Source organism: Phymastichus coffea, unplaced genomic scaffold, assembly GCF_024137745.1.
Source record: "Phymastichus coffea isolate CEN01 unplaced genomic scaffold, Cenicafe_Pcof_1.1 PCOF00028, whole genome shotgun sequence".
NCBI lineage: Eukaryota > Metazoa > Arthropoda > Insecta > Hymenoptera > Eulophidae > Phymastichus > Phymastichus coffea.
Window position 1 is genome coordinate 1,893,664 of NW_026706839.1, and position 72,089 is coordinate 1,965,752.

Below are 72,089 nucleotides of genomic sequence, written 5' to 3' on the forward strand. Positions count from 1 at the left end.
CTTTTTTATTCATTTAACACAGACTGTGTTTGTATAGTATGAATATTTTTGTTTCAAGGGCAAAGTTTCCATTGAATATTTTATTGTTATTGATACGAACAAACTACAACAATGGTGAGTTTTATTTATCAGTTTCATGCAATGGATACTTCTCGTTGTAATACATTGCAAATCTAAAAAATTTCAGAATATGTGGCTAGATATAAAAGAAACACTTATGAACGTTTATAAATCACGTGGATAGTTTTCCAAAGAAAGCTTTCAATGGCAATAAATGGAACTCGCAAAGCAAACTATTGTGTGCACTTCATTTTCGCTCAAGCTACTCCGAAAAGGTGACCACGCGGATACCGACGACAAGGAATATGACAAAACGGCGCGGAGGGGGGCGAGAGCACGAAAAGGATCTGATTTCATGCAGATAAAACCTTTGAAAAAGGCAGATATATCGTACTTTCCTATGTGGAAAAAGAAGCGCGGTTATACCTAGTAATCCGATCGTTAGTTGCCCGAAAGTGGCGGGTGAAGATTAACGCCACGACGTTTCAATTCAACACGGTTCTCCACGCGTACAGCTGCTAGCTTCGCGGCGTTTTTCGATTCACACCGAGCGTAAAAGCAATGTTGAATAATTTCCTTTTCGCGCTGAGTAATAAAGTGGATCCGTATATGTGCATATTCACACGTGTTGTACAACCAACCCCGCGTTTTTTTTTTCTTTTGTCGTCGAGTAAAGCGAGAGAAAGAGGCTTATTCGTGTCAATATCGCATTAACAGTTGGACTTGAATAGCCTGCGAGGCTTGCGAAGACGTACACGCGAAAAGGAGGAGAAAACCGAGTGCACAACGAATTTATGAGGATTTTGTTCGATACGGCGGCGGTTGTTGCACCGATATAAATTCATTTACGTTAATGGATGTGTATACCACCGTCGCCGACGACAACGAGAGAAACTTCGTAAGAAGCCCACACCACGCGAGTAATGATAAGTTAATTGAGGTATTCAATTACACTTTTATGTTCCTTTTTTTTAGCTGCGAAGCTCAATTTACCTGATATTTATTTAAAAGTGAGTAATCTTATTAAAATTCAATACTTTATACTTGACGCGTTTGTATTTTATGATAATGGTATATTTTATCGAAAACGTTCGACTGATTTTTCTAGAAGGCTTACACTAATGTAGCTTTTAGAAAGTTACATTTTTTTAGAAGCAAGCCAAATTAAATTTTTTTAGAAAATATTTTTCCCTGTATTGCAAATTTTTTTAGTTTGCCGACGTAGCTACTCGAGCCCATTTTCGTGATTGCTTGAGCAAAAATGTATGAGATGAGCAAGTTACTTTCGGAGGATTATTTTTAAATATTGCAATTTACACTTACAATCAATTTCCAAAAGTTGTTCTGTCGATCTAACAAACATATTTTTTATATTTAAAAACATATAAATCAAAATTACAAAATTAACTTGAGTAGCTGTGATCAGAGGCCACAGTTGTACTCTAATAAATTCATTGTAAATTATTTATCACTTGAGTACACAGCAGTGATCAGAATAACAATTGATACAATCAGTTCTATTAAATAAACGACGCTGCTTCACAATAACCGACATCTTTCGCTCATTTTTCACGCACTCATCAAAGCAAACGCGCAGCACACATCCGTCAAAGTCGTCGCTCGTTTCTTTCACTCTCTTTCTGTCTCTCTCTCTCTCTCTCTCTCTCTCTTGAAAAAAAAGAAATGCGCGTCTTAAATTATACGCAGCTTCTCTCTCGCACTTTCAATAATTCATCTGGCCGTTGGCATATAAACCTGACTGGAGATATTATACACTATTAGTCAAAATCTTCTCTTTCTCTTTCTATCGGTACTTTAGCGCGCGAAATTTTAAAATTTATGATAATTGCACGACTGCGTGGTGTAAAGCATGCGTCGGCGGCGGGCAAATCAAATAAGCAGCATACAAGAGAGAGAGAGAGAGAGAGAGAGAGAGAGAGAGACATGTAGGAAGGAGCTGCAAATAAATAAAGCTATCTCTTGGGGCGTTTATCATTCGCTATCCCGAGCGAGCGGTCTCCTCGTAAATCTGTCTAGCGGCTCTCGATAAGAACCGCCACTGCTGCCTACAGGCCGCCGCCGATGTTGTAGCTGCAATATGTTGCTCATCTCGGCGTCGTCGCCACTGCTGCGTCACCTGTACACCTCCTAATCTACTTGGCCTCATCGTTCCCCTCTGCCGTGTTTAAGATCTAACATCTCGACAACATTATCGCACGCTCCTGAAACAAAATGGGTTTTCCTCTCGGTGGGCCCCTCGTCTACGCCAGAGATGCCATATTCCTTATACGGTAACTAAATAGATTACGAAAGCGTTGGCGCCTTGGACAGGCGTCACGTATATATATAATAATGAAAAGAAGGCCCGTGTTTCATTTTACTTTTTGGGGTAATTTATGGAAGACCGAAATGAGCAGATTGAAAAATGAAGTTTAAGCACAGGCGGAGGATTGTTAAGGGTGATGTACACCTGTTTTCTAAATGATGATGTATTTTTAATGCAACGCGATGAATATCGGTTTTTTCTTTTTTTTTTTTTTTTGAAGAAGCAATATATCACCTTTTAAAATTTCACATCTCGTTGAATTTCCGAATGATATTTTTCTCTTGACCAATAATGTTTGGTTGTGTGCGTGTGTGTTTCAGACAGTTTGAAAAATATGTTATACGTTTTAATCTTAATATCATACTTACAAATTATCATTTGTGAATATATTCATTTTTAATAGAATTTCCTGTTTAGAAATCCTACCTTACATTTATTTTGGTTTGAAGAAAGCGGTCGTAAAGTATATAAAACGCAAGTAAAAAAGCGAATCGCCATAAATTGAAAGTGCCGAGTAGTTCTTAAATCGTTAAAGCAAAGTAGCTCGTGTAATACAATCCCAGCATTAAATTAATTTCGCTGTTGTGCGAACGATGAAAATAAAAAGAGGACTGGCAGTGCACTTAGGCGCGAGTAAAAAGGTTAAAGCGGCGCCAATAACGAGACCCTCGATGCGTGCCCGAGCAATTTTTTCGCATACGCTCGCGTTATCCTTTAAAATACGTCGTTCAATATCGCCAGCCGCCGGCGCCGTTCCGTTCCCTCGTAACAAGAGAATTTCTCCGATCGCGTATCCTCTTGCGAGGCAGGCGCCTTTATTAAACGTCATTAGGCGACGCCCGCCGAAAGTGAACGGGTAAAATGTCAGGCGCGCTAATTATGTACGTGTTTTTCGGTGACGAAAGGGAGCGCGGACTTGACGCGTTCGTTTGCGACAAGTTTACGACTTGAAACTTGTTCCTTGCCGACTATTCGGAGCGGAATAGCGAGCTATCGACTGCTAATCGCATGCAAACGCGGCAATAAACCGCGCAAAACTCCGCGAGCGCCGGCCGTTATGTATATTCGGTAGTCTTTCTCTCCGCGTCGCTTGTCCTCGCAAAATGAGACTGCGAAACGTAAAATGTGGAGCCATTTCCGAAGGCTGCGCAGCCCCCTCGTTTTTTTTCCTCGTCGCCTTCGCGGCAGCGAGTCTTTGTACGACGTTGCTTCCTTCGGACAGAATATATTGACACTCGAGCGAATTTGGCGATGTTGCTTGTCGCATTAAATAAGAGATGAGTGTGCCAAAAAGCCATTTTCATTCGAGAGCCAAAATATCAGTTAACGCTGACGAGCTGCGATGACTTCATTTAGACTGCGCCGCGCGTGTGCAACATTTTCGCGGACAATATAATAACGTTCGCGGCTGCGAAGGACTTTCAAATAAATACGATTTTTACGACGAGTAGCAGAACGTGCCGTTTCCTTTACAGCATATATTCTTTTTATCAAATATTTGTGACTTTTACGAGCAGTGATACGATACGTCGACAATATTTAATGAAAAAACATATCTTCGTTTGGCAATACAATAACGTACATCAAGCAAAATAAACATAATTGCTTGCAAATTACTTTTTTCCATCCGCTGAGAATGACTTTTTTTTTTTTTTTCAGTAAAATGCTACTTTCGCAAAGCGTATAAAGTTGATATTGCAAGTATAAAAGCTAAAATATCTGTATTGATCGTAAAATGTTTTTTCATGATTTTATAATCCACTTGATGGTGGAGCTGTAAAAACGAAAATTATGTATCTTTATCAATACTTTAAAAGGTCTTTAGAAAGCAGAAAAATATATGCAGTCTTTTTCTCTTCTCAATCGCGTCACTAATGAAATATTGAAAATAAAGATGATTCGGGTGGAGAGCGCGCAATTGTCCGTGAGTGGTTCGCAGCGACGACACACGAGCGATTCGCAAGTTGTCGAGCACGGCGGCAGGCAGACCGAAGTGTGCAAGTGTATCGACAAAATTGCTAGTTGGGGCTCGCAGTAAAAAGTATAAATTAAAAGCAAGTGCGCGCGCGTAGCCTCGAATAACCGTAAGGATCTCTGACACGCAAAAGTCGCGCGCTCGCAAGGAGAAAGCGATCGCCGAGAAGAGCTATAATAATAAACTCGCGGCTCTCCGAGCAATCTCAATAAACACGAGTGTTGAGGACCTATAAAAGCCCACATTCCGCCGGATTTTCAGCGTGAAATCGACGCAGCACTTTACGACTGCTATTTATTTAATGAGAAAGTGCCGCTCGTACGTAGAGAGAGAGAGAGAGAGAGAGAGAGAGAGAGGGGGCAAAGGTGCCGATTTGCATTTGCTCGCCGCCGCGGGCTAAAAACAGTTGGTCTATTAATTATTACGACGGGCGTGAATTAGTGGCTAGCTGACGCGACAGCCACGCAAATTCTTGCTCGGGCTTAGCCGCCTTTCCTTCGAAATTAATATTAATGTTGCCTGATATAAATATGCCAATGTGCAACGTATCTGCGGATGGGGATTTCTCTCGAAATTTCTTCTCAAGAGGACAAAGAGAGAAACACGACGAAGCAATGAAAGGCCTGGCTGTGTTATCGTAATTTCGTTATCGAGATATACGCTGAAAGCACTCGACTCCGTCGCCCGAAGTCGTCAAGTCGCGCTCTATATACGCGCGTTTCGGCTGAAAATAGCCGAGCGCAGAGTTACAATCGCCGAAAAGTTGATTTCACAGAAAGTTAAAGATTAACGGCTTCGTCGAAAGTGGAGTTTATTTTGAAAATTGAAATGGCTCGCGAGCACTCCGCTGAAAGAGCCCTCATTAATTGCCAAAAGCAGAAGGCGGAGATTGTTTATGAGCGACGGGCGTCGATTTAAGGCTGTCGCTCGTACAAGCTTCCGGAAATTCTTCTGGCACGACAACTTTATTGGCCAAGAAGTCTCGCGCCCCGACATATCTCACGCGCGAAATGAGACGCGAAAAGCCAGTCTCTCGCTTGAAGTCTGTCAACTTTTCTAACTTTATTTATACATCTCGATAAGGAAATTGGCTTGTGTGCTCGCTCGCCTCATAATTACACATTTTACCTTCGTATACGCGCGCTTAATTGCTTCGAGGCAACGCTCGTTATCAGCATTTAATAGACAAAATTAAAACCCAATCTGGTTTTTTCTCTTATTCAATTTATTCCAGTTTCACGATACTTTGCTATATACTGTATGAGCAAGAAACTGGCAAACAGCACATAAACCTCGCTAATGTTAACTTACTATAAATCTAGCTCTAATTATATATGATTATTACGTAAGAGTGAATAAATACGTGAATTATTCTGATGTTTAAAAAAGAGTTAACAAATTAAAAGTGAAAATTGACGAATGTACATTCTATCGACCAAAACCACTATCGAGCAGTTAAAAAACAGCAATGATTTTGGTTGATCGAAATAGACTTTAATCGTACCCCATCAATCTCTCGCCCAAAAATACGCAACTGGCTAGTCAGAGCCGTACAGAAAAAAGCAAACCAAGCGAAATATCCTCTCCTAGCTGGTACATCATTCATCAGCTCTCTCTCTCTCTCGTCTGAGTGACAAAAAGAGGCGGCACACACGTACAAATACACACGCGTCTCTCGCTCGCGTTCAAAAAGCCGAAGATTGATCTGGCCAGTGCGAGTCGAGACAAAGACGCATTTGGCTCTCGCATCTTTTGCTCGAACAGCAAACGAGGCGTCGATTAATCGTTCTCTCTCGCTTGCTTGGCTCGTCGCCCTGACGAAATCCACACGTCGTCGCGCGACGCCACTGACGTTCTATTTTCTGCACTTCTGCCGCCTCTGCCTAAAGCCAAAAAGGCATCGCACTCCAGTAAATTCCATTTACAGGCGCGCGAGCCCAAATCAGTCGCGCCTCCCTTTGATCAGCCAGCTTGTGGTTGCGCTATAATATTGCGTTGCTCGACAGCCAACGCGCTCGTGTCGTATGCACCACCTCCGAGTTTTCTCTATTTTCCATACCGTCACTCAGCATACAATGAACAACTCATGTCGCTCGGCAAACTTAATGACGCGCAACTTTACCTAACAATTATTTACGATAACATTAAAAGGCTAATAAGCCTCGGCTGTTGCGTATGTTAGCCGCGCGAACGGAAACGCGCTCTCTCTCTCTCTCTCTCTCTCTCTAATATTATACCTCAATAGCAAATTACTATCTTGCTAATGACTGCTACCGCTGCTGCTAGGCTTAGCAATACAAATGAATAAACTATAATTACTGCCTATACGCCAACGACGACGATGTCTATGTTTTTTTCGTCGTCGCGATAATAAATAATTATATAGAGCCGCGCACGTGTAGAGAACTGGAAAAGCAAGCAAGTAGGTTACAATATAAAGCAACGCGCACCATTCGCGCGCTCGCAAAGTTCTCCAATAAATAACGTAATTATTTATTACGAATCGTTAAGCAAGCGCGCAAATTAGAAAATCCACGTCGCTCGACATTCCCCTAATCCACTAATCGATCGGAAAAACCAGTTCCTCTCTTGATTAACTGTCTTGATAAGCGCGCGTGGAATATAGCCGCGAGTAAGGTCGCGACATACACGTGACGCTCGCGTGGGTATGGTTATGGTGATAAGCGACGCGTGTATTAATTAGAATGAGAAAAAAGCGAGACGACAGATGTCTGGGCAATTAGAATGCCATGGCAATTACCGGTCTATATACGACGGCGGTAATTGAGCTGTATGCGACGCAATGCGTGCGCGCGTGTGTCGCGCTTGCGATGCGGCTTGTCGTTGCCGCTTTTCCGTCAAGGAATTTATCGAGCGAGCTAGAGCTCTTGCTCGCTTCACTTGGCTTTGTGCAAATTGGACGAGTGACAAGTAGATCGGGGTTGACGCGCGGATTGTATACGTCTGACGATTGTTGCTGTGTGCTACTTGTAAGCCTTTCAAAGTTTGGTGTGCACGCGGCGCTTTTCTTTGTCGAATAATAGAAATGGGAACGGACGCGCGCGCGCACAAATTGTTTACCTTTTCGATGCGTCGCTGTAATGCGCAAAGTCGACCTATCGTAAACATACTCAAGCGGATCAATTACGTTTAACGGGCGCATACGAAAAGCACTTGTCGAGATAACAATGTTGCGCGTGCGCGCTGCGTCTATCAGCGGCGTGTGTCATTAATTTGCGGGAAAAGTTACGTCACACAACGTCAATGATGTACCACTCTTGTCGACGAATTCGTCCGCTCTCCAAAGGGAAAAGCCAGCAAAAAAATTGTGTCGAGCATCATACGTATCTGCGATCGGCAGTAGCAGCTAATCGGACATGCGCATGAGTGCCGCTCGACACTGGATAAGGACGGCCATAACTCTTGGCCTGATGCTGCAGCGCTCGAAAAAATCTGGCTCAAGCAAGCCTTGTACCACCGACGACGGACATCGAGCTTTACTTGCTGTCACTAATTGACGGCTCTGAGCTCTCGGGGATTTCATGCTGCCGGGAAAGGCTTGATAGCACGTGATCGCCTCAGCGAGTTTGCACTGACGACGACCACGACGACGACGACGGCTCGATTTCAAATCTTGACGATGGAAAATTCGTTTTTTTGCTTTTACTTCTAGTGCTGTAAATGACACGTGTAAACGTAACTCGATTGACAAAAAACTTGAGTGTGGGATATATGAAATCTTAATTAGATATTTCAGTTGCGGAAAGTCCTTTACTTCGATTAATCCATCAACTATACCTGCGCATGGTGAATTACGGATAACGCGCTTTCATATTTGATGCTTTGCGCGCGCGCCGTGGCAATTTATACGAGCATCAGTCAGTAAGTCAATTTAGATTTATATCAAACGCTATTAATTCGATAGAAATACTCCTCTAAATTAGCATTTGACTATGAAAAATATCCCTTAACTGACAGAAATACGGCTGTGCGCACCAGGTATATTTATAAAGTAATTACTGCCAACGAATTTAGTCTCATCGTATAAAAGATAGAATCGTTTAAAGGCAGTCTGGTCCAATGGGAGGATAATTCAATTATTCTAACATAGATTTTCACTCGAAAGTAGCCGGGATAATTTTTACAAACTATTTTTATACGTGGAGATGAAGAACCGTTAACTTAATGAATAGTTATGAATTCTGGAAAGTGACTAAAACCATGAAAAAAGGCGCAATCTTTTCGCGATATTTTTTCTCTTTTTGCCCATCGAACACGTCTCGAAATTAATTAAGCGCAAAACAGAATGTAAACAGAAAGTGGTATGTTTCGCCAGAGGCACGAAAAAAGAAAATGAGCGACATAATATACCCGCAGCCCGTCAATCAGCTATTTAAAGCGTTTAAATCTTTCGAGCCGCGTTATCCTCCATAATCCTAAATCACGTACTCGCCCCCTCTCCCTCTTGCTCGACATAACGCTCCAGAGCTCGCGCGTCAAATCGAAATTGATCTATAAATATATGGGGCGCGCGCAGCGCGGTTGCCTCCGAAGAAATTATATATCCTGACCTAATGGCGAGTGCATAAACGCTCTCGCAACCGCTATAGGTATAATGCGTGCGTGAATAATTTTGCGTAACTACATTGGGCTTTGCGAGCGGCATTTTCGCCTCAAAAGGAGTAAATAATTGCCCTTTCCTGTCCAAGTAAATCAGGCCTGTTATTTTTTCGCACAGCTTCAGAGACTAATCGATAATAATATCAATTTTCTTGGAAATACGCTCATCAACTTGGCTGATGAGGGGTCTACGTAATAACGAAAATCATTGTGCAGCAGTGGCTTCAAACTTTGTAAAATGTTTGTGTGATCTACATTTTCATTATTATTTTATCATACTAACGAATAAACAACAATATAATAAACGAGTTTATTGCGTCACTAAACTAAAGATATTTCGCATAATTGATCATTTTTATATATGTGTACAAATGTATAATATGAAAATTTATTTCTTAATCACGATTTAACCAGTACCACTACACATTGGAATTCAAATATATTTAATTAATTTAATGCCTATAATAAAATTAAAGGTCATAGATAGTTGCATATTTTATAAAATCAATTAATGTTTAAAGGTAAAAGTAGCTGTTGAGAATACGTAGCACAAAACAAAATTTTTTATTACTTATAATGAATTCAAAATACTTAAAAGTGTTAATTTTATATTGTTATACTTTTATTCTAATAATTTGAACGGTAAAATAAAAAAAAAATATTCCGGTACCGGGAATCGAACCCGAGCCTCCTGGGTGAAAGCCAGGTATCCTAGCCACTAGACCATACCGGATCTCGGTGTACTAAGGCTTTAAAGACACTTAAGAGCTGAAGATTTATGATACCATTGCCAAGTTTTTTAAATAATAATATGTTTACTTTAGCTTGTTTTTAAGTTAATGTCTATCTTCTCATTAAGAATAAAAGTCATTGATATTCCAAAATAAGAAAAAATACTAAAAATTCATCATATAATTTCACTACATGATCGCGTAAAACAATACATATATTCATATTTTCAGTAAACAAAAGAAGAAAAAACATTTGAGTTATCAGTAAACTGCTGAATGTTCTCGACAAATTGTGAAATTGCGAAATTGATTGTATTGTTTTTCTTTCTGAATAATTTTAAAAAGAAATATTTGAGTAAAGTTTATAACAATTTAACACCCGTGAGCTTGCTTGAGTCTTGAAATTAGGAATGAAAATGTTATGTCCCGCAGCAAAAGAAACGTAGCTTTTATTTCCAACGATATATGATTCAAAATCAATTGTATCATATCATAAAAATTAGCGCCTACTTAAAAACTAACGCCTACTTGGGAAACTAACACTCATTAGCGATATTTACCAATGATATAGCGCGAGTGCGTTAGTTTGCGCACACGCTGATGTAAATCGAAAAACGTTGTTAGCACGCGCAGTGGTGTGTATATCGCACCGAGGATGGCATACTACGGATTTATGAGAGCGTCATATTTCGCAAGTTGCGAGCCGGTAATTCCTGGCCTCGTGGGCGCGCTTGGTGCTGGGATTTATGGGCCACGAGTGTCCCGCTCGCACCATTAATCGTTCCCTTTCGTCCCCAATCGAATTTCCACCGATATACCTATACTACTACACTCCCGCCTCCATTTTCCACTGCCACGACTGCCCGAGCTATTATAATGAATTTCAACCCGACTGTGTTGACGTTATTGTCATTTCAGTCGTAAGATGGACGTTAGAGCAAGCTTTATTTTGAGATTTTGCCAATGATAAAATATACGATCAATTATTTTCAATTTCATTGAAAAATGAACAATTACTTTCTAAATAATTTGCAGATTGAATCAAGCTATGCTAAAACGTTCTCATAATTATCGTGTCAGTTCATTCTTGTACAAAAATTGAAGTGAACAATTCTGGACGACAATTATTGAATACTCTACTTGGCTAAAATGACACTTGCATTAGAGACTTTCCTAACTTCAACGAAGAAAATTATGATCATACTAACTGTTCGACCTACCTTGGCCTCTCGTCACCCATCGATTGTATCGCCTTTGTATCATGTCGAGGCTCAAGTTTACACTTGTGGTTCGGATTGTTTCGTCTAGACTCTCCTACGTCACCGGGTTTATCGCAGTTCAACAGGAAATAATTTTGCTCTTCGAGCATGCTTCGAATTGTTGTTATTCTCGGCGAAAAGTATCGCCTTTACATGCGTTGCCAACTCACATAAACATCAATCAGCCGCAACACGAGTAGGTTACATTTTTTGCCGATCGTAAAATTAATACCACATCTATCTGACGCAGTTGAAAAGTGAAAGCCCGTAAATATCAGCGAGGCAGCAGCAGCAGAGAGAATAGAAGCGAGCGAGAGAGAAGCGTCATCGCAACAAATCACTGGTGCAAAAGAGGTTCCTTCAGACGCAACAGCCCGGCACCAGCAGCAGAGCTCGGTCGTCGATGCTCTCCGCGCGCGGCGAGGGTAATTTCGCGTCGCCGCGTCCAGGAAGCGATAATCCGTCTTTTGTGATTCATGCCCTGAAACCGCTAAAGAGAACTGATGACGGCAGCGCGATTAGCGATGCAGATTGACCCCAGCGCTAGGTCGCCGATTTATGTCAGCTCTTGCAGAGAGCCAATGTCAAAACGATTCTACCCGGTTGAACTGTGAGCGACGGTACGCACACGCTAAATCGCTGTCACCAGCCGGGATTAACCGGCGATACAGCACAGTTCTAGGGATGTAACTCCCGTTCACATCTAGCTGCGACTCACTTTTACCGCGCGATTTTTCTCGATAATTCGATCAAAAAATAGAGACCGACTTCTCTATTTTTCGTATACTCGTAAATCATGGCATTGGCCGTGAAGTAAAATGAAATTAAAATGTAATAATAAGACGTAATGCATGCGAGTCGAGCGTGTTCAGTGAACATCGAGGACGGCAAGTTGTTTGCAAAAAGATGTTGTTGAAATAAAAGACGAAAATCCTGACAAAAACAAATAACTCACAGCACTTCCCATGTACCTACTTTCCATCGTGAATATCCCCAAACAACGTCCATCCTGGCGCGTCAGCGGCAGTTGGCAGCAGCTCTAATCTGGCGGTATAGCTCGCTCGGCGTTCCCCATAAATCGCGGCGCGTTAACGAGGCTGCACAGCAAAAGTATGTGAAGACGTCGTCGCCACGGTCTGTGATCCCTCGTTAAGTGTCCGTCCGTCCATCCATGATCCGTCCGGTCGCCGTTGTCGTCGTTATGCGCGCATATTTATGCGTGGCTGTCGCAAAAGTGAACGCTCGCCGACGGCCGATTATCGGAGATGCCAATCCGAAAGGAAAAACGCTCTTGGCTTTGCTCGCGCAAATGTGTCATTCTAAGCACGCGCAATTTCTTTCGCGTAAGCGTTTGTTTATTCCAACGAGCGCGTAATCATTCGCAGATCGCCGGTGGTCGATTACACCTTAAGAAAGTTCTTAAGAAAGTTGGTATGAATAGATGTTTCCGCGTCGTTGTGAAATCAGATTCCAGGCCTTCTTTTTTTTCTGACGCTGTCTCAGCTTTTGGCTCGAGTTACAGACAAACTAGGGTTTCGCTGCGAAACGCAAATTTCTTTTTTCTTCAAAGTGGCATAATTAGCGAACCTCTAATCAAAAGATTATCTCGCATAGTTAATCATTCTGCAAAGGCGTAAAACGCACAGTCATATATGTATGTGTATAAATTCACAGTGCGTTCCTTTCATGCTGTTCTCCCAACAAGGTTTTATAGGAGCCGACGATATTATAATTTCTAATGGAACATTGATTCTCGGCAACGATAAAAGATAGATCCGTCCTTGCGATTAACATAAAGGAATCTTGACGAATTTTTTATGTTTGTGCATTTCCCATTGGACTATAAGCATAAATTAACACTGGTAAAAGCGAAACGTTAATTTTTCCACGCGCAGGCATAACCGCGTTAATAAGTTTTGCGCGCTCGCGCATGTAACTGTCAGTTAGACTTGATATCCCACATTACACTGTCATGCATAGCTTCTCCTTGACGTTAATTGCTTTCGCTAATCGCCACGACTGATAATTCCCCAATTAGCTTGCGAATTATTCTTCGTTAAATTTCGTTCTCCAATGCCGCGCCATACATCTGAAAATGACCAACGACAACTGTTGGAGGAGTTATAGAGCCGCGGCTGTTGGCAATCATCTCGAAACGAAATAATTAGATGAGCGTGATCGCCGGACGCAACTAACCGCAGGCGGCTGTCATCATTAACGTCACGCGCTTGCTATGCGCGTGAGATAGAACGGGGTGTTAATTTCTCCTCCCTCCGCTCGTCTCCTCACGCGAGCGCCGTTTATTATGTATGCACGAATCGGCCAATTCGAAAATTAACAGTCCAAATTGCCGGCCGCTCGCAAGTGGTCTGCCGTCGACGATACTCCACTCGACACCGTGGAATGCCTTCGGCGGATGTGATTTGTGCCGCGCAAATATTTGCTAACGCTCGTTGCCCGTTCTTTCGGCCTCGCTCGGGAATTACCCGAGTCGTCGTTACGACCAGTTCAACAAAAAGCGCGTTCACTTTCGTGCTGTCATTTTTCAACACCGAGGATTTCCATGATTTCCCTGGTGAATCAAAATAAATATCAATAATAAATTCCAAGGCTATTTCCGCCCTCGCTGTCAACTTGGACTTCTTTCGGGCAATTTCAATTGATTTTAAAAACCTCGCAATCGCATTAGTCATCACTCACTTAGTCAACAAAATCTCGTAAACACCAAAGCCGCCAGAGCATAACTTGTGAAAAATACGGATGATATATTATTCGCGCGCGTAGGATTAAGACGATGTAATACGACAATTTGTCACTGATTTTATACCGAGGAAAATATCCTTTAAAACAATATTAGCATTTATCAGGTTGCTTCTAGAAGAAGGCCTTTTTTTGTCTCATCGTCATCTTCGTAATTTATCCTCTTGGCTGAGGCTGTTCGCCACCTTGTTCGCTCGGTTGCTCGCCACACGTCATAATTTACGACTCTTGTCAGAAATTTTCAAAACGACTCAATTATCGAGGTAGCCGGAGAGAGCGCTGCCGCCGATGATATCAACATGGACAACAACAAAAATAAAAAGAAGCACTCTCGGCGACGATAAAAATGCGAACGGGAGTTTATACTTCACAACAATAGATATAGCGGCAGCAGTCCGGCCAAAGAAAAAAAGAACGAGAACTTCATAAATTATTCCGTCCCCGTCGCGGCGACCGTTACGAGTCGTCAAGCCCGAAAAATTCGAGAGAAAAAGAGAGAAGAAATGGAAAGAAACAAAAATTAGTGTCCATTACTTTCAGAAATAATTATAATTCTGAAGTGCAATTGTAAAATAATAGCGTTTTTGAAAGATTATTATACGTAGGTAGACGGCTTTGCTTTTCCATAATGGCAAAGGGTTTCATCCATCTGTCGATACAGGTGGTAACAATATTACTCACTTCGCGTAGAAACATAACAATCCACATCTAAAGATTTCCAATTCTATTTGTAAGAATAACATTTCATAACTAGCAGCTGCAATGTGGTTTTTCGATAATCAAATGTGCAAGGCATCTACAACCAAAAAGTATACATTTACCCGTTCCATCATCTTTTTTGCGCGTAGCTTACGTAGTTGAACATAGAATAACAAATAGGCGACAGCGAAGATGCAAGCAAGCGTTTCATGGTCTGTTCTTGCGCACAAGTCAAATAATAAACAAGCCTTGGCGCTCACGTTAAGAAAAGTAAAGAGAAACGCAAGAAGCTCGGTGCGTGTGTGCGTACCGGTAGCAAGCTGTCAATGCTTTTGGCCCGCGCGACTACTGAATTCACTTTGGAAGAAGCGCTGGCGTATAGAGCAGAACCACGCCAAGTTGACTCTACGTAGAATGAAAACTGTCAGCCTGCGGTATATGCTCTTTTCTCTCTGCTTGGGCGCGACAGCACGCAAATGCGAGCGCGCTCGCGGACAGAAATGAAGAATAAAAAAATATATATGTATGTGTGTGCTGCCGCTGAAACGACGTATTGACGTGCGCGACGTATATAAACGCAGACAAGCAGTGGCCTGGCCGCCTCCCCCTGGCCGCACCCGATCAATCGCAGAGTCCATTAAATGCGACCGAGCGTGCGCTGCGAATGCGCTTTTTCCTGGCACCCACGGTATTCTTCGATTTTTTTCCACTTTTCAATAATTGTTCATTCGACGCTGAAAGCGCTCTTTTTCTGCTTCTACGTAAAAGCAAAACCATTCAAATGTCCCGTGGCTCGCGTAGCAAGCGATGTCTACTTTTGGCGCTATTTCGTTCTCTATTATAAAATAAACAGCAATCAGATTTTCATTGCCGCTCGAGGATGTACTAGCAGTCACTGCGCGTAAGCTGCAATTACTCGAGCAATTACTAGCGAAAAATACTAGGGCGCGATGTCGCCCCGGCAAAAAGAACCCAACCGCTCGCCAGCGGTGCAAAAGCGAGAAAATACATAGCGGCCACGCAATTTAATCACGCGAGCGCGTAGAGAGAAAGAGAGAGAGAGAGAGAGAGAGAGAGAAAGATTAAAATGTAACGAACGGCCCCGCGTCAAACGCTGACGTGCGGCTACCGTTGAACGCGGGGAAAAAAATTGTCCGCCAAAGCCGTCGTGTGACGAGGAGCTCTCTTCCGTTGAATTAAATTTGAGGCATGCGCCAACGAATTTTTCATTCCCGCGCGACAGGCGATTAGGAACTGATGAAAGTTGACAATTTCACGTGTGCGGTTACAATTCCGACGCTAGTCCGGCTTTTAATGAAAACGTGAAATGGCTATCGCGAGGATTAATTAAGACCATGAAAAGGAGGTGACGCGCAATGGAAAGTACGTATAACTGGAGTACTGCAGCACTAAGTCGCGGATGAATTAATTTGCGGGGCTTAAGAATAGCCATCGTCGAGAGTATAAAAGTATGAAGTATGTTAGGTCGTGGCGCAAATCAACAACTCCGGGAGCAAATCCAATAAACGTCAGAAACTTCATCACGTCGCGGCGACGTACTCCCCGAGCGACCCATATATTTCTCTCTCTCTCTCTCTCTCTCTCTCTCTCTCTCTCTCTCTCTCTCTGTCCACTTGCTAATCAAGCGTCATCGGTCGACAGTCGACATTTGTCACGTTTCGCTAAGTCGTTTATAATCAGAGATAAAGATAGAGGGAGAGAGAGAGGCAAAGCAATGTAACGAGATTAAAGCGAGCGCTAATCCTGTGTACTTGTCGATTGGGGGCCAATAATTGGCAGTTACTGACGTGCGCACGGGCTAATGCATCAAGCGAGAAGAGCAGCAGTAGTAGTACAGAGGATGTTGCGCGCGCGGCTTATCTAGCTGGCTTGTCGATCCTCCTAATCTTCACGGGCATCTGTCTATTAGCCTCGTCAAACACGCTGCTTCTGTCTTTAATGCTTGCAAGCTGCGACGGCTATTGCATTGGCTTCGATCAGCCAGCGCCAGCTTCTCTTCCGAGGCGCAGCGATGACGTAATGCACCAACGTACTGCATTAACAAAAATTTTTCGGACATAGACGTCGATTATTTTACTAGTACGTCCCTGAAATTGTCCATATAAGGCTGATTTTATTTGCAACGAAATCGATACAAACATTGGAATACATAAATTATTATTGCCTAAGTAAGTACAATATCACGTGCTTGTATTCTCATTTGTCTCGCAAATATAATCACGAAACGCACAGTGCGTCCAACAAAAATGTTATCTTGCAAAATCATTATTCGTGTGAAATACATTGAAACATTGCCGTTACTACACGCGATGCTCAGCAATTTCCATTTTCATCGCGTGAAAAGTCGAGGCGAATCATTTTGAAAAGACCGAAATTCCTTTCTTTTTTCGATAAACCGAACGGCGCAAATTCTTTCGAGAGAGAATGAAAGAGAGAAAGGCGAGCGACATCGTATAAAGAAATTCCAAACGATCGGAATACCATATAAATTGTTTTGCGTAATCTAGATTTCGATCGCGATTGACTGGCCGTCGGCGAATAAATTCGTATAACCGTGGTCTAAAAAAGTAAGTGATTGGCGCGGGCCCAAGGGAGGGACACGCACACACGGCATTTGGTAGCAGCAGGCAGACGGTCCGTGTAAACAGGCGAAGGCGCATAACGAGCATGTAAAACGGACGAGCTGAGACGTCCATAGGATTGACGGACAACGAGGCAGTAGGGCCCATTGTTTCCAAGAGATTGTCGGCGCGCATGTGTACGCCGATCGATGTGTGGAAGATCGATCGCTGCTGCAGCAGAGACGGGATCGCCGAAAAAGGACTGCGCGCCGCGGCGTCCTCTGGAAATGGTAATTAAGCGGCCTTCCTCCGTTTTAATCCTTTCAAAGACTTTTCTAAAGTCTTTTCTTCTTTATGTGTGTCTACCCGCGAGCTCGTATATTTCACGCTTGAAACCCGTACGTAATGCGCCAACAGTCGTTCGCGAGATTTCGTCGCGCTGCTTTCGCATGACGTCAGACACGCCAGATCGCAGATTTGTTAATGAATTTACGGCAATGCCTTGTTGTTTTCTACCTTTCATTCCTTGAGACGCTGAGAGAGGAGGGGGGGGGGGCTTTCATAATTTTTACGGCGTTTACGTTGTAGTGATTCGTTTCAGTCATTGATTTGTTGCTTTCGATAAAACCCATTGCTTAAGTGCAATTACAAAGTTTATAGGTGAATGTGTCGTTCTCTCATTGATTCTAAGGTCGTATTTTTCCTTTAAATGACTATCATTTGTTATGTAAGTGTTGGGAAATATATTTCATACGAATTTATCGAAATTAATCTTAGTTAGATTCTATCAAAGCAAAGACATCGGGTGAGCACAAGATCCAACATTCTATGCATTTAGAATTTTCTTCGGAATTTATGCCATTAAACAACATTTGGAATTATGTTTTTATCTTTAAAAATACTCTTTGTGCCAGCTGCTCTACTCATTTGGAAAAGAAAAATAAATTAACATGTATGTCAGATGTACGTTAAAAATATTCTGTCAGTCAATAAAAATCAAAATATTTCATAGCAGTTTTTGCATAGTCACACACACACAAAAAAAGGCAAGTAACCTAGAGCCTGACTGAAAAACACGACTGAGAAATAAAAAAAGAAGAGTTCTCGCGCTCGCAACAGCTTTAAAAAAAGGCAGCAACAAACTGTCCGTAGCTGTAAAGTCGTCAATTACCCGATTTTATGTCTCGTGTGTGTATGTGTCGCGCGTTCGCGAAGTTGAACTTTACGATCGCTCGTAAACTCGTCAGCGTGGCAATCTCGTACTGTCGGTACTGTCGAAGGTTGCAAGACAGAGAGAAAGAGAGAGAGAGAGAGAGAGAGATAGATAGAGAGAGAGGGAGGGAGAGAGAGAGAAATAATTTATATTCTAAACCTACTTTTTTTTTGACGATGTCGTTTTCGCAGCGTACGCCCGGTAGCGGCAGCTGATTCGCAACGAGAGGATACTGTCATCGTTCATTACGTGCCAAAGTGATTTACAAAAGAGGGAAAGATCTCGCATACTCGCACACAGCTGCGTGCGAAGAGGGGAATTGTCGGTCGAGATCAAGCGAATTGATAAGATCACGCGCGATATTCAAGTAGTGGCACATTGTGCGCACGTTTGTATCGTCGCTTTTTTTCCCTCGCGCGATCGTCGTTGCTTGATAACTTTCAATGGAACGATCCAACAGCAGCACTCTCTTATTGAATGAATAAATTTTTCAAGTCGCGGCATTCATATAGGAATGTATTTATCGTCGGCGCTTGCATCTACGCTGTAGTCGTGAATTTTTTTTCGTAGAGCTATATCGTTGCGAAATAAACAGTCAACTCTACGAGCCGCTCGGAGAGAACCCCAAGTTACTTTAATACACTGCTCGCCAGCGACTAGCATAATCGCTATAATTATCATCAAGTTGTGTATAGTGATTTGCCAATGTGTCCGTTATACAGGTCTGACTGTTCGCACTCAATCTTCAATTGGAAATACCCCGCAAATAGCAAAAGGGGAAAAAAAGAGAAGGCAAACCACTGCTGGCCGTAAATCCAGCGAAAAAACTATTGCTAATTAAAAGTTTCGGGCGCGATGAAAGCGCAATCAAACGTCGAGCAGCAGAATTAATAGAGAGAAAAGCAGCAGGTCGACACGTGAGAAGGAATTCGCAGCACGTATCTCAAGCCGCGCTCGTGATCTGTCGTCGTGGCGAGCGAGCGAGCAACTGGTTGCTAAAGCACGTGCCATTTGTTTCAATCTATGGACAGCGCTAATTACCGCGGCAGTAACCGAGCTAACGGCCGCGGCAGCAAGCTCCGGCGAAACTATGCGGCGCGCGGTTTATATAGTAGCGTGCGAGGCTATACTTCGGGGTAAAAGAGGACGACGCCGGCATGGCAAAAAAATTATCGGACGCGCGCGCATTACTCGGCTTTTTACATGCGAGTAAACGCCGAGTTGGATGTTGCTTAGGAGTTAGTGCGATTTGCCTCTTTTTCGCCTTTTTTCGTTTGCGGCATGCCTTGGATTTTTCGCAGTCTGCGGCTAAGTAGAGTTAATTGAGCTCTAATTCTGGAGAACCATACTTTGGAAATGTTTCAACATTTTTTGCTGCCCTTTTCCATTCTCTTCCACTAGCTTTTTGTACATTATTTGGACGTATATACCTGCCGATCAGAAGCTGCTCGCATGTCTCTGCGATTCCTTTGGCATTATTATTCGCCAAGCAAAACAATTAACAGGCACGTCTGACCGAAAACTCTCTTACTACTTGTTCTTCTTCATCATTATTTATGAATAGGAAATATTTTCCAATGTGAAGCGTATACCTAAAACGATACGAGCCAGTTATAGAAAAAAAAATGAATTGAATGAAAAAATTCAAGTGAAATAGGTACTTTTCTATACTTTAATCATTACGCCGAAATAAATTGGTTCTGAATGTTGTTGACAGCGTGTACCCACCTCTTAGCATAAATTTGTGTCGGTTTGAAATTTTATTACTTCAAAAATTATATTTCAACTTCGTTGCGGCGGGACAATTACTTTTTAAGATAGAAGAAAGATATATTTCAGCATCGATCGCTGTGATCTCGATAAAGTATCAAATCTAAATACTATTAATCAAAGCCCTTGACGATCTTTCGATTACCAAACAAGATATCCACACATAATGATTCATATATCTCTAAATAGTAGAAAATGAATACACGTTTCATGTGACTGTCGATGTGTAAACGCATTATATAAGCTGAATCAGACCCTTTCCACACATAAATTCAGTCCTGATCATAACTAAAAGCATTCCTATAGAGGTGTAAAATACAGTCAAACAGAAAGCTAGTCTAGTTTCCTATATAGACTACATTACTATCTGTATGTTTCCCTCTCTCTCTCTCTCTCTCTCTCTCTCTCTCTTTCACTCTTGGGAGAATACCACATAAACCGGCAGCGTTACAATAGAGAGAGCCCCAAAACATTTCAATAAATGCCTCGATAGAACCCACATATACCTGCATATCGCCGCTGCTGCCGCAGCCGCAACGAGACAAACGAGCTATGCACAGCAATCAACCGGCACCAGTTTCATCATAAGTTATGGTTGACAGCATTGCGTTAATAACTCAATTTATTATAACCGTAGAATTTTTTTTTTCTGTCATGTCAGCCACGTCGGCTTCAGGTGCTTTTTTCTCTTTCCTTTTTTGAACCGTTCCACGTATTTTCGCCGCTAATTGACACGATGACGAGCTAGATCTTTTTTTGCGGGATCTTGACGCCCTTACGAATGAGCTGTAGCACGTTTTTGGCGACGATGGTTGTAGTGCCATGGTGTTTTGCTCTCTGTTGCAGACCAGTCGAGCGACTGCTTGGGATTTTTCGGATGAAAACTTGTTATTCTTTACGACTTGTCTGCGTACGTGGTATTCATGGGCTGTACGATTGAGAAAATCTATTTTCTTGTCAAAAATTCTAGATTGATTTAAATTTTAGTCATCGATATTAGAATATTTTTATTAGTAAATGTACTGTTGCGAAATATCACCATTCTTCGTCTGCGCTAATAGCATAAAAAAATCAATTGATAAGGCGATTGCGGTCGCTCTAAAAAATTAAATAGAAGCGCATTTGTATACCTAAATGAGGATAGAACTACAACTCAAGTATAAATGTGTTATTATATATTTCACGAAAATTTTCTATTTATTTATTGAATAATTACAATATCAGAATGATACATATTCATTAATTTTCAGAATAAATAAGTAGTGAAAATATTTTTCATTAGACGTTCATATCAATTTTTATTTTCAATCAATGAAAATGTCAAATATCAGAGGTTACATCAAGGTTTTGGAATATCAATGTTACTTCAAGGATATTCACTTGGAAATTTTTGCATGAATAACAAAATTTTGTACAGCGATTAACAACGATACATTTTGCATAAATGCATAATTTCATTAGCACCAATAATAAATTTCAATGTTACGTCTGATTCATAAGTTTTAAAATAACATTGTTAAGTAAACTTTGCAAGTCCGATAAAGATTCTTGTTTGCACTCTGCTCACTCGGTAAATCAATCAAATATACCGTAAAATATTCCGTGAAATTGCATAAACAAACGTACTGCATCAGTCGACTTGAAAATTTCAGAGAATAAAGAAATCGTCATAAATAACAATCCAAGACGAAAAAATGCGACTGCGTGTGCGGCGACTGCAAGAAAATGCGCGCGACTTTGTCTATTAATTCGTTAGCTTTACGATCTGCTTGCACTATTTAAGAGCGTCATTAATTTGGAGCCTAGAGCCAGCGGCGGTGGGAGTTGTTGGTCTCTCTCTCTCTCTCTCTCTCTCTCTCTCTCTCTTTCTCTCTCTCTCTCTTTCTTGCGGCTATGTGCCGTAATTTGCTTCCTTCCTTTTCGAGAACGCTTATCGGTTGCCAGTTCTCTCGCTCGCAAGAGCGTGAATATTTCAAACGTTTTACTGTAATTATGCGGTTGTTTATGACGAGCGCGAATACGCTCGTAAAACTCTTGAAATGCTCAGCGCGCTGGCAAAGCGTTATGATTGCCAAGCTGGCAAAATATATGCCTTTGAGAATTCCAAATGTAGTATAGTCACATAGAAGCAATGGTAAGGCTTTTGCCTTCGGATATGGATTTTTATCGAAGGCTTAGAGTATCTTTATCAGGATTGGATTGACAAATAATCTGCGCGTGCTTGTAAAATTTAGTAACTCAAAGGCACAAACAAGCTTAAGGGTATAATCTTCCAACGTGCTAACTCATGGAGATGTAAAGCACAAAATGTTGAAAAAGTCAATGATTTTACGTAAAAAAAAGGCGTTTAAACAAGACATTTACCACGCGCGCGCGACGAAAAATAATTTTTCCGGCTTTTCGCGAGTATCACACCGACATAAAAAGGTAACGCACAAATACACAAAGAACACAGCCCACAACGCACATAACTCAGTACGCCCTCGTGACTCGCGCACTACGTGCCAGAGTGTAAGCTTGCCTCGTAAAAAGCTCGCAATATTGCAGGCGGCTCGCTTTTCCGGCGACGACCCTCGTTCTCCCTTTCTCTCTCTCTCTCTCTCTCTCTCTCTCTCTTCATTTTGCGCCATACGCGTGTCAGACGTAAATCAAAAACGCTCTCTCGTTTGCAGAAAAAAAATGATAAAAAATAAAAAAAATTTGTAATTATAAGGACGCAGCGCACGCAAAGAAAGAGAGCCGCGAGGCATTTAATACGGTGGTGGGTATATATAACAATGCGCACGACAACGCACAAAGGACACCGCTCGCCTGCAGTTGGCGCGCGGGGGCGGCCTTTGATAGCTCACTTTGCGGCGAGCCGCGGCTGCGGGTGCGAATATATGTGCCCGTGCTGCACACAAACCCATTCACCCAACCACTCTCTTTCGCCTGTCATCGTTTCCTCCCCACCCACACACAGCGTCATCTACGCGGACAAATGCGGATGCTTTTTCGCGCGTGCGCGTGCGTATGTGTGACTACATCTGCCTCATTGATTGCACGCGCCTGCTCTACATGTACGTATGTATGTGCGTTTTCGCTATTGTTTGCGGTGAGTGGTCGTTGATTGCTTTCTGCATTATTTCACGCTGCTCGCATACCATCGAGATATTTTTTAACTGAAAAACAATTTTTTTTGTAACAGAATGAAATGGTAGTGAAGTGAATTCTATAATCATACAAATTTAAAGCTTCAATTATTCAAAAACTGTTTTGACAGTTATCACTCAGATTATTATCTTTGTTACTGATTTCCATGAATTCCATGATCAAGTTTTAATTCAGAGATCAGATATCCTTCACCTTTTTAAAGTGAATTATATGTTTCAATGAGACAGTTCGAAATCGTTACTGGTTATCAAGGTGTCTTTCACTATAAATCCAAAAATAATCTTAAATTGACTTTCTTTGTATCGATAGTCGCTTTAGAAAATTAACGAAATAGTCAGTGGTCCCGTTCTCGGAATACCGGACCCGTCAATAATTAATTAGACATTAGTAAGTTGACAAATCAATTATCCAAGCCGAAACCCACCTATAAATCATTTTTAAGAGTGTGTGACTGTATTATACTGAAAAAATATATAGACGTACAAGTTGAGCGTGTTCACGCTAGAGAATTATGTTTGGCACGCGATTGCCAAAGATTCAAATGTTGAGCGTATGAGAGATAAAAGATTTTTGTCATTCAACTAGGTTTTTTGGCTACAATAAAAGTGACCTTTTTAAGGCCTCGTAAGTTATGTATGAGGGAAATGCTCAATTTATGGTTATTGAATTTAGCGATAAAAATGTTCCCAATCGAAATTTTGATAGCCTTTAGAAAAATGAAACTATTTCCAGTTTAAGATTGGTTCATATAAATCTATAACGATTCCTCCTTTATTAGTTTTGGGAATAAACTGTTGTTGAACTTCGATCTCGCGTGGAGACTACAAAGCAAATAACGTATAATGTATCTGAGCGTGAATAAGACTGTTTTTCCATCGTAGATTATCGGAATGCAGAGAAGAAATTTCAATAATTATTTGACACACCATAATCGGCAAGCATATCTCGATAAATCACTGTCTAACTCGTTTATTTTTGTAATTGAAAATCTGAAAGCAATGAAATCGACTGACGCGATCGATGTAATCGATGTGCCTCGTCTCTCGTCGAATGGAAAAAGCGCTGATCTAGGATAGCGATATTAAGCTCACAAGAGCGCGATGAAACGTCATTGAGTCGGCGAGATTTACAACACCTGACGAGCCGAGTGTAAATCAGCTCCTTGGAAAGTCTCTTGGCTCAAAAGAAAACTGCACGTCCACCACATAAACACATTTGCATTATGTCATTACACAATATAGATATATGCAGGCTGTTCATATATAAACGGTGCACATCGAGGAGGAAAGGCACGATTCGAATGAGCAGGCGCGGTATTTATCATCGGCAAGACTTTCACCTATCGACGCGAGTCGGCGACGCTTAATTGATAGATCGTAATCACACTCATTGTGTACGCCGAATGCGCGACAACTTCTGAAAGGCTCATTAAGAGGGTGTTTGTCGAGACAGTTGCTCTCTGCTTCTCTCTCTGTGACGTAATATGAACGTGTATAACGATCGACTCTTAGACACGTCCAAGTGTGTATAACCACTTTGTAAAGAGGCTTATTAATCGTCCGTTGAAAGAAGACGTGTCGGACCGTCTGCGCAGGCCCTTTTTCTTCGGAGGTTTTAGCAATGAAGCTTGTTCACTTTTCGATCCGTCTCGCGGCTACTTCGCATTCATCTGTGTTGGGTTCTATTCAAATGAAGGTGTTCCATTGCAGCACTGGATAGACGATCGGGACTGCTGGATAAATAGGCTTGATAGCCTGGTCGTTAAATAAACAGCTTGCACTCCGCAAAGCTCCACTGGAATAATGGGCATGCTGAAAAATTTCGTAATATCGCCATTATTCAACTTGCATCAGCTGATTAACAAGTAGATTTAGAGCTACAAAATTGATAAATGTACATGTCCTGCGTATAGGAATAGTATTTAACACGAGCATAAATCAAACGCCACAATGTAGCCATTAAGTTGGAATTGGCGAGTTGAGGGCGGGGGCAATAGTTGAGACGTTAATCCCATATCGCTAGAACGACCCCCTAACCCTCCAGCGCCTCCAGTACACGAGGTAATTTTGCTACGGTTTACGCTGCTCGCGCGCGAACAAGCCGCAGTATGGAGCGTGTGACCGTTAGTTATATAGCCGTACTACTGACTGTTACTGACCCTCGCGCGCACGCATACGTACAGCCACGGTATATCGATCTCCATTAAGGGTCGCGTGTGACGCGCCGCGCGTTGGAAGAAAAGCCCAGTATTAATGGCTTTTAAACAGCCGCGAGGAAAGTTCAAATGGACAATCGGAATAGGAGGTCACGTAAGCACGCAATTCGATTTCGAAAGAAAAACCCAATGCGTGATATTGACACTAATTGATGGGAGTCCGAAAGTGAACATGATTTCATGACTTTAGCTTGTTTTTTTATTTCGTTATTTCGTTATTTATTTTGACTGGATACACACCGCATTTTATTCCACGATATTCAATATCTTGTTTTCGATACATATTTAGAAAATTATAACACATCTTTTTTTTAACAGTAGCTACACAATGTATGAAGATTCCGAAAAACGAAAAAATAGTAGCGATGGTTTTATGATTATTCTTCAGGTTAATTTTTCAGGTTGAATTCAAAAATTATTCAAACAAATTTTCACGTGGGATTTGAAGGTTTCTTTCGCTTACTGGAACACAGACAATATAATTATTGCAATTAAGAATGCTTGAAAAAGCTGCCGAATTAGAAGGTGCACACTAGAAGAAGCCCAGTCCACGTAGATAATGCAGTTAGATGAACGACATTAAACGATATGTACCAGCGAGCTCAGCTAATTTCCCAAGATAGCCCATGCTATCGGATGCTCGGGTCGCGCATAAAGAAGCCAAGTAACAAGCAAAATCAGCGACACAGCAGCGATAAGATGAAAATGCAATACGATTGAAATTCAACCGAAAAGAAAAAAAAAAGCAAAGAATAACGAAAGCCTTGCTCGTGCTCTAAGCTAATCGGGTAAAAAGATAAGGCGAGAAAAGGGCCGCGGCAGTTTCCCATTAGAATTTTTCCGATATGTGGGTGTGTGGATGAGCGTTTCTTTTTCCCCCTGTCCAGCCAAACGCAGCGACTTGTCGAAATGCAGATAAGCACGTACAATGAGGCTGAAGCGGATATCTAGCCGACACAGCCAGGAGTCCCTCGGCTTATCGGTGCCGTGGAGGAGCTTCACGGATATCGCAGTACGTAGCGGCGCTTTAATACCTCTGACGAACTTTGCTCATCAATGTCCCATCCAAGGGGTGCCCGACCGGACGAAACTTTGCGAGGCTTTAATGCTTCTAGGCGAGATTTCGCCTGCTCAGCCATTCAGTCCTTTTCGGGGTATATACGAGTACATGAAGTTTTAACGAAACGAGTATATCGTCGAGTATAATGCTTGACCGCACCTTCGGCGCAGTCGTCACAAGACTCGCTCCGCGTTATTCGCTAATGTATAGACTTTGCTCCGCATAATAGCAGAGAGCTATTGGATAACTGTTCGGAAGTGCAGTAATATTAGAGCAGACGCAGCCGCGCAAGTGCCATCCAGCCGCGCGGCAGTTGGTACGAATTAATTACAATGAGCGAACGCATACGTGCACGCGCGCCAAGACAAATAACCCAGCGAGGGCTCGCGCGCTGACAGATGCGCGGTTTCATATGCTCTACTTAGTCCATCATCTTCATAATTGAATCAGGCATAGAGCAGTGCGTAACACGGACGGCGGCGCTCGAGCCGCTCTCGCGCAATATGTCATTCAGCGATAAAGGCCGCGTAACAGAGCCAGCCCGAATTATATACACTTAGCTCGCGGTCTCGCGCATGGTAATCGCTTCGCTCTCCGAAGCTCAATGCCAAGCCTTTGCGTCGATAACAACTGTGGCGCTCGAACTGCGTCTTCGCGCGATTTGCCGCCCAACGCGAGTCCACCGTACGTGGCGTTAAAAATACGAGCGCGCGGCCCTTTCTACGTGCGTGCGCGAGATCGAAGGGATAACTGGCGCGCACGCTCGATCCAATAATTCAGCCTAATTACATACGTCGGCACGCGTACGCTGCAGATGAATATACGATTGTACTCTGACGTTCTCTCCCTTTCATTGCCACGGGGGCTCGCCGCCGACCTTTTTCGCTCGGCGAGTTTTTGGTTAATGTTCTGGAAACTTATTGACCAGGACGTTTTAATGGAGGCAATTAATAATTGTGAGAGAGAGAAAGGGGGTTACTTCCGTGTGATAAAGCCCGAGAGCGACGAAATCGATTATCAACTCCGAGATATCATTAGCGCGATATTGAAAATTCAGTGTCGAAATCTATATATGGTGCTTTGCAACAGGTATACGCGCACGATATGAAAGCTCGCAATCGGCGTGATTAATGCAGAGTACGTTAATCCATTTGCTTTTAACGGCCGAACTATCCATTAAGGTTATTGACGAGCAAATAGCAATAAACGGCAACGTTTAGTCGGGCGCAGTGCTATGATTAACCATGTCCGGCATACTTTCTCGCTCGCATTAAGAACAGAAACAACGTCAAGTGTCCAGAATGTCGCGCCCACCGATTTATCACGAGGTAGCCGCGCAAGTCATTAAAAAGCACGCCAATGCGTCCAGCGGACAAGACGATCAAACTCGGCACTCGAGACTCAGCTCTGTCGAGCAACCAAGGCGAGCACTAGGAAAAGTCAAGCGGACATTAACCAGCTTGCGCGTAGCAGTCGGTGCGTTCGAAAGGAAGGATGTACGTATATAAAGGCCGAATGAGTGTTTAATGTGATGAATGGCGCGCGGCCGATCCATCATCAATGCACCAGCTCCGCGCGTTTCTAACTCGCACGCACTTTGACGAGAGCACATAGCCGAAGCGTGTACAATATTATACCTACTGCGACATCCGCTTTGGTCGATTCATCATCCTCGAGCTGCCGCTTGCTGCGCGACCACGGGCGTCGTAGACGTGTCGCGTATACGTGGCGGCGCTGTGGCATCTACCACCAGACCCGATCGACGGCTTCGCTGCATGATACTTCGCTTTCGCTATTTTGATGAAGCTTCTGCTATGGGCAGCCGCAATTGCGAGCTTTAGTTGAATCTGCAATAATTTAAGACTCGACTGGATATAGAGAGAAGTAAGCCGAAAATTCGATGCGAATTCTACAAGATAACGTTTCTTCTTATGTTGGAGAGAAGATAGTTCAGAATTTAGTGAAATATAATACGTAAATATAAATTGCCTTACATTGAATATATTAAAAAATAGCCAATCTTATCTTTTAGTCGTTGATCGTTAAAATTACTAATCAACGAAAATAAAATTGAAGCTTACTTTGCGTGCGGCTTTGGTCAAATCCTTGTCGGATTGCGATATACACATACATATACATGGAACTCGAGTTGATCGATTGACGCAGCACGCGATGCGCTCGGTCATGCCGCGATGAATCTGCAGTCTATCTCTCTCTCTCTCTCTCTCTCTCTCTCTCTCTCTCTCTCTCTCTACCTCTTTCGTCCAACCTGATCTCAGCTGAATTACCCTCTTTATCTCAAGCTGATCGACAGGATCGCGCGGCGTTTTACAAAGTTCATCGTTGGAGCCTCTCTTTTAACATTTTTTTTAATCATCAATTTGGTCTTATCTCTATAACACTCGTCTTGTAGCGGCGAGAGATGCCTGAGCGCGGAGTCATGATTTTTAAAGGTGCACGGACCCTCCCTCTTTTCCTTACGTTGCACTTTTTTATACTCTGGGCCTATATGGACTTTTAAGTGTTTTAACGTTCAGGGGCGGTAGCTGCTGCGTCCACGGTTTCTTTTTGTTTTTAAAGCGTTAAACGCTCCAAAAATACTCGGGTTTTCGGACAACCGACTCGCGATCACGGTTGTAGACCTCTGCGATGGACGTAGACTTCCTTTATCGCGCAATCCTGCTTTGGATTATCGAACGCGCTTCTGCATCCAAGCGAAGAAAAATATTGAGAAAGGCACGCCTCGACACGTAGTCAATAATTCTGAAACGAGCAAGTTTTTCCGACGCGAGGATTTGCAATACGCTATGCCGCCTGTAACAATTTTTCAAAGTCTGTCTCTTTCACCTCATTACTATCCCCCCATTACACAATCGGAACACGTACACAGCGAGCGCTAAGGAAAAAAAAAGAGAAAAAAAGAACGTGAACTCCTTTTAAGCGGCGAAAAATCGTCGACGTCGCATCGAACTCACGGGATCATTAATTCGAGCTCTTGCGCGCATTACACAACGCTACGCGATACGTATACGAGGCGCTCGCGTCTATTAAAGTAAAAGCGCGAGCTCGTCCGCGCAGTGATTAATCGCCGACGTGAGAGAAGGAAGAGGTTTCCCCTGTTTCTTTTGCCCCCCGCTCCCCCGCCCCGTCCTTATCTCTCGCGCGCACGCCAGCTGAAAATCAAGATTTCCGCGCGCGAAAAGTGCGTCCTGCAATTACGCGTCGTGTAATTATTCCGACACGAGCGTAGCCAGGATTACGTTGCTTAGACGTGATACAAATGCATCTCGACGCGGCCATTATAAGTCGCGCGCGTGCGCGGTGGATTTTTAATGACGATGCTCGCATGCATGTATGCGAAATACTCGCTTTGCATTATGCTCGAACGTCTGGCGCTCGGTGCGAGCGAGAGACGGAGAAAGAGCCGTCGAAGAGGTTTACTTTGCCAAGACGCTTGTTCTTGCTTACGCTGACTTTGATTGACGCTTTCCTCGCATATACATCATTTTTATATGTACGTTATAAAGTATTTTAATTGTGCATTATCTTACCATTTTTACTGTCAGTAGCCACGCTTCACGTATTTCGCGTGCAAAAACGCTGTTGTTTCCAGCACGCTTTCTGTTTTAATGAATTCTTTGCAATCGAAAGAAAAAACATAAGCTTATTAATACTATTTTTTTGCAATCTCTTTTTACGGTCTTTTTCGTACAACCTCAACTTTTCAAATCTCCTTTTCGTCATTTACAAGAGATTGATTACCATCTTTTCTGACAAGTCATTGTGGATTGGAAATTCAATAAATCCAAACTTACAATGACTCATCTTGATGCACAACTCACACTTACTCTCATGAAAAATAAGAGACTGAGCTGCAGGAGACCTTTACCGCCCAAAAAGAAAACAAGGCAGAAAAAAGCCTAATTATACCAGATCGACGAAGGAGAAAGAGAGAGACCGAAATAAAAAGCGTCCCGGACAAGCGAAAAAGGAGTATCGGCCCCCACGCTGGGGTGTAAATGGGAGCAGGACACGCGCGCATTACACGTAGGCGGCCGTATCTCGCGCCGCGTTTACTCGCGGCGGGTGGCGCTGCACCAACAGCGCCACGCGCGATCCCTCATCGTCGTGTTGATAAAGAGGACGATGTCGGAAAGCTAAGCACGTAAGATTGATGCTAAACACAACGCCGCTGCTGCTATCCAATGCTCCTTGTTGATTTTATGACCGAGGTATCGCCGAATAACGTCGGTTTGCGCTCGAATTCGGATGTGCTCAAATGGAGTGCTACCACTTTGGGAAAAGCTTTGTGTACAGCAAATTCAGATTTTGCACATTTAGAACTTCCAATATCTTTTATAGGGATAAACTCATATCAATGCTAATATAATTCAAATATATTATGCTATTGTCAGTTAATATATCAGACAACAATTTCAATGACGTTATTTGCAGCTCAAATAATGGCCACCAGGAGGAATATTCGTTTTTGTTTTTGACGAACAAATAATCTATCGTAACTTATAAGATTCAAATGCTAAATCTCGAATTAATCGATTTTTCACAATAATTAATTCCTTGAATATAATCTGTCGAACAATTTCGATGCGAAATAAAATAATTACGAGCTAAAGAAATCCGCTCCTCGAATTGAAACAACATCACACGTCAGCAAGAGTGTAACAACCATAAGAGCCTTTGAGTACATAACACAATGTCTGCGATAAATGTTCGCGCATTAATATTAATTGTGTTCACATTGCCAATAATGTGTAGCTCACGCAGCGCCATCAAACTTATAAAATAAAACTTCACTGTAAATAATTAACTTATTGCTGTGATGGCGGAATCGCACCGCAGACAATGAAGTATAAATAATGAATGGCTGGCAATCAGCGCCGAAGCATCGCTATACCAGGTATACATAAATCATTCTCTCTCTCTCTCTCGTTCCTAAAGCCAAGGCAAGCGCCAGTTTTTCCGTATCGAGCGTCGAGAAAAATTTACAATTGCGGCTTTTCCTTAATAAACGAGCGTCCGTGCATGCATTGGAAAACAAACGAACGGAACGCGCACCGTCGTCGTCACGTTTTAGCAATCGGAGACAACAAACAGGGCGCCAACACGTACACACATACAATGGCTCGTGGGAGAAAGACAAGCGCGATTAACCAATCTTTAAGAAAGAGAGAGAGAGAGAGAGAGTTGAGCGGGAATCGTTGTGTACACCGTGTTTTTCCGTACGCGCGCGCGAAGGCTAATTCGAAAGGTGGTAAACCAATGATCGCTGTGACAGCTTTCGTCGCGATGATCGCGCGCACAAGCGGCGCAAGTCTTCATCGGGCGATGACGTTCCATGCGTTGCAAGTTACAGACGCCGGAGCGGACGATGCGAGAACAATAGGAGGAAAAAAACAGGAATACGTCGATGGATGAATTATGACGGCGCTGAAGGATGAACGAACTCCAGATGCGCCGTGGTTGCGCCGCGTGGCGGGGCTTTTGTGTTTCATTACAAACGATACGTCAGTGAGAGCCACCGCCGACGCAAAAGGCTTTTATGCCGCTCGCGCGCGCGGCGCGTTATTGATGCGCTACATTGTCCGCAAGCTGACTCGGGGGCTGCTTTTGATGGACGCCTGCGATGCTCGATCTTTCTTTCTCTCTCCTCGTCTGATATATACCTGCGCGTGAGGCGTCTTGTAAGGGATCTGTTGCTTCTGATGTGTATGTGTATGTATTGTTCGCATGCTCCAGCAATACTCGCGTAATGAATATACACCTCTTGGCACCGGCTACATCATCTTTCATCGTATCAGTTTTGCTTTTCTTAACTAGGACAAATAATTCATCCCTCAATTGAGATCCATCTATGAAAAATGGATTAATATCGACTTATATTTCAAGGATTAAAAATCTTTTTTCTTTTTTTTTATTTATTCAGCCAAAGCAATATATATTACTTACATTTTATATATATATACACACACGTTACGCATACATGCAATATCTTATGTAAAATAAAACAATTTTCTGTCTTTCCTGTGCTCTAACAGTATGTCACTACTAGGTCAAGATCGGCGTATTAATTGCACGGTTATCCGTCTATCTTTCTTCACCAGTATCAGATGAGCATCGATCTTGCAGTTGTATGCCATCCCACAAGTGCTTTTTTATCTCTTGCGAAAATTATTCTCTCTATTGTGTTTAGTCTGGCTGAACATGTGAGCCCTATTGCACATGTACGCGTAACTCTAAAGTGAAGAAACATCGTTTGATGTTGTAATATTGAGTCGCATTTGCAAAGGGCACCAGGTCTTTGTGCTTCAGTTGTTGTTTTGTTAAATACATTGAATTGGTGGAAATTCGTTTAGCTCCAAGTTCTTTATAAAAATTGGGTATTGCTTGGTTATTACCTAAATAGTTGATGTCACCGTAGGGCATACAAATACTTTGTGATTAAAGTATTGGTTTTCCAAGAGCAGCCCCTGCATTAGCTGGGGTTATTCTCTAGTTGTTGCCTTCTGCTATCTTGTCTATTCTATTGAAAACTGTTTTAATAAATTTATTGTTTGTGTTTATTGTTTCCTTTCTTGGACTCTATGTTTGTGATAAACGTTTTTATGAAGTGCACATACTTGATACCCTTATATTTCGAACTTGCTATTGGTTTTCTCATTTGTTGCGAACTTTCTTTCTTTTGCCAGAACGAGTTAGTCAGTTCGTTGGCTATACGTGTGATTGTTGATTCGGCAAGTTTTTGCATTTTTCAAGAATTTGACACTGATATCTTGTTTTCTTTTGTGCGATCCGTTTTTGCACGGTTATCCGGGAGACATCGGTCTCCGCGCGTTTCTTTTTTCACAAACGACTGAAATAATGTCGAGGACTCGCTACGACAGAGAAACAATTTGGTCGTCGAGATAAAAGATCGCTGCTGCTTGGCGCCAGCCATGAATTGCGAGATATATAATTCATGTAGGCGACGACAATCGCATGCGTTCGTTCGAGCGTTCGTTATTCGAGGGCTCCGAGTGAGTCGCGGTATTTGTGTCAGAGCGATGAGTGCAGAGAGCTGATGATCGCGTGTTCCTTTTCTTTCTGTCTCTCGACTTGTTACAATGGTTTTAGTGTATGGGCTCTTTCGTCAGCAGCTACTGTGCTATTAACACTTTTTCGTTGTGTAATTGTCATGGTTTTAATTTAGCACTTGCTGCCTCGTAACGTAATTAGTTTTACTTGGACATTAGCCAGCGTAACGAAGACAAAAGAAATAAACGATCACTTTCACGCGCGCGAGCGCGTTAGAAACAAGCGAGCAGTGAGTTTGCCGATGAATTGTTTGCGAAATATGTTCGCGCGCGAGTCCGACCGACGGTAATCGACCGAAATATTCCGCAGTTTTATAAATAAAACCCACGAGTGCGAGACAGTTGTAAAAGTTGTTTACCGCAACGTGCAAAGGAAATGTAAGAGCTTATTGCTAATTTAATATTCTCGTCAATGCATCGATTGATCATCAAGTGTATATGTTATTTCAAAACGTTATTTCAGATTTCTTTTTTTTTTATCCTGAATACATTTGACTTAAATATGCGCATAAATAAGAATACATATTTCTCTTTTTATATTACTGTTTTTTCCTTTTTCTCAACAATTCCATTAATATCATCGTCTGTGTATGTATTATGCCGGTGCATCTTGTTTATCGACGATGACATTTATTAGACATATTACGAGAGCTGACAAGGTATAAAAAACGCGTACATTAAATTGTGTCATCAATTAAGATGCTCGTAAAAATATTTGGCATCAATACACTCGCTGCGGTTTTTGCGTTCTACGAGTGTGCTAACGAACATGTGCTCTTCAAGAATAGAAATTATGCGTTTAAATTCGCAACACTACACTGAAAGACTCGTACGATAAACAACAAAGTCAGATGGAATGTGCTGTTAAAATTTGGCTATTTTACAACGACTGGAAATATTGAGCTTTATTAATAACGGACTCGACTTATTAATAACTCTCGACGCGATTGTGTATTTGTCAGAAAAATTTACAATGCCCAAGTGCACAATATCATCGATCATTCGTTCAATTATAAACATACACTAGTTGCACAAATCATCGAGCGAATTCATAATAGACCCAAGTGAGTAATTGTGCATTAAACAATGTTCGCGCAGGCTCGCAAGAGGATATATAAGCTGCTAGCGTCGGCGTGTATAGACGTAGTTTGACTGACGTGCACGAAATTCACTTCGTGTGTTGCCAAAGTGCATTGTATGTAAATGCGGAAGTAAATAATGACTTGTCGACGTCAGAAAGCATCACCGAAGCTAAGTGCGAGAGTAGACGTCTTCCCTCCAACACTTTTCCCTGCAGGCCGTTATATATATATATATATATATATATATATATATATATATATATATATATTTCACCATTGTCTAATAAAGATGCGTGTCGCGGTCGAGCTTTCTAAGTATAGCAGAACGCGTTCTTTTTTTGCGAGGAAAGAGTAATTAATTTGAATGTCATTAGCGTGGATAGCTTCGCTGCCTGTTGATCTTGTCACTAACGTCTCGGATTCCAAAGCAATAAAGTGTAGCCCGGGAGTAATAAATAGCCGAGGGTTGACCAACATGCGTTTGTGGTGGCAAACAACTTCTCTCTCTCTCTCTCTCTCTCTCTCTCTCTCTCTCTCTCTCTCTCTCTCTCTCTCTCTCTCTCTTTTTATTCGTTTCGGAAAATTCACTCGAAACAAATGATAAATCGCATACGTTCCGAAATAATACAGCGTTCGAGCTTACATAACTCAAAGGAGTCAGCTGGTAAAAACAAATCATTATTCACGCGGCTTTGTCTAAAAGAAATAAAATAAAATAAGATAAAGGCAGAACGGGGCAAAGTAGCCAGTGCCCCGGTCGTTGCAGCAGCGCCAAGCGACATCGTTACTAATTGAGATTCAGCGGGGCGCGTAATCGCTCGAAATAACACGAATTCCAATCTGAAGGAATGGCCGGGAAAAATATGGGCGTAGCCATTAATCGTCGCGGTAAAATCACCGAATATTTCACTCTGGTGCTACCGGCGGCCTCGCGCGGCCAAAAAGAAGACGAAGGAAGCGAGCGAGCCAGGATCTATATATCTATATCCTTCTCTTTCCCACCCTCCGCGAGCGAGCTGCAGATTTATGCGCCCCGCCTTGCACCGCTGATATCCGAGAACTCACGACCCGCTTCGCTCGTAATGAAAGAAATAAATTTACTTGGCGGCGGCGGCGGAGAGAACCCGACGGGGATGGGAAATTCACCGAGTGAGGCACATACAACTTTAAAGTTTCTCCGCAAAAGCCTCTCTATCTTTTCTTCGGAGAGAGAGCTTACCCGCTGTCGTGTTATTCGACACATGCGAGCTAAATTAGACCCTCGTAAACGACCTCTTAATTGCTTTTCCTATGTAGACCTCCTTTTGCCTCTTCATAGCCGCGCTTCGATGCGTTTTTCTTCTTCCTCTTGCTTGTTTCTCGTTTCAGCTATTTAGCAGATGATTCTTGACGATGAATTTACCGTAGCCTATCAATTTTAAGGGAACAGATTTTTTGTCTTTCCGAGCTTTGCCTATTGCATAGGTCCAATGGCAATCGAGCATTTAGAAAAGATAGCAAAAAAAAAAAAATACTTTTTTAACCAACTGCTGTTGTGAATGCATTAAATTAAATTAGTTCTTCAAAAGTAAATATGCAATAAAACACTCACTGATAAAATGGAACATATTTGTCGTTACTCAATGAAAATATAATTTATTTTTTCAAATGTTTCAAGCGAAAATAATAATTTTTCATAAAATAACTTGCGTAAGGTCGCGGGTAATTCTTACGCTTTACATTAAAACTGTAGTCATTTCGACAAATTTGTGCAGTGGATTATAGTGGAAGGACAAGGTTTTAAGGCATGTCGGATATAAATTTTAATAAGAGAAAAGTTGAAGATAATTATGACTCTACAAACGTGTTTTTATTAAAGCGGTATGGAAACTCAACGATATTTACAGATCGTATTTACAAGTGCTCGTGACAATAATAATTAAGTTTAATATTAAAAAAAAAGAACAGAGGAGAAAAAAGAAAGTCGAGAAAGAAAAAAAAAATCGTCGTCGCAATAGTTGTTAACATAATCAATGCAGTCGTATTTAAATTTGCTTCGCAACGATCCTTTCTACTCTCATATTCTCTCTCTCACACACACATACACACACGCACACACTCAAAGAAACTTTCTTTTCCTCGCTCTTGCACATCTCATGAAACCAATCGCACGTACGCGCGATGATAAATAATAAATAATGACGGTATAAATAGGACATTGGCGACCTTTGGTCGGGCGTTCGTCACACATTCGCGCACACTCATTCCGTCAATTTTATTCCGTCCTGGGAAATTTTGCGGGTACGTAATATCACAGTCACATTCGGAAAAACGAATCGGTGAGAGAGACGACGAGACGACGCGCGTTGATCCTCGTCATATATATTTCCACGCACTTTAACCCGAGCACACTCTGTACCCGATGTCATCATCATCATGATCGTTGGGTCTATCATCAGCGATGCACTGCACACTGGATTAAGGATGCACGGCAGCGCCAAGTCTCTGGCCGTAGATAGTGTAGGGCGAGTAGTAAGGGCCGAGGGCGTTGAACGCGCTGTAAGGTGAGGCGGCGATCGAGGCCGGCAGCGGCGCCGTGGGCGGCTTGCCGTAGGGGTGGTATCTGGCGCTGAGCGGACTGAGCGACGGCGCCGGGTAGCCGCGCGGCGACAGCAGCGGGTGCAGCGCCTCGGCGCCGAGGCTCGTGTGGCTGCGCAGGTGCTGGAGGAGCTCGTCGGAGGTGGCGAACCTCTTGCCGCAGTAGGAGTCGCCGGCGACCCAGCTGCACACGTGCGGCTTGCCGGCGGCCGCGGCCGCCGCGGCCACCGCGGCGGGCAGCGGCGCCGCGTAGCCGGCCAGCGCCGGTGGCGCCATGGGCCCCAGCGACGACAGGCTCATCAGCCCGTACTTCTGGTGGTCGCACTGCGTGCAGCCGCTCGGGCAGGCGGCGGCCGCCGGCGCGCCCATGAGGTTGTGCACGCTGTACTGGCAGCCGTTGCAGAACGGGTCCTTGCACACGGACACGGGCACGAGCGTCTCGCCGCCCGACGCCGTCTTCACCCTGGCGTAGTTGAGGTACGGGTTGTTGGCGGCCGTGTAGCCGAGCAGCGCGGCGGCGTGGTGGTGCGAGAAGGGCGGCGCGCCGGCGAACGGGGGTCTGAAGGCCGGGTTCTCGGCCACGCTCGGCGGACAGCACAGCGCGCTCGCGGCGGCGAACGGCAGGCCGCCCGGCTTGTACATGCTCGCCGCGTCCTTGTGGCCCGACAGGATCTCCATGCCCGAGCGGATGATGGGACTGGCGCCGCCGCTGTTCTTCGGCGACGCGCTCGACTTGTCGCGCTCCTGCGCGGGCGTCTTGCGCTCGCTGCTGCTGCCGCTCGGGCTCTTGCTGCTGCTGCCGCCGCCGCCGCCGCTGCTGCTGTTGCTGCTGCTGCTGCTGTTGCACGGGCTCGTTTGCGTGGGCGACGCCGACTTGCGCCCGACCGGCGTGCTGCGGTGGCTCGACCGCTTGTGGGTGTTGTTGTTGGTGTCGTCACTGGCACTCGCACTGTCGGCGACACCACTTGCACTGTGCACACTGCTCGCTTTAGAAGCGGGTCGCGATTCCTCGCTGCTGCGCTTCGACACTACGTTCGTCTCGTACGGCTTGAACGCCAGTAGCGACGAGGACGACAGCGACGACGACGAGGACGACGACGTGGAGTTGGACTTGCTGCCGCCGTCGGACGGACTATTGCGCGAGCGCTCGAGTTTCGCCGTCGGCGGTGAGCGCGCGCTCGACGCCGTTGAGGAGCCCTTGCCGGACTTGTCCAACGACGAGATCAGTGGCTTCGTCGGCGAGTCCGCGCCGATCTGGCTGCAGGTCTGGGCTAGCAATGCCAAGGGACTCTTCTTCGCGTCCAACTGCAATGAGACAGGAGGACACGCTACGTTAGATTTTCGAATTGCAACTTGTCTCTTTGAGCTCAAAGGAGACGCACAACTGGAAAATGAATTCGCGGATAAAAGCCAAACGAAGAGTACTGACCGTAGTTGGAAGCGGAGAAAGATAGTCCGGCTGCAGGTACTGATTTGGTCCGGTGGTCAGCATACTGCCCTCTTCGACCACAACCATTTGGTTTTTATTCACACTTGAATGTTGAAGAAAGCACAGCACCACAAAAATAATAGGCACTCGACAGTGCAGAGCGAAATGAAACACGGCAGTTCAACTATCGTGTTAGTTGTGTCTCGCTCGAGGTACACGATAACGCACTGGGGATCGATGCGAGAAAGGGAGAGAGCGGCGTTCAAGTGCCGACCGTGATGAGACGACGCGCACCGCTCGAGATCCGGAGGAACAGTGATCGTGGCAGCGCGCCGTGGATGCAGGTTGGACGCGACTGAGCTGCGGCTCTCGCCAGCGCCACCTACAGGCCATCCCCTCCTGGCGGCTTCCCCGGTCCACGGAAGGTCGACGGCGGCGGCGGCGGCGGCGGCGGCGAGGAGAGCGGAGCGAAAGTGGGGAGGCATTCTAATTCAACACGCCACCCATGACGCTGGCTCGACGATGACAGCTCCCATCCCGGCTTTGATATTTCAGCGCCCTCGGCAACCCGATATTTTATGCCCGTGAAACCTGCCTCGCAGCCGCCGCCTGTGAAAGGGCCCCGCACGCTTAATAAGCAGCCTTCAAAATAGAAATGTAATGGGCCGGGGCTGGCTGGCTGCCTCTCGCTCGCGACCGAAGCAACGCTCGAGCGCCCAGAGGCTGATTGATTGCCCGTCCAAGCAACTTACCGAGTGCCGCGGCCCGCTCGCGCTCTCCTACGAATGACAGCCACTTAAGCGCCCGTGTTTGCCTACAATTTCAACCGAGCGTTTTAATTATCGCCCCGCCAACGGCCCCACCAACGGCCTCGCCCAATCGCCCAGAGTGACGAGACGCTTTTTCCTTCTGTTTCGGCTGCCGCTGCCGAACGATCGCTCCGCTGAATGCCCCGGACAACGTGCCAATTATCGGCCCGATGTGCCGTATGAATGGATAGTCGATCGTCGCTCATACAAATTGCTCGTCCGCCGGCAAGCTTCTTTATCGCTCTCCACTGCAGTAATTATTGATAAGCTCGTCTACGTGAATTTATCGTTGCAAGTGCGTTGCACTTGCGCTTAATGAGTCTATTTAAAGTAAGATTAAGGCGATTGTTGTGAAAAGCTGGCAAATATTTGTCGATATCACGCTTCATTTATCAAATGGCAATCTATTAGTTGGAAACATTCAGGCCACAAACTTGAGCAATGTGGCTCAATCGAGCTCCGAAATTGCTTGTCAAGATCATATAAGAAGCATCTCGTCGGCAGTGTTGAGCAACCAAGGAAATCGAGCAAAAGAAACTTTAAATAAATAGTCATTTAATGTTATTAAAGGCACTTCACCTTATTACAACTCACTCGGTTATAAAGTCGCCTCGTGCACGACGGAGAAGAAAGCAACGACGAGCAGAACCTCGGGGCTTGTTGTTCTTGGTATCGCTAATTCATTCTCGCGAAAAGAGAGTCCGCGAGCATCAATTAAATCTCGCGAGCCGCGCCGAGCGAGAAATCTTTTTTGATTACGCCCAATTATCGGCCAGCTCCTTTCTCACCCTCTCTCTCTCTCTCTCTCTCTCTCTCTCTCTCTCTCTCTCTCTCTCTCTCTCTCTCTCTCTCTCTCTCTCTCTCTGTCGTGCGCGGTTATCTTCAAAAGAGCTTCGCAGCCTCCTCAGTGTTCGTCCTCGTCGAGACCTTTTGCTTCGATGGCTACCGGGCTTTTTCGATACTTCGTAGAGATTAGCCAGAAGTCGAGCCTCTTAATTTCCTTACCTTTCTTCTTGTCCCCCCCCGTCTCTCGCTCGATCGCACGCGCAAAGCAGACTTATATCTCGACATACATGAGCCCCTCGAACTGCGCCAGTAGATAAGCCCCAAGAGATATAAATTCGCGGTGACGCGTATAATTCATCGTTGCCTTGTACGGACGGTGGTTAATTTTCATTTATTTTTTCATCTTTCTTTTATAATTTTGAGAATCATTTTCATCGACACGCGCGATACATTCACTTTAAAAAATTTTAATTGTACCCTGAGTTGGATATCTTCTATCTCACACATGCCCTGGAATTTGACTTTCTTTTTTTCATTCTGTCCCAGTGCTTTCGTTCAAACAAGTCGACCAGCAGCAGCAAGGTCTTGCCACCCGTAACCGTGAGAGGTTGTTATTTGAATCGTTCCGTCATCCTTCCTGTCAGTGCCAGAGGAAAGAGAGAGGGAGGGAGAGAGAGAGAGAGAGAGAGAGAGAGAGAGAGAACGGTCGGACGGCGCCGCTAACGACCTAACACCGAGGAAGCTGCGCTCACGTCTCGACGCTGACGGATGAGTTTACAGCTAATGTAGCTGGTCCTTTGAAGTACACCGCTCTCTTGGATCTTCTTCATCTCTCCCTCTCTTCTGCTGAATCTGCCAAGCTGCCTTCCTCGCAAGATTGCACATCGCCAGGGTCTTGCTTTCTTGGCTTTAAAGCTTTGTTTTATACATTTTGTTTGTTGCATCTTATCCAGTCGGCAACCCCGGACGGAATGTTTACCAACTTACCAACTCATGCTATAGTGCGAATCACCACACCATTAACTATTACCAATGCCCTGTAGGTTACAATTTACATCTGAAATAAAAATTTTCTTTTATCTATCTAAAGTCTGAGATTTTAGTCGAACCTATTAAGTTGTCCACCTCTACAAGTCAAGTATATTCATTTTGTTTGTACCCCAATAATGCGCAGTGGCTCTTGAGAAAAAAATATTCTATACATTGTATTTTAAATGTCTATCTTGAATGTTATATAGTATTTCAGTCTCTAATCTACTTTCTATAACTTAATTTAATTTTACATCTTATCTAATTTTATTATCAACTACATTGCAGTCAGGAAGATTTGACGAGCGTCATTCGTTTATGATGAGCTGGTTAATAAAACGTGTTCACCATTTCGTTTTCATTCGGGATGAATAATTGTAGATTCGACAATGAGCTATTGTATAATACCTTAATAGTTGAATAGCTCGAGGGTGAATCGGCCACATAGAAGAGGTGGGTCACTTGATGTTCTTGCCGTCATCTCATCAATCATCATCGAAGAAATTTATTTAGCAAGCAATATTCTAAACATTCGTAGCCGAAAGAAAAAATGTATCGCGAGAAAATCTCCGCATTAAATGAGTTTTCGCAACTCACGATGCCCATCTAGAGCCGAGAAGAAAAGAAGAAAAAAAGCTTATTTCCAACGAAGTCTCGCGTTGTCGCGACAACAATAACGCGTTACACAAAGTCGGCGATGTCGTCCGTAGAGCATAGCAAAACAGGGCTAAAGCCTCTTTTCTCAATCCGGCTTTTTGCGCTCGGCTGAGCATTCGAGGCATTTGGCAGGGCGTAAACACGCGCACGCATACACGCACATGGGGGCCACGGCGGAGAATGCGCGCTAGCTGGAAAAGCTCACGCGATGAAAATTGATTGTTCCCGCGTTCTTCATTGAATTTTTCAGGCCGGTTGGCGCTATCGAATGTAGAAATAACGAGGCCGTGTCGCTACCGCCTGCAGCGGACCAAAAGAATGGAGAGCGAGAGAGAGAGAGAGAGAAAAGGCCGGACGACCGAAGTTGTGTGTCGGCTGATTTATTTCGGCACGACTTGTTTTCTAACCGAGGAACACGCCGACGAAAAAATTGCTTGGCATTAGTCATCTCTCACTCTCAAGAGAGAGAGAAAGAGAAGTCAGAGAACAGAAGTGCCAGCGGAAAAACGTATTAATCTATTCTCTCTCTCTCTCTCAGGCGCGCGATTGCAATAAAATCAATTGTGTTAATGGAACGAATCTCGTACATTTTTTTTCGCCTCCCAAGGGAGATGATTGATGAGAAGCGCCAAGCGAATTTCACGCTGCGACAGGCGGTTTTTTTTGTTTCGAGGGAATTTCGCGTTAAATGAAGTGTTTACTGCTGACTAATCAAAAGACCATACAATATTTCTCGTACGCTGCATATAGAGATTCGTGGAGCAGAGGCGAGATTTCACAGCAGCAACGTCGAAAATAAAAATACACGGTGTGTGTGTGTGTGTGCGCGCGCGCGCGCGCAGAGGGATAAAAGGAGCCGCGTTTGCGCGCGCTAAAAGCCTCCCACGACTGCTGCAGTAAATCTTGGTTAGTGCAGTTCGACGGAAGTTATAAACGACCAAGCGCTGTACACACATACACGCGCGCGCGCACACACACGTACGTGGGCCTTTTGTGTATTTCGCTCGGCACGTGCGTGCGCGAACGAAAGTTTTTCTTTTTTTTTTTCGGTAATTGGTGTATACACAAAAACATGGACGACTCGACAAAGCAAGTAGATAATATTGCCAGCGGGCGAGGAACTGAAAATATTACGAATGAATGGAAAAGACATGGATTCATAAATCGTAGAATTAGGGCTGTACCCGCATTACGACGGCGTTAGTAAAAGTCCAGCAGGCGATCTGAAACCGACGTCGAAAGAAAGTCAATTTACAACCGTGGCGCGGCTGTCGGAAATCACTCCCGTTTGGTTTGACGAGAGACCCCCTGGTATTATAAAAGTGAGCGTTGCGCGTGAGCGCTGTTGTGACGAGGTAATAATTTTCGCTGCGAGCCGCCGCTTGAAAAATGACACAGCGAGCGTTCCGGCCAGGTGGAAAAGAAAGAAAAAAAAAATCGTCGAGTGTCGGAAAGCTCGCTGATTTTGCGGGCTTGCGCACCTTTATTAGTGAGTGGATTCGCTCGGTCTCGAAATCTACTCGGTGCTGCGTTTATGATTTAAGACAAGGCTATTTCGAGGTTTTACTGCCACTGCGCCACAGCTGCTCGTAATGGATGCCTTTTCGAGCTGCATAAAGAAGCAATTGGCGAATCTCGGAGCTCTAAACACTGCGTCGCGATGATTGATTGCAGGCCTGAAGCGCGTGCGAATTTATTGGCCGGCGATGAAAGTCGGAAAAAATACCGGTAATTAGCCGTCGAGGTTTCCCTTAAACGGAAGACCAACTAACTCGACGGGGTTTACGAGCGGAGTATATACGAGTATATCATTCGGCTTGCAGGTCTTTCTAAAATGCGGAAAGTCCGTTTGTCGCTGCACAGTCGAAGTTTACGAGCGCATCCGGAAAAACACAAAGCTAATCGTAAAAAGGCGTTTCGAATGCGCATATCCGACGAGCCGCAGAGCGAGGCGGAATAAAAAGATGGCCGCTACAATTCCGCGGGAGAAAATAAAAGAAGCGGCGAGGGGGTAAGGATTTATAGCCTCGCGCGCGAGTTGGCGTTATAAGCAGGTAAGATCTACGCGAACTCGGTAGAACCAATAACCGTGCGCCGATGCATAAATCACACGCTTCATAAATCACGAAGGCAAGGGTTGCAGCGGCCAGGCTTCCGAGCGATATGCCCTGCGGACAGGGCCGAGCGAGCATAAAGATCGGCGTAACAAAGGCCTGCGCCCGTGCTAGTGCGAATCTCGCTCTCGCTCGCCCCGGAGGGCCCTCCGCACGACTTAATTGCCACTCGGCCAAGTACAGCTCTCATTGTTTATCGAGAGCTCGGCGCTCCAATTGAAACGCGCAGCCACACGTACATCGAGCGAAAGTCGATCTCTCGAGGGCCCCTGCGGCTTTTCACTTCTGTAATTGACGCGACAGCCGGAGAAGAAAAACAGGCCGCGCCGCACGCACGCGGTGTCATTGTCGCTTCGATAAGTTGCTGCGGTGTGAGCCAGCCAGCTCGATGGGCGTTCTCTCCCTCTCGCGCGCCGGGCACGCTCCCAACCATCGCATTCGCTGTGAAAGGTGCAGTGAGCGTGTGAAGTGGCGCGACGGATATTTGGGCCTCGCGCGATCACTCGTTTATCGTCAACGGCCAAAACATCCGATCGTAAACGCGCCCAATTTCCGGTTCACCGACTCCACGATCGTGTACTCGTATGCATTTGCAATAGTGGCGCGCCAAGTATGCTCCGCTTGTTATTAGTCACGGCTGGTGTTGTAGTCCATCGACAGGTAGGCAGGCAGCGGAAACATTCTACTTGACTTCTTAATCTCCTCGATAACTGACTTTACGGCCGGCACTGCGGCTGGATTAGTTTTTCCTTTTATAACAATGATTGATTTACCGACTTGGCCGCAGCGTGCAATAGATGACTGACCGACTCTTACCGGTAGGATTATCCCTACCTACTTACTATTGCTATTCCAAGAACAATAACAACGTTTACTCACGCGCGTGAAAGACTCATGGGCTCGTGCTATTGCCATGCTACTTTTATTACTTGGCTCTTTTTCTTTTTCCTTTTTCCTTTTTCTTTTTCAGCGCGACGACTCCTTGCAATTGGCAGTGCAGGAAAAAATTATGGGCGCCCGCGTGTTTTCTTATTGTACGGTTGTATATTCGAGCGCGTTGCATGTAATCCAGCGCAATTTCGCATTCAAATGGAGGAGGAAAAAAGGGCGCAATGCAGCCCTTACGACCTTGCGCATAGGACGCTCAACGTTTGCCTAACACGCAATGTGCGCGCAAATGTATATTGTTTAAATGCAATTAAGAGCGAAGATTTCAAATTGGATCGTCATACCTGAAAATCACAATCGGTTCTTTGTGAAATTACGAACTATAAATTTACCGTACTCTGTCGCAATAACGAACTACATTTAGAAAGGAAAAATCGTATTCGTCATATCTTAACCGAACAACATGAAAACAAGATCGAACGAAAAAAATTACGCGGTGAGTTGAATGAGTCGCGAAAAAATGCAGTCAATGAAACATAATTGTGTAATTAATGACTCATCTGTCTCCATGCAAAAAGACGCGAAAAAAAGTAACGCAAAGTGTAGTTCGACTTAGCATACGCGAGTAACTGATTTTTTTAATTAGTCCAAGTGCTGCTCGTAACTTGCTGTAGAAGCTGACGTAGGGGCAGGCGATAGGTCTTAATAGCCGCTGAGCAACGTACGTCTGACGCTAAGGCAAAATCTGATTGTCGAACAAGCGTGTAATTTCCACTGTGATCGACAAAACGAAGAGGCACGTGGAGTGGGATGATTCGAGCGTTTCCAGCAAGTCCTACGAACGTTGGTCTTCGGCTGCGATTCCCGCACGAAAACATCGCCCTTAAAAAAGATCTCACGCTCCTAGGTCCACGGCTCGCAAGCCGAAGATGCGATTCGATTCGCGCAACGAAGGATGAGCATTCGCAGGTAGAGAGGGCGCCCAGCCTGCACCGGAGCGTATGTGACTGCGCGCACGCAACAATAGCGCGCGCACTGCGAGCGTGCGTGCGCGACGCTCTCGGGCTTGGATGAATGTGTAAAAATGCTGACAAGCGGATAATAGAGGAGGCAGTCAGTCAGTTTGAAAGATAGCGCGGAACATAGGGGGTTGCTGCTACTGCCGGCGCTGCCGCCGCTGCCACCGAAGCATGAAAGGGAAAAAGATGGATGAACGCAAACGCGGTTAGCTTGCGCGCGCGGAGAAACAGAATTTGCGGCGGGTAATAAATCATAGCGCTCGCTCCCTCTCTCTCGCTCTCGCTCTCGCTGCCTACGTCAAGTGCGCTGCGCCCCTGCGCACGGCAAGATGCGACGTGAATGTAGATGAGAGAGCAGCGGCCATTTTTCAACGCTCGATCGGGAATTGATAGTTCTCTCCTCCTCGCGTGCGCGCGCGCGCGCGCATGCGATCTTTGTTTGATTGCCCTCGGGCCTTTTTTCCGATTTTTTTTTTCTCCCCTGTTTCCACGCGCCAAGTGCGCGCGACTAATTACTCATCGGAACGTACGTGTAATTGAATCGCTCAATTTGCTACTCGTCGCGTCTGCGCGATTAATCGCCGCTCGTTAATCACGCGAACGACGCGCTCGAGTTTCTAAATCACGCCGAGTTTCTTTGCGTCGCGGAGCGAGATCTGAAATATTCATAGGTGGCAATAAGTTTGCGCGAGCGGACAGGGCGCGTAGCCGCGCGCGGAGCATTTGTTAACAGCCGGATCAGCAATGGCACTTAAGGATTTGCATAATATTCGCGGCGAGTGCGATTCAAAGCACGAAACGAGCGCCGACTCGCAATCGCCGGCGCGCATATGTACATTGCATTGTTGGAAATTAACTGCGAACTGGATCGAGGAGCGGCGAAACGTATAATTCAAAAGTCGCATTAACATAACACCGCGTAACGCCGTCTTTTTTGCCTCTCGACGCCTTATCGCGCGAGCGACACTTGCGCGCGAGCGACACTTGCGCGCGAGCGACACTTGCGCGCGAGCGACAATTACAAATCTCTGCTGCAGCGGCAACCACCAATTAACCTGTTTTTCCACGTCTGACTTTGTTGGAAAATAATAACTCGTGGGCGCACGATCATTAGCGTCGACGGCCGGGCTGTATACGATTCTCTCGCCACGGCGCGCAGCACGGTTATGAAAATGTATACGCACGCGCGCGAAACAATGAAGCTATTTTTCACTCGGCGCCGCCGCCGCCGCCGCTGCCGGCCAGAGGAGAGAAACGACAGCTTGACGCAAACCGTGTGTTTATACAAATTACGCCTGTCATCCGACGCGACGAGTCATTATGTAAATGTTGTAATTTTCTTGATCCGCGCGCGCACAGACACGGGGAGAGAGAGCGAGCCGAGATCGATTATTAAAAAGCGAGGACTCATCGACGAGTGACTTTTGACTTTCGCACGCACTTCTACAACAAAGATTAATCGGGCCTAATCCTGTGCGCGAGCGAGCTCGGCATGCGCGCTGCACTCTGCAGTGGAGAGAGCTTGGCGTGCGCCAGCGCGAGAGAGGCAGAGAGAAATATGACGGCAGCGAGAGCAAGATTGATTGCTACGCCTCTCCCTTCGCGCGTGAGTGTGAATCCCTTGCCCTTCTTTTTTCCTCGCACCCCCCCCCCCCCCCTCTTTTTCTCTGCATTCGCGCTGATCTTGCCAGCTCGCTGGTATTAAGTGACGACGAGTACACGTCGGTTTTGCGACTGGCTAATGCTCTTCAGATTTCCTACTTGATTGTTCCTGACATTTTCCAAGTTCATTTTTCATTGGTAATTTCACACGACCTTGTTTATGGGTTTTCGCAATGTGAAAGCAAGTAATGACCAATTACCGATTTCGCTTAAATGTTCGACGCACATAGGTAGGAGAATTACCGGAGCAAATGGCAAGTAACCAAAAATAGCGGGGAAAAATGCAGACGCATCGTTATCCCGGCGGCGAAAATCCCAGGCGCGCGATACAATCGGGCGCGCAAAGCTCTCTCGGAATAACGAACCAAGTCTCGGCAGCACGCTAAAATGCACCGCGGCGATCGCTGCCGCTCGTCGACAGGTCAATCAAAGTGACGAGAAAGCGACGTCGCTGCTGCGCGCTCGCGCTGCGATGAAGCATTCAATGCAAATGACCGAGCGGCGCGCCGAATAAAGGCTACCGCGGCATCAACGCAAGATTGATTCGCCGAAAGGGGGGCCTTTAATTCTCCGCCTGGCTGACGCTTTAATAAATTTCAATTAAGAAATTTCATTGTTTTTCGTCTCCGACGCACATTCCGCTGACAAAAGGCGCCGACCGCTCCGCTCTTTCTTCGATCCGCTTTGCCGCTCACAATGCGCGCTGCTTTATCTCGGACGCAAGCTGCCGACGAATCGAGGAAAATTTGGACGTGCTATATCGACACGTGCCAAGTTCGCGTAGCGCAATCGATTTGAAAGGCTGCGGCAATTGAACGTGCGCGGGATTCGCCGATTGTCCGTTGTAAAAATTGGTAGCGAGGCGCGATTTGGAGGAAGCGAGAAGCAAAGGCGACGCGCCGTGCCTGGTGGCAGCGAAAATCAGAGATGAGAATAGACTAATCAATTCGATTATGCACGGCAATTGGCAACGCCGTTCGAGCGCGACCGTGGCAGAAAAAAGGGATTTGAAAGTCAAACACACGCCGCGCGCAACGTGCGAGAAAAGTCGGCGCGCATAGCTTGTAAATCTTATCATTTTCGCGAACGATTAGTTCATTCCACGTGTCAATGTTTCATTGACTTTGTAATAATTTAATTTATTGGCGCTTTCGCGATCGCACGACAAATAAGAAAAGATACCTTTGCCAAATGGATATAATGAGTAATTTATGAGGCACTGCTGAGGTGAATGCCATTTAGACTTTCTTCTTCTTTTCTTTCTTGCTTTTAACTTGCAAACACGCTGTTCTTCTTAGAATTATAATGGACATTGATATTATTCAAACTGAAAAATTACTTCGGGATATATATGTGTATTGTGCCAACTCATCGATCGATGATATTGCTAATCAAATCACGAATGAATAATTAATCAAAGATAAGTGGAGTGATAATTCACATAAATCAAGCTTATTATTAGAATACTTATTTTAACTTTGAGACGCATGTCATGCGTAAATTCATTGACATTCTATTCAAATTCAACAAAAACTCCACGTGAATACGTAGACACTCATTTTGTACAACTTTCTGATACAATAAATTATTAATTATAAAGCAAGGCAGGTACACAGACTAAAAGATAGAGCGAACGATTAGAAAACTTTGTTTGGACGTGTTAAACTTTCAAGCACTTATACAGCATTGGCCAGAGTCATTTGAAGCGGCCTGCGCGCGCAAATTCTCAATTCAAATCGCGCAACCCAACGCGCGCTATCTGTGTAAACTATCTATTTAAAATTTGAATCACGAAAGACGCAACTCTTCTACAGCAGGAAGTGGCATCATCGCGCGCGAAAAAAGCGAGGGGGAGAGAGAGAGAGAGAGCGAGAGAGAGAGAGAGAGAGAGAGTGAAAGAGAGAGAGAGAGGTGGCAGGTCGGCTGTATTTGTCGAGTACGTGGAGAGAGATAGAGAGTCACGTATCGAATACATTATCATCGTGCGGGGAGAGAAGTGAAAAGGCTGCAGCGGCAGACAGGCAGCGGCAGTAGAGTATATTGATTGTGTAGGCAGCTGACGGCGACAGTGACATATGTCACCGGGGCTCTTCGTTATCGCTGATTTAAACATGAGACAGCCGTATTTTCCCGCCGCAGCTCACCATGTATACTCTGTACGTGTATCTCTCTCTCTCTCTCTCTCTCTCTCTCTCTCTCTCGCTCTATACACCCTTTCGACAGGCATGATTTCGTGTCACGCTTATATAAATGCACAACCGCCCTTATTACATTATTGACTCCGAGTCGCTGTCTATCCCTCGCGTTTGTAATTGCGAGTTGGCTAATGATATAGGATCTACTTTTTATACACCGAACAACAAGAACAAAAAAAGTTTCGTACGTGTCTCGCGTACGCACACCTTATACCACACGCCGGTTATTAAAGGTATATATATATGCAGACTACAATTAGTGCTCGAATGCGTTACCTATGTATAATACGCGAAAAAAAAAAAACGTCGCGCTGCCTTTTCAAGACTTTAGCTCGCTTTGCTGTGTAACGCACAACTTCTTTCTTTGGTAATAACAGGCTTTTAACGAGAACATTGTTTCTCACCCCTAGTTTGCATTTTTGCCTGCAAATCGCACTGCTATTATCGCAATTATTATTCAACTGCGCGTAACAAACTGAATTTGTTAAAACTCAGCGCGTCGACGCACGTGTTTCTTTTGTTCGCCATTGCAATACATTATATGTAAAGGGTATTAAAAAAAAAGGATATAATACATTATCGCGCGCACGCAAACCTTGGCGTGGTACAAAACGCTCGTGGAAAGATTTATCGATGACATAACTTCGATCCGCCGCGTAAGAAGCTTATATATTTTGAAATATTAACGACAGTAAGCCTAATTTCATTATTGTGCCCACGGTATGTGATATAGCCCTGATGCTACGTTTTTTCTTTTCTTTTTTTTTGTTTTGAAAAGAAATTTATGGTACAGCCATTTAGAGTTATGTGGGGACGATTGACGTTAAATTAATGTCGCTACACTTTACATGGGGGTTGCTCATGAATATCGTCTGGGATCCATAGGGAGAACGCAATCCCTAGATATAATTCAAATGCAATCTTTACAATAGGCTATCGCTCGTTACAATAATAGCTTCATTTATTTCGGTACTTGCTCTTTCATTGTTGGTACTATTCCGAATTGTAAAATAGGTTTTTAGTTTTGTCTATTATTGTAATTGCTTGGCGAAGTGAAATTATGATTCTGCAATTATATATGGAGACATAATAGTATTTTTTCATCGTATATTCTTTACGGTACATACCCTTACAAATTTGTAGAGTAAAACTATGTACACATATTTGTGACTTTTAATAATTCAGAACCATATTACAACCTCGAATGTTTTCATGAAATATCACAGTCTTTTAAATATTGTATTTTGCAAGTAAAAGAGCAGAAAAAGATATTGCAAATGATGTATATTGAAAAATATGTTATTTAATAGAAAACAACAAAGAAAGCCTGACACAAATGACCTGCAAATATAAAACATGCTACATAAGATTCAACAATTAATATCACAGGTGGACACAATTTCAAAATGAAAAAAAACCCAGAAACACGATAGAATATTTCCGTAAGCTTTCGAAGTACTGAATCAGAATTGATCCATCACCTAAGGTTCTCGAGATATCTTAACCTAAAAGTGCAAAAATCACGATATTTTGCTATGTTCAAGGTTATGAAACATCGTGAATAAATTTTTTTCTCCAAAAACAAGTAGAGTCATAAAGCAATACTCTTCCCTATTAAAATCCATTTTTTGAATTAGATTATCTTTTTTTCATCGAGATATCATTAATGGAAGTTAAATACTTTAGCAGTTTCGCAACAACATTATACCCCTGTAACTTGTGACCATATAACCCTTGAGTCTCTATTGACTTAACCTCCGATCACTGTAACTTACGAGTCCATAACCCCAGACTCTTGAACCCTAATTGCTTCAACTCAACCCCTGACCGCTGTAACCTGTAACGATATAATCCTATATCCCTGAATTTTAATTGCCTTAACTGCCGACTTCTGTAACTTGTGACCTCATAACTCCAGACCTCCTGTACCTGTGATTTTAATCTTGTTGCGAAACTGCTAAAATACATAACATCAATGATATTTGGATAAAAAAAAAGACATCCCTTATCAAAAATATAGGGTTTAAATGGGAAAAATGCGACATTGTCATGGCTTTACTGTTTTTTCGAAAAAAAAATTCCCAGTATTACATAACCTCGAACATAGCAAAATATTGTGATTTTTGCACATTTAGATTAGGATATCTCAAGAATTTTAGATGGCGGATCAATTCTGAAGCCAGATTCGGATTAAGCATATCGAATATCTTCGGAAATATACTATCGCATTTCTGGGTTTTGTGGATTTCAGCCTGTGTATTTAATTAATTAATTAAAATAACGGAAGACCGCATATTTATGTAGCTTGATTCAATATATTAATTAACAGTAACTTTCTAGAATTATATTTTTCACGCAAAAAATCTTTCTTTCTTAACCGAAAACGCAACCACCACAGGCACTCCCTACCACTTTTAATGATTCAAAATTATATATTATTCAGAATGTTTGACAGAAGATTACAAAACGTTTGACGATAAAAAAACGAATTAAAAACTGTGATTATTATCAAATATAAAATTAGCCTAAAAACAGAAATACATTTTCGGTATATTCTCTAATTCATACATGTACTTTGCACCCGTCACTGCAAAGAAAGAATATATATCTTTCTCCTCTTCATCTCTTTAATTACGCAAAATAATAAGCCTGTCAACTAGTCGTCCAATTACAAGTCGGCTCGTCCAATTACTTGTCAAGTCTGTCAAAAAAGAAGAAACGAAAGGCAAAAAAAGGGGTGTCGAGCTCGCTCGCGCGAAGTGAAAAGAGAAAGCAAGAAATAAAAGTGAGAGAAGACGAGAGGTTATAGGTTCGCGCGCCAGAGCGCGAAAGGGAGTTAGCTGCTGGAGTATAAAGAGAGGAAAAAGCAGAAGAGGCGAGGCCAGAGTGTTTCGGCGAATTTAGTTTTTGGCGCATACACTAATGCAGCGGCGGCAGCAGCGGGGCCTTTGGGGTCCTCATATTTTACGTTTTAATCTCTCCATTGTTCCAGGTATAACGGAGTTTTAGGACGGAAAAAATCATGCTTGCCTACCACACAAAACACGCTCGGCCATAAAACATCTGCGGCGTCGGCCACCGGGAGAAAAGATAGTGGCTGTGCGCGCCTCTCTCTCTCTCTCTCTCTCTCTCTCTCTCTCTCTCCAAAGAGCGCACGACCTGCATTTTTATGCGCGCAGATCCGTGTAAAGATTTTCTCGAAAACGAAAAATACGGGCGATCCGATGCTGTAAACAACCGGTGGGGCTACTTCGCGCGAGATCTCGATAAAATCTTTACTTCGCGTATATAGACCCTCCGCTCGCGCACACCACACTTCTATTCTTCTACGGGCGCCCGACAAACTTTAGTTTCGTGTCGTCTCGTTCCTTTCCTCTTTTTCGTCGGGGGATACAAATCAAACGGCGTTTAACGCGCCCTGTTTTCAAGCTTTCACGCCTGCTGGAAAAACCTTGAGTCCTCTGTTGAACTGTCGACTGCTGAATGCTAATTTTTTTCTTCTTCCAGGTATGGCGAGCAGTCCATATGGGCGGAAATGAGCAAATGTCGTAAAGAAAATGCTATCCTCGTTTTTTTCCCGAACAGCTGAATATGTATGGCAGGGTTTAAAAACTTTGAAAGCCATGCTGCCTCACTTCCTCTACTTTATCTCCACGGGAGATACAGAACTGAGGGTCTAATTTACTGCTTTCCGCATTATCTTCGTCGTCGCTCTTGTCTGACTGATATAGAAAAAGTACTACGTTCTCGAAATCGCAACGAAATAGTTTGGGGAATAGCCGAGCAAAGTGATGGTCTCTCGTCTCGTGAACCATTGTAATTTTCGCAGTGCCAAAAGACGATCTTTATGCTTCGGTGCGGAGGAAAGAACCAAAGTATACATAATTCAAGCACCAAACAATGTCTAATGGGCCAAAAAAATATTTCAAGGCAGGTGGATAATCGACAGCGTGTGCGAAACATAATACTTGGGAGGCATAGGCCGGCAAAATGATGAAGCGCGTGTTGCCGAAGCTAACGCTTCTTCGAGCAATTGATTTCTCCGAAAGCACGTCGATTTTTTTGCTTTAATGACGCGAAATTGCTATGCTTTTGGAAAGGAATGGGCGTGGTAGCACTTGGCATCAAGCGCGCGCGAGAACCGGATGCGGGTTCTTTTGCCTGGCTGGCAAGTCGTGTCATCTGACAAAAAATCCATAATTTTATTTTAGAAAATAATTGATATAGGTAGAAAGAGAGAAGAACGGCGCGGTGCCTGGAGGCCTCTACTTATCTGGCGCCTACGCTCGTTAAACTAAAACGCTTCCAGAAGGTCTATATAGCTTCTCTTCCCCTAATTTCTTAGACGAAGAGATCGCCTTTCCGTGCCGCTATGCGATTAGCCGCGATTACGACACCGACCGAGGCGGGCGCTTCTCTCTTGGGTTTGTAGACTTTACAGTCAAGTATTCGTCGGCTCTCCAGGATATTTTGATGATATACCGGTGTATACTTTTCGAATTATGTCAATCCCAGACAGATATTGATATATACCCCTATAAAATTTATTGCTCATCCATTCTCCGTGGCACTTTATAATGTTCGCTTCAACATTTTTCATCGTCACTCTGCAAATGTCTTGCTTCGCTAAATTCAAATTTCAAAAAAAAATTTTTAACAAATCAATATACGTATATAGAATTTCATGATTTTCTTGATTTTATTGTAAAAACCAAGATGCTGTTCATTTAATCAAAAAGCAAATAAATATGTTGGAGCTATTTGATCATGCCAATTAAACAATACAAAATCGCTATGGTGGTCAAAAATGTCAAATAAAAGGAATACTCAAAGCATTTTTCTATAGCCGACCTCCTATCCTCATCAGGTAGCATATTTGTTATTTTGTAAAGGATTTTACACTATACGGTATGTTCATTCAATTTCATTTGGGGTACATTTTGGTTTAGAAAAGAGAAAATAGAATTTTATGCTCTCAGAGTCTTGTGCTAGAGTAATAGAATTTAGTTACTTTTTTAAATCTGGAGATCGAATAACAACCACCATAATTATTACCATGGACTGCGTAACTAATAACAACAGTTTAGTATATAAAGTCATAATGAAGAATTGAACGTACTAGAGTTATTTAGCGTGCCTCGCGCACTTTTTGTTTTATGTTTTTCTGTTATTTATTAAATTAATTGAACCGTTTACATGTCAATCTGGAGATTTTAATTGATACGAATAAGTCATGCTGTTTAAAATACACTACATACATTAATATTCATTAATGGATAAAAAAAGAACTTTCACCCATTTTTTCGAAAAAATCGATGAACTTTTACTTATTTCAAGATATATCAAAAAAATTATCTAAAAGATTAATTCAACTTACGATCAACAAAACTATTATACTGTTATACAACAACAAACTTTACACACTCAACAGTAGCAGTTATGGCTCCGATCTTATATAAGTATGAGTAATACATTTAACATCATGTGCTTTTTATTTGCCTCGTTGAAAACACCCGTGATTATTCTTCAAATTTAACGGGTTTAATATTCTGATAATTAGTTTCCATTGCTCGCATGGTTCTTAATTAACAATATACAAAAGATAAAAATCTATTTTATTCTATTCTTTTTCTTTCTCTTTCTACCAAATTTTAACATGACGATATTAATTTCAATATTAGCTGGTTTTAACATTAACAATTTCTACTAATAATTTCAAAACATAACGTCTTATGTTCTCGAAACGATTTAATAACGGCATATTTCAATTCTTGCAGGTTATTATCCATGTTAATTACTCATAAATTGAATTTACTACTAAAATATAAATCTCACGCTCCTAGATATATAATAACAGTATTTCAAACTATATGAAAATTCGAAATTTCGCATTTTTTTAGCATTAACTAATAACAATACTAGATATCGATGACTCACTATAAAACAAAAGAGAAACGAAAAAAAAAATCCACGAAAGTAAAAAAAACTTTTCTTTTGTTCTCTACCAATCCTACTTTCAGTAATACTAATGGTAGCATGCACCTACATAATAGAGAGTAAGGTGAGAGTTTCGAAAATGAATGGTCATTGCGGTTTAATAACAATGCATGAAGTGGCCTTGTTGTAATTCTCGTCCGCTCGTCAAATGTGTATTATTACGCCGTCCTCAATAATTTTTATTCAAAAAGATCACATTACAAATTCACGGGCAACATTATAATGGTATAATTTTAAATAATTATTGAGCATTGCCGACCGTTGAACAGAAATATCATAAATGTGTTCCATTGCACGAGTTACTCGACCCAATAAGATAATAAATGGATTCTAAAAAAATGAATAGAAACAATGATTACTTTTCACGGCTATATTTCATTAAATGTTTTTGAAATGTTCTATAAATTGTGAACTATAAATTAATGTTCGTATTCGAACGAATTTCTAATGGAAAGCTTTTCAGACATTCTCAAAATGAGCTAATGTAGAAACTGTAAGATTATCATATGAGACTATTGAAGACTTTTGATTAATTGATTAATTATGATGATTGTCACTTATCTTTTCTTCTGTCGTTGACTAGCTCGAGTAAAACTTCAATGTACAAACTTCCATTTGTTTTATTGATTCAAATGCGACATGAAGTCACAATCGTACATATATTACAACTGCCACGTGGGCTCACAGAAGATAATCAAATCTCCATTTTTAATGAAAGACATACATTAATTACGGTAAGATATGATACTTTCTTAAGTGTCGTAAAAAATTTGAAAATTTCACATCGCGTGCGTGAATTCTTTCACGCACTAACCAATTACTGTAGCGTTGAATGTCGGCGACTCATCATTTTTTAAGACAGAAAAGGAAAGGGATTACAAAATATTTTAATTTTCGATAGATGCTTGAGCATTTTCTAATACAATTTTAGCACAATATATGACGTTCGAGTAGCGTTGTTTTGCAAATAAGAATTTTAATTGTTGCATTGCGCAGATATTTAATTCAAAAGAGAATATAGTCTTTTGAAAAAAATCTCCACTGTGCCGACAAAACATTAGAAAATATAATAACTATAAGGTAAGATTAAAATTTCAAGATCATACGATCAATAAAAAAAAAATCGTTAAAGAAGCTTCACAATTCATCAAGCGATCGATTAGACAACGCAAACACATCTATTATATCCGTCCAATGGTCTTACATAACTGAATGAGAAAAAAAAAGAACGTTTCCAATTCATCATCAAGTGTGCGCGATCAACAAACTATAAATAATGTTATGTTTGCAAGCAAGTTAAGGATGACCCGAAGCACGTATCTTAATTACAGCAAGTATCGATGTATATACGAGGAGCCAAAGATGTATAGGGCAATACACAAGCTGATGTAATGCCGCCTTTTTGGCATGGCTGACCGCCTTTGGCGACGGCTCGTCATTTGGCGGCTTCGCTTGTCGTTCATCTGTCGCCGCCGCTATATTCTCTGCGCGCACTCGTGTCTCTCTTTTCCTTTTAGAAAGCTGCTGCTTGAACACACGGCTGCTATTGCCGAGGCATTTGCGCGACGTGATCCGCGGTTTTGTCGTCGAGAAGGCCCTCTCCGCAACGACACATACGTCGAGAGTCGTCGTTGCATTACCTTTTTTCTCTTCTCTCATTCACGGATACCTTTGCTTTTACTGAAATAGCCTTGTTCATTTTTTTTATCCTCTCACCGTCACTTTTTCAGAGACGAATTGTCTTTAGTTTTTTTGGGACGAAGTATCGTTGACGAATCTGATTAGGATTCGTTTTTCAAATAATTCGATTCTTAACCTAATGCGATACTTTTCACATAAAATTTCGTTATTTTATCGTATTTTCCTGCTGCTTTACAAAGATACTGCTTTGGTTATAAGTGGGAGAAAGAGAAAGATTACGGTAAAATTCAATAGCTTATGTTTGCAGCTCAAACCACGTAATAAACTTTAAATTGCAAACGATGAAATTCAATGCCAGAGTCAGTTAAACATACTGTTATTAATTAACATTCAACTTTGAATGCGTAGTTAATTACATGAAATCAAAGCGATAAGAAACGCAATAAGTATGCAGTTAGCATGTATATTACATTAACACCCAACGATGGGAAATTTCTTTAGCACATAGCTGCATATTTGTCTAAAGAGCTTGGTCATATTTGGAAAATCAATTCCACGCAATAAATCAGCTCGTTAAAAAATAGCATGGGAGGATAATTTGCTGAGAGACTTTTCTTTGAGGAGGTCGCAGCAGTCTGTGGCGTTTCCTTTCAATATCTAAGTGGCATTGCGACGTTTGTTTGTTAGGCACTTCAGTTCTGTGGCCATCTGCTTGCTTCTGTTTATCCAGCAGCAAGAAGAAGAGAGCAAAGCCCTAAAGCTTCAAGGGAAACCTCTGACTTTAAGAAAAGAAAACATTGTCAAGAGACGGAAGGGCCTTGGGAAAATACGTGTCAACTTCACCAATTTTTCAGTAATCTCAACGGAGCCAGGCGGCACGTGTGCCTGTCAAAAGCACTTAGAAGGTCAAAATCGTCGACAATTCCAGAATTTCACGATTTGTCATAGTCTCTTTTGAAAGTCTCACAAGTTTTCCATAATTAACGCTAGTACGGCTGTACGTTCTGATCGAATATTTGTAGATAGCGAGCGTGTGTATTTCTGTATTTGCGATACGATACTGAACTCAAATATTTAATGTGTAATTGAATTCAAAATGGCAAACATGTTATGAATTCATCGTTAAACATACTATTAAAACTGACGAACAGATAACGGATTATAAGAGTGGATAGGAAATAATTGATATTTAAACTATCAAGCATTTCAGATAATAAAAGTCATTTTTGATTGGTGACAGTATACTACTTTGCTGATTTTACAGTATTTCGTCATTCGTTTTAAATCTTAAATCGAACGATCAAACGTTATAATCTTTGAATGTCTGGAGCTCCACATCACTATAACGACAACGGAAAAGAAAAAAAGAATAAAAGAAAAGAGGACAGTGGCTGAAAATATATTCATCAAGTTCAGAAACTGACGCCTCGTAGTCGTCGCGAGGTGTATATTAATTCACACGGACGGTGCACTGTTGCACGGCTCTTCAAAACGCGAAGGTCCATAATGACTAGTTGCGTAAAAGATTAAAAGCGTAATATACACATGCTCGCGTGTGGATCGATTACACCACATATGCGCACACACCGTTAAGTCATATTTGCGACGACGACGGCGCCAATTATTGGCACTCTTATTGCACATTATCCCTCGGCATGGAGTGAGTGAGAGAGCGAGAGAGAGAGAGAGAGAGAGAGGGGGGATAATAACGAGTTTCTCCGTACAGCCTTGCGCTCAGCAGAGCAGCAACCGTTAGAACGACCGCAATTAACTTTATGAGAGGCCGTTTCTACGCGCGCGGACCTGATGCTCTCTCTCTCTCTCTCACGCTTATTGGCTCTAGCAACGTATGACGATGATTAAAACGCTATCTTTGCCGCGAATATTGTCACTGGACATCGTTACAGGTTATATCCAGTTGCGGATGACTGTCACAACTGCGATGTTATTGTTACGAGGGATTCACACTGCTTTGCTGTGCGGAGTAGCCTATTGAAAATTACTTGCTGGACTTTGTTGTCATGTCTTTTTATCGATAAGAGTAGATTATGAAAATATCATTGTTAATGATTTTAATTTTATTTATTTTTTAATTTAATCGTATATATGGATAATCTTATACATGTCAACTATAACATTTTCATAAAAATATTTTTATCGCGAGATCAGATAAATGTATTATTGGTTATTACTTGGATTGCATTAGCTTGTTCTAAAAATTGATGCGACTTTAATTGACGATGACCTTTTATTTATACAAGTGTTAATGATGACCGCGTCCGACTGTTGACACTGTCTTGAAGCGTCGTTATTCACCGAAAATCCGTGTACACTACGAGGCATTAAAAGCCGGCGGACAGGTCTTCTGGCATATTCGCACGAATCACCGAGTCGAGCATGATGAGGCCGATATACACGAGGTTGGACACCTGGTCTCGTCTCGTCTCTCTCGCTCTCTCTCTCTCTCTCTCTCTCCCTCCTTCTCCGAGCAAGACAGATGATTTATCGGCTGTTTGTCCACTCATTTATTAAGGTGTCGGGACGTTAGCTATATAGGCAAGGGCTTTTCTTCGACTGCGCAATTATAATGGATTGATGCCAAAGACGACGTCGTCCCGTCTTTAATCATCGCGACGAAGATTAATCTTATACCTCTCTTCTTCGCCTTCTTCATTTTTTTTCAGCAGCTATTTTCACTTTTGCTGATTGATTGCAAGAGAGGCCTTTAAAAAGCATGCGTCATTAGTTTTTACAGTGTGCAGCTATCGCAAGTGAGTTGCTGGCGGACAGATAGATTACAAATCTGCGCATCTGAAAGCCTGGATAATCCTGAATTTACGAGAATCCAAAAGGCTCCTTATCGTCGTTGGCGATAGGTAATTGTAGGTCTGCTGGCGGTGCTAGGGCCGTTAATCAACTAGCGTCTTTCCGGGCGGCGGCTGCGAAAATGAGCCGCCCCGCTCGAGCGGAAACTGCTTGCTAATTATATGGACTCGCCGACGTCGTCCATTTGTTTTTGAACCCCGTAGGGACTGACAGATCGCATAATAACTATGCCTTTCATTCGTAAAGTTGTACCATATATCCGTGGATTTTCTCACTGATGTCTTCCGTCGGGCGAACGTCCCTCGGGGAGAACTTCTCCGAGCTGCTGTTCGCTTAGACACGAATAACACACTATGTATCGGAGAATAAAGATAAATGGATTTGTTGCATTTTTCACGTATCGTTCGTTTTGTATTTCTTGTTGATGGTGCTTGATGCGTGAAACTTTTTTTTTCAAGTAAATAATAATACAAATTATACTTTAGAGAAGCATGGATGATTGATCAAGCTGGATAGGATGTTGCTTTTCTGTAACGACAAAACTTTCAAATTACGTACCTCGCCTCTTCCGATAGCTTCGTAGCTTGATAACTTTTGAACTCGTAAATATCATGAAAATACACGATAACACTGGTCTCTAAAGTTATAGCAATTAATATATAAACAGAATGAAAGCCACGCTATAAGCGCCATATAAAATGCAATTCAAAATACGTGTAATGGAAAATAAGCATTTATCTACTGGAAATGTGTGTGAGAGAAATAATACAGTTACAACTAGCTGACTGAAAAAAAGTATGTTTATCAAGTTATGGTATGAAAGAAAATGGAAAGCCACGAAGATTGTTTATAAAGAGAAAAAGAAATTAAGAATTTAATGAAAGGAGAGAACAAAAGGGTAAAAAATGATAATCTTGAGCGCATCTCCAAGAGTACCCGAGAGCTTGCACCATTTCATTGAAACGCAGCAGCGTAACTGTTTGTGCTCACGCATACATGATAACGCTATAAAAAAAAAACAACTCTGCCCGTCCTAGGTCCCGAATGGGAATGGCACTTTAAAACTCGTCGAATCAATCGTCTTCGTCTCCGAAGGTAGATTTTTCGGTAAGGTGCTCACGAGCCAAAGACGATTCGCTTTAACGAGCAGCTGCGGTGGCTCGTCTAGCTTATCAAGAGAGCTTTGTCGCATATACGTCGTGTACATTTTAATGAAATTCTTCTTCGTTTTATTTGAGGGCTAAACTGCGCCTTTGAATGGATTGGCTTGGACGTGACTGTCGCGTGAAATGGCAAGGATTTTCGGTTTCGCGCAACGAAATTCGTTGAACGAGGGCGATTATGTTTTTCAGGTTATTGCCGGATAAACGTCGAAACAGTGTTGTCGTACACTCGTTGAATTTCAATGACCAGAAGAACCATCTCCACAATCGCATTTTTAATTTTACGCAGGGGACACTGTTTAAGCAATCGGATTGAAATGTCGTCGCGAAGCAGTGTGGCCGTAGAACTGGACTTGGAGCACTCTGGTAAAAGTCAAATAAATGATCGAATCGATCAGTCAAAGCTGCTACAAACGAGCAGCGAAGTGTGGCGAGCGCGTTTGCAGTTTAAGAGAAAGGAAAAAAGTTTGACTATAAATAGCGATCTCCGTGAATTAATCATAAGCCCGGCACAACAAAGCTGGGTGTTGTGCATCATGATATTAAAAGCCAGTCATCGTTGAAGCGCGTATACAGACAAAATAAATTCAAATTAGCACGACTAAACAAAGGCGTCCTTTATCTCCGTGGCCAAACTGCAGTCTCTGGCGCATGAAAAACATTCGGTGTCCCCTGCTGGTCTCACATGCTTTTCTCGAGAGCTTACAAGTGCGCATTACCATGGTAAATTGACTCGTTCTTGTCGTCGCAGTCGTCGAAATAGCGTCCGTTGAAAAGCTCGCTCTCGTGTGCGCGACATTAGCATGTGAAGAGGTAGCCGACATCCGGCCTGGGCGATCATTAGCGTATGCCAGATTCCTTGCGGATAAGCGACCGAGAGAGCGGCAGTGACACACACACGGCGCTTGAATACGTAAATAAAAGGGGAAGAGAGAGAGAGAGAGAAAGAAAAGGGTTCTCGTGATGCATGAGAATTTCGCTTCCAGCCAAGCGTGACTGAATTTCTCTCTCTCTCTCTCTCTCTCTCTCTCTCTCTCTCTCTCTCTCTCTCTGAAAAATAATTGTGCGTTACGCATTCGCGCCGCGCGAGCTTCTACTTCGTGTGCGATATAAATTGGAAGTGACCTGTGCGTGTTACGCCCATCAGAGGGTTGTTGAATGAGAGAAGTCGAAGTCCGTTGTTGAAAATCTGACAGCTGCTAGATCGTTTGTCTTCCTTTGTTTCTATCACGGCTTGATGGATATCGCACGCCCAGCCAGATAATTAAATTGAGATTAATTCGCCCCGACAAAAGCGACCCATACAAGTTTCATTGCACGCGCAATGCTGAGAGCCTCTATATATACGTATAATGATAATGCCTCGTCGAGCAGACTGGGACATTTAATAATTAAGGTCGTTGATTATTTAAATGGACACAGAGAGGCTTGTCGATTATAATTTATACAATGTCGTTTTCATTGTCGAGCACGAGTTCCTCATACATGCTGCTTTTTACCTCTCGTCGTCGTTAATTATATATGCTTGATCGAGCTCGCGTGGCGTCTTTAACTGTCACAGATTCGAAAATCAACTCTGTGTATTCAGTTTACGTGGAGGAAGGCTCCCGTAAGAAAGCGAGCAAGTCCTCTCGTGAAGCTCGCGCACGAACAGCCGATGTCTAAAGACTGCCGACAGCCTCATTACAAGTGTTCCTTTTTACCGAGCTTTCTCGTGAATCCCGTCACTGGGAATACTCCTTTTACTCGTTTTCGACATTGACTGTCGATGAAGGTCTTTTTTTAAACAAGCGTAAACTCGCAAATACCATCGTTCGCAGCGCTCCTTTCTGCTACTGCTACACCTCCACGTACACGTTGGCTGACTCGAAATTGCGAAAAAATGCCCGGGAGCAAAGAGAAATCGAGAGGACAATCAAAGTCCACGCTCGCCTGCGCACGCACACCCTTCAAAAGGGGTTTTCTCTCGGAGGATTCGAACGACGGCGAGGACGCGACGTCAACGCCAAGTCGCCCAACGCGACGCCGAGCGAGAACGAGAGCGAAGGGCGAGGGAGAAAGCGAATGTGCACGGGCGAGAGTGATGTGCTCGTTTCCATCCGAACAACTTTACGGCATGTCGACGTGTTCGCGCGCGCTCTTTGATTTGGAAACCCACGGGAGGCAAAAGAAAGTACACTGCGCGCGCGCGCATACACACACACCGCGGGTGCGCAAGCGACCAAGCAACCAAGCAGCCGAGCAAGCACAGCGGTTTTGACTTTGTAATTTCGTCGTCCGTAAAATGTCAAAAACAAAGGTCGGAGAGTGAAAGAGCCTGCGTCAAGTTAAATGGAAAGGGCCGAGCCAAATTGGTTCTCTGCGCCTGGATTTTTTGCGTCTTGAACTCGAAACAAATGGCACGTACGTGCTTAATCGTTGCGTTGAACACGAACGCGAATGACCAAGCAGCTGAAAACGATGTTGCCGTCTTAGTTTTAGTGAACGGGTCAAATGAAAGTGTAAAAAGCAAGCGTGAAAGTGGAAAGGATAAAGACGAAGAAGAAAGAGGCTGTATCGGAGAGCGGCAGTATCAGTGCGCACAACAGTCTATAACAGAGAGCGGCAGAGTAGTAGCTCTGTGTGAAAGCGATGGTGGCGATCAAGGCCCGCAGGCTTGAGCTGTCACCTGCATTGTTTGGGCCGCGTAATCCTGTCTCCCTCTCTCTCTCTCTCTCTCTCTGTCTCTCGTCGACGTCGTCCGCCCACCCGGTCTCTCCCTCTTTATACACATAATAGGCTGACTGCACCGGCAGAAGCAACAGCAGCCACCGCCACGCCTCGGCATACCTAATCACCCCTGGGCGGACGTCTGCTATTGAGACGTTTAATTAACTCCACCGCTTTGTAACGTCCTTCTTCTCTCCACGTTGCTTCACTGGCTTTTCTTCGACCCGCTATATGCAGCGCTATTATTACATCGAGTGCTCGCGCGTATTATAATAAGCCTTTGTGCCACTGTCAGCCTGCACATTGGACACTACGATTAGGTAACTCAGCGCGCGAGTGTCACCCAATTTTAAGATTTTATTGTCGACTTGTCATTCAAGATTAGAAACGATATTAGATAAGGCTTATTTCGTTTGCTTTAAAAGTAAACAAAAGGCTTATTGCTAGATTTATTGATCATATATTTCCAGAGGCTTTTAATCACCGTGTAACTATTTTTTTTAAACCTCGATCTTGTACACATCTAGTCACGTCTGCTTAAAAAATTCCTATCTATTAGCTGTAAAAGCAACAGATAGCGTACAGCGAAGAGTACATAACTTTATCTACTATTATTTATGACGGATAAGATAAATGAAATTTATGTGCCAATACTTCACTAATAAATAATTGTAAAAAATTGCTTTATTTTTTGTCTAATAAGGAAGTATTATTATCGATGAAATAAAATGTTTTTAATGTATCATAAACCGTTGTAAAACGTGATAATTTGGTGAATCAATATTTGTATCAACAGTTATATATCAATTGGTAAGAACTGGCAAATTTATTGAAATGATATTTTAACAATTATCAGACTTTGGAATCAAATTATTTACAAATCCAGTTGAATACATCTACATATGAAATAATACACCCTTTTCCCCATAAAATATCAAGACGAAGTCGTACATACGCATATTATTATCAATTTTTTCATATATAACGAAATGGTGACATTATAAATCAAGTCAAGATTATACCAACGGCATATACAAAAATCACGTTCAACACAATAATGGTATGTTAATGTCATGAAAAATCTGCTATGACAGTTTATTATGCAAACGAGTAAGAGATTCGAATCTTAACATAGATGAAAATGATCCTCAAAGAATCGTGAATGATGGTACATTGTGTGTATGCTGTATGCAAATGGCTCTCGGAGTCTGAGAAAACCACTTAATACAAATGCTGACAAAATGAGTAATGTATCAAGTGCGACCTTTATTAAAGCCAAGACTTTCGTCACAGTGAATTATTATTAAGGCGTTGCTTTATAGTGCTGAGTAAAGTAAGCAATTTAAAAAAGATCCAAGTCATAGATAAGCTTTGGCTCTGACAATACAATAGCAACGCAACGCTTTTTTGTCGATACAATATAATTTCCACATTAATAATTTGCCCTATGCATTATTTTTTTATCAGTCTTTACAAGATTTATTTGTGCGAGGCTTGCTCGGAGATATTGTTTATGATTGCTTCCTTCCTGAAACTCATTTATAGTTATAATCAATTAAACCAATAAATTCTCTGAAAAAAGTTTCATGTGCTTTGTTCTGAAACACATTGCAAGCCTCCGTCGCTAATTAGCACTGATGGAGCATAAATAGAGCGACGTTAAAATAAAAAAAAAAAAAAAAAAAAAAAAAATAAACCAATAAATTTCTAAGTTTCCGAGTTTACAACACTCTTAAACCTTTCACGATATTAAATAATCGCTATAAATTCAGATAATACGAACGTCTAGAAGTAACATGATTAAATACTATGACAGATACAAAGGACTCGGAGTACCATCATTTAAATGCAATGGTTGACATTATATTGCCTCTACTGAGGCTCTTAAGGTCAGCTCTACGTACCATGTTTATAAGGTTGTTCTTGATTTCAGGTATCATTGTTATATTGCGGTTGTAGCTGCTCTTGTAGCAATTGCACGTCGTAATAGCACTTCTGTTTTTCAAATTAATTCTGAATGTCATAGTCGTTCTGTAGCTGTTGTTGTTCTACCTTAGGTAGTATATCACAGTTGTACTATGGCTGTTGAGGCTCTTCTGGTTGAGGTTTTATGTCATAATCATACTGTGACTATTGAAGTTGACCATAGTCGTATTGTGGTTGTTGCTGTTCTTCTGGTTGAGGTTGTACGCCGTAATCATATTGTGGCTGTTGTTGTTCTTCTGGTTGAGGTTGCCCATCGTAATCGTATTGCGGCTGTTGCTGTTCTTCTGGTTGAGGTTGCACATCGTAATCGTATTGCGGCTGTTGCTGTTCTTCTGGTTGAGGTTGCACATCGTAATCATATTGTGGCTGTTGCTGTTCTTCTGATTGAGGCTGTACATCGTAATCGTATTGCGGCTGTTGCTGTTCTTCTGGTTGAGGTTGCACATCGTAATCGTATTGCGGCTGTTGCTGTTCTTCTGGTTGAGGTTGCACATCGTAATCATATTGTGGCTGTTGCTGTTCTTCTGATTGAGGCTGCACATCGTAATCGTATTGCGGCTGTTGCTGTTCTTCTGATTGAGGTTGCACGTCGTAGTCATATTGCGGTTGAGGTTGATCATAATCGTATTGTGGTTGTTGCTGTTCTTCTGATTGAGGTTGCATGTCATAATCATATGTCGGCTGAGGTTGTGGTGACTCTTCTGACTGAGTCATATTATAGTTGTATTGTGGTTGTTCTGGTGGATAATAATCATCAAACTGAGTATGTTGCTCTGCCTGGGGATAACTGTCTACGACTTCAGTTTCATTGTCGCGATAAATGGGGGGAAGACTTTCAATAACTTCTGTATCTTGATCACTTAAATGTATTCCACCATAATTTGAAAATTTTCCAATTGAATTAGTAGCAGGTGCAAGGTAAACGTCGGGTACTGATACAACATTGATAGGAACGGATGATTTTCTTTCTGGAATAACAAGCTGTATGCGTAAAAAAATTGAATTTTTAATATTTGTAAATTGATTATTTAGTGATGTTTCATCTGGGACAAGCAATTCATTACTGAGTACAGAAGTACCAACAATCGAAGTAGTTAAAATTTCATTTTGTTTGTCATCAATGCGGTCGACAGATGGAGCATCAAAATGAATGGTAGGATTAACCGCTTTAGAAATGTACTTTACTTCAATAACATGATTTTGAAGTATACCCTCGTCAATCAAAAAACTTTTTGTTAATGCATTATTTTGCGTGTTATATACAACCTGAAGAAATTCTTGAGAAGAATTTGCAGTTCCTTGAAAATGTCCATTAGCTGATTCTATGATATCCCCATAATTAATCATTGGATTATCGTCAACTGAAATATTTTCCGATATTTTAGCATTGAAACGAAGAGAATTATGTTGCTTCTGGGCATTGCTACTCAGCACTTCCGCACTATATTTAACTTGAGGCACTCGAAAAGCAGGGTTAGTCGTTTTGCTATCCCTATAAGACACCCACTTGATGCCCTGCGGATATTCCATAAGTACTTGAGTAAAAAACTCGACAGGTTTGGTCCAGCACACAGATATACTTGCGATCACGATTGTCAGATAAAATATTACACCACTCATTGTCACCGGTGTTAAGTGACGTGCACTTCACTGACTGTATGCTACTACGTTCTCACAAGACTTCAAGTGGTCTGGGTGCGTTTGGCTCTCATCTTTGCTTTATATAAGCAAACAGCTACAGTTGAAGAGAGCTCCACAGAATTCCACGTGTGAACCGGATTCGATGCAAGTTTTTTTTTATCTCCTTAGTATAAATTTCAGATGGCTTCGTCACAATGTTTTTATGAACTGATGTTTTTGAGAAATACGTTGAATTTCTAAGTAAATAGAAAAAAATAGAGAAGATGCAATAAAAGTGCATTATCAAGAACTATTTTCGTCGTGGAGTTTTGCTTTCCTCATCGTAAATAACGGAGCCTGGCCATAATTTTGACAAAGTCAAGAATGCAGCTATCTCTGGACTATTTATTATAAAACTAACAAGGTGACACGTAAATAGACTTTTTGCATGTCGCAGTTAGTTTCCTTTGAAATGTCTCTGATTTTATAATATCCAAGGCATATGTTTTTCAACTTCCTCCTGCAGCTACCAACTGGATATATAGGTAAGTAGAGAGGGAGAGGCGTATACTCGAACCGGCGGGCAAAGCCGATGCATGAAATTCGATTAGCCATGAAATTCCCGATGGCAGGTCATAAATTACGCGTTTTAATATTCCGACCAGATATCGGACCAATATTGATCACGTAAGCGCTACTTTTGGCCGAGGCCTCGATGCCTTTATCTTGCCAGCGAGAGGAAGAGAGTGAGAGAGAGAGCCAGCCAGGATAAAAGCCTTTGGCAATCAAAAGCTCGTAAATAACATGTGAAACTTGAAAATTCAAATCGATGCTTGTCTTCTCTCCCTGCCTCTGTGTATTAATTTTTTCTCGCCTTAACCTTTGTCGGCGAAATTTTATTTCCTGATTTACGAGCTGCAGGTTACATTATGTTTTCGATACTTCAACGTTCAAATCAAGTTCAAATGAAATAATTTTTCATTGACATTTACTGATGCTTGGGTTGATTCGTTTTCAAATGGGATATGTGCTAATCAAATTTATTTTGATTGCTTTTATTTATATTGCCTCGTAAATTAAGGCAGAGTTAACGTGTAAATTAGCTCTGTTTCAGATAACGTAGAATATTTTATATTCGGAAATTTTTGACTGACCAAATTTAATTGTTTGCGTGATTGATTTTACGACAATCTCATCTGCCTTGATAACGAAACATTGACCACATTTCTATTTTGTATATTGGCTGCTTGAATATAACTATAAATTCTACATTTGAATCATCGTAAATAACTTTTCTACCAGGTTCTTCCTTGTAGCTAATTTATACCTACTCCGACGAAGTGAATTAATATAAAAGCAGGAATTAAAAAACACATCGTCCAAACTGTAAATTCAGTCAGTCGCGAAGCGCACAACATCGCATTCGCGGAAGAAATTCGCTGACGAAAGCCTTCAGTTGGTATAATCTTTACGACTTCGTAGAAAATGTGGAAAGGAGCAATTTGCCGTATACTAACTCGCGTGAAAATTTGCGCGAAAAACGCAAGTGCGCGTGTATGTTTACGCGACACTCCCCGCTAGTCGGACGATTAAAGAGATAAGAGAGCTCTCACGGAAATGACCTATTATCGTTATTTATGATTATTACCAGCTGGTGGGATGTGCTATGGAAAAGCGCCGACGGCGGCAGTCGTAAAAGCCCAAAATTGCCCCTCGGACTCGTAATTACGCATCGGCGGGTTCCTCTCGCTGTTTGCCACCGCCTCTGCGCAACGAGGAGGTTCACTGTTACTATTTTTTTATGCACAAAGTCCCTTATATTTGTTATTGATGGGGAGATAGGTCGGGTATCGAGAGTCCTTCATTACGAAGACAGTTAACTTCCTATTTCGTTGAGGCTCATTCAACATTTTTTAAGTCAACGAGTGTAAGAGAGGATCGGTGATGTTTGCTTAGAGGATTAATGCTTCATAAAAAATTTTATTACTGTGATTATTGCTAGACATTATTTAAGCGTTGGGTTGTAAATATCTCCGATATTTCTGCAGGCGAAAACAAGAATTTCATAAATCAAACGGTGAAAGTAGGTCCGTCGACAATGTTCAATTTACATCAAGAGCCATTTCATTATTACAAAAATATTGAAAAACTCATTTATTGCAGCCATAATTTAAATAAATAAGTTTTGTAATAGTTTTCTAATAACCACTACTTACCTTCACTCTTGGACTAAGCGTTCATCTTCAGTTCTCTTCGATGCATACGAATAGAGTAAAGCTTATTAAATAGATCAGCTTTTTAAATTTGGAATTTCAACACGACTGACTTGACTTGCGTTTGGTTAACATTCAAGCAATCAATTAAAATCAATAAGTTCCAGATCGAGTGGAAGACTCAAAGTTAATTTCCGTCTAATTTGTGCATTGCAACAAACGTGGAGATCGAGTGTGCTCAATAAGTAGAATAAATCAAATGCCGCTGGTGGACGTAATCAATGTAATCTCAGTTATTTATTCGGCGTCCATTGGCTATATCTAAACTCAGCGTTCACCTTGAAAACTAACAATCGTATGCCAGGCAAGACAAGGATTACATGTGGTTGAAACGATCCTGACTGACAAGGGAAATTAATAGAGAAAATAAATCTTGTCCATCCGGCTTGCAGGCGAATGATCGAACGGGCGGTAATGTTGCATGAAATGAGGCGAACGCCAACAGCAAAAAGGCTTTCCTCGGTGTACGTAAGCTACCGCGTAAGATATCGCGGGCTGCACGCAGGAAGAAACAAACACTAGAAAATTGCCAAGTGCGAGACGGGACCACGCGTGCTACTCGATAATGAAGGATATTTAGCGAGGCATTAAATGCGCCGTACTCTCGTACTTATCGTCGGCCACATGCATGCAAGGTAAAGAAGCCCTTAAAGGCCGCAAAGATAAGGCGGCAACAAAACAGCAACGCTCTGCTCGTAAAGCGCCAGACGCATTGGCTGCCGCCGACGTGGCTTTTGACATTTTTGCATACAAGAGGCCAGTATAATTAGCCTCCACAACGTAATCGTAAATAAAGTAATTTGCATGTATTTTTCGTATAATAAAGATATTTTATGGCAGCTTCGTGCCGCAGCGAGCGATCGTGCGTGCACTGCGCCGTAGAAGGCTCTCCTACGTTGGCTGCGTTTCCGTAGCCTCCGCCGAGCCGCGCGCCCGTGCAAAATAATAGCCGAGAAACGCGAGGACAGGTAGCGCCCGAGTGCCCGAGAATTTTCGGTCGGTGCCGCCGCACCGACACTTGCTTCGACGACTCTGTTCGATCTCAGGAGAAACAGCTTATGCTCGGCCGAGCGTTGGTTACGTGCCATGCCAAGGCGTCGGCTCGACGAAAACTGAGAACGGGACTTTAGACAGAGTCGCCGAGAATCATTATAGACTGAGCAAAGAGCGAAGCGCGATAAGACAGGCAGCACGCGTGAGCAACCGTATGCTCTCTCTTGGCCGACGCCGCCGAATCAGCGTTACGACACAGGTGTAGCCAAACATAGCGCGGTCACCTCGGCCGTTATCCTCCTTGGCACGGCCATTATAATTGCAGCTCACGATCGAGCCTCACTCCCCATTTTCTCTCTCAACCTCCTTATCGCGGCTGCAGCCTATGTACGTGCGCACGTTCACGCGCTACGCGCTAATAAAACTAAACGAACGCGGCCACACCGACGAAAAAAGAAAAGAAAGGAAAGGAAAGGAAAGGATGCTGCTTAGGCTCGGGTCGGCGAGATCGGTTTAACGAGGCGAGCGACCGCGCGGCCGAATCACACAGCTTCTCGATGGCGCGCGAGTCCTTCTTATTCCGAGGAGTACCGAAAGTACGCACCCGACGGCGTGTTAATTAGTTTTCCCATGACTCTACTGCGGCGCGGCGGGACAGTCGATTGCCGCCCCCGACGATCGCCGCCGAGCATGCAAATTAATAACGCACACATCGCGGAATCGACTCGCGCGTTCGGCAGACGCGCGTTATCCTCGCGTAACGCACACCGGCACCGATAGCACAATTATCATGAATAATTTATAAGCACTCGCGTTGCTCGTAAATCAGCGCGTGATTTATACGCCTTATTTTCCCTCTCTCTCTCTCTCTCTCTCTCTCTCTCTCGCTCGCTCGTGGCAAAGAACAACGCAAGGCTCTTGATTGAGCAGCCGAGGAGCGGCTTCTCTCTCTCGTTTTTCTTTTTTCCTTATCGCGAGAGCATTGTTTGCCGGGGCATTAACGATCGCGGCCAATTTTTTAACGCATCTCGCTTTACGAGCTTATTACCTCGCCGCCGCCGCCGCCGCCTCTTGTGCGCTCGTTACGCGAACGAACGCGCGAGAACGAGCCGCAGACTTG

General features: G+C 43.0%; 1 protein-coding gene and 1 non-coding gene across 2 annotated transcripts; both read right to left on the reverse strand.

Moving 5' to 3' along the window:
* Positions 1-9,642: 9,642 nt before the first annotated feature.
* Positions 9,643-9,714, reverse strand: Trnae-uuc (transfer RNA glutamic acid (anticodon UUC)). The gene has a single exon. It is a non-coding gene; the product is annotated as a tRNA-Glu (tRNA).
* Positions 9,715-36,432: 26,718 nt separating this feature from the next.
* Positions 36,433-38,941, reverse strand: LOC131662715 (zinc finger protein Noc-like). The gene is made up of 2 exons (XM_058932571.1): positions 38,603-38,941; positions 36,433-38,478 (listed from the first exon to the last, which is right to left on the reverse strand). Exons 1-2 carry the CDS (start codon positions 38,687-38,689, stop codon positions 37,054-37,056), a joined length of 1,512 nt encoding a protein of 503 aa, XP_058788554.1. The 5' UTR covers positions 38,690-38,941; the 3' UTR covers positions 36,433-37,053.
* Positions 38,942-72,089: the final 33,148 nt, after the last annotated feature.

What these genes read in the sequence shown, in the direction of transcription:
- LOC131662715 (XM_058932571.1), bottom strand. Translation starts at nt 38,689, where the DNA reads ATGGTTGTGGTCGAAGAGGGCAGTATGCTGACCACCGGACCAAATCAG. An exon ending in TTTCTCCGCTTCCAACTACG is followed by an intron (nt 38,479 to 38,602) that starts GTCAGTACTCTT and finishes GTCTCATTGCAG; the next exon opens with TTGGACGCGAAGAAGAGTCC.